We start from the raw sequence: 71274 nt of genomic DNA, 5'->3' as shown, positions 1-71274 counted from the left end.
ATTCCAAATCCTTTTATCTTCAGACAAGGAAGACAAACAAACTCCATCAATCAATGACAACAAAGATGTCAATTCAAGAGCTTTCCTATCACTTAAATTCCTAGGGAAATTGAGATTCCAAGAAATTGGTGCCACATTAGAACATGCTACCAATGCAATAGAAACATTCCAAGAACAAACCCATCTATAAAGAAGTGGAAAAGATCTTTTGAACAGGGACTTCCCCACACAAATATCCTCCCAAAACTGATCGTTTTCACCGTTACTGACTTTCAAAGGCAAGAATCTAGGAAATCTCCATTGACAAGAATCTACTGAGCACAACACAATCTCTACCATTGGAATGAACACAATACTTGCTTTTAATGATGGAATACCATAACGACTCAATTTCAATAGGAAATTTCCATAGCCACTTTCTCAAGAGAGTAATATCCCTTATAACAATATTTTCAATAGCAAGACCCCTTTTATTCCTTGTACATCAATCTCAGACAAACTCAGACGACTTCTGCGTTCATGAATAACTGAACCACTTTCCCCTAGACCTCCTAACAACAAATCTCTTCGCTTCTTTGGTAAACCGACAGACATAGTCCGTGTCAGAATCAGAATGGTCTTGGTTGGAGCACAGTGCCAAACATCAACATTATCATTAGTATATTTTTTAGATAACCCAACAATAGAGGGGGCCTTCATTTGCGAACCTTCTGGCATGTCACTCGTAGAATACTTCAAATACCCCTTCATTTTACAATACGTAATCCCCTTTTTAATATTCGAATTTTCAAGTCGATACTTCACCATTCATGGCAGCTGTTTGTCGTTAATTGAGGAATAACCATTCCCATAATAGACTAACTCGCATTGACAATCCACAGGGAAAATAAAATACGCTTGCAGACTGTCATTACCATCTAACCTTTGATCATAAACATTTACTCTGACTAACCCACTAGTATTAGGTGCGCAAAGGGAGAAATATTTTATCAACTTTAATACTCTTTTGTTTGTATCTCAACCTCAACTGAGAAAATAAATTAGGCAAAGCAAGTTTAATACAATTGAAATCACTTGTCGAAACACCTTCAACAACACCAGTTTTTATATCGTCCACCTCTATTCACCTGAACATTACAAATAAAAATACATAAGTTTATAACTCTAAACAGTTTAAGTATATTTGACCCCTTAACATAATTTTGCATTCTTCTCCACAAACAGTAGGAACCACTAAATATATGGCACCCTTCTGAATACTTCCAACATTTCCCAACAGCGTATCTTTGTAGTCTGTCCAAACATCAATTGGGAAAAACTGGTCCACAACTTCTATCCCGTGACAAACGTACTCTTTGTCCTTGCCACCAACGAGCTTGAATCTCATTTTCTTAGCATCCTAAACATGTCGGACTGGTCAGGATCAACAATCCAGGTCTCAGGATTAGTCTCGCCATCTCCAATAAATATCTTGTCAGGTGTGGGGACGAAATCTGATGGACTATTATCACTTATGACGAAAAACAATACATAGTGAACCACAGCTTTATCTTTAGCATCTTCTCCCAATTGAATATTCCCAATTAATTTTATATGCTTAACCACGATCTTATCTGATTGACGATTACATCTTTTATTACCCAACTCAATACCATTCAGCAATCTCGCCACACCTTTATTATCAAATTTAACGTCCTTTAATTATTCATTGTACAGTTATAACTTCCTTACTCCCTTCTTAGTGTTCTTAATATATCGGGGAATATTTTGTACATACTGTCTGTGTACATACTCTGTTGTAGACACCCCATTTTTGACTGACCTTAAAATTTAGACGTCATCGATTGAGCGCTCGGTGATAGTGCATGTTGTGCTTGTTTCGAGTTTCCAGAATTTTCGGCTGAGTGCCTTGCCTCCGGGCCTCTAAACTCATTGTGTTTTGGCTCGGTTTGTGCACCAAGCCTTGTTTTCCCTTCCCTGGAGGGAGGGAGAGGTTTTGTAGGCCACCTTTTTGTGGTCGTAGATCACTTTTCTCGTTTGGAGACTAGTTTCCGATTTTCAGAGCCTTCGGCCGCGCGTCTTGTCTCGAGACCGCTTAACGTTCTCCGTTTGGCTTGGTTTTCGAACCGTGCCTTGTTGCCTTGGCCTAGAGGGCCACTGTGGTCTGTGAGACCACTTTTGGTGCCCGTAGACTAGTTTTTGAGGCTCTCGGCTGCGCGCCTTGCCTCCCGGACTTTCGTCTTGCATCCCTTTTGGTTTGTTTTTGGTACAAACCTTGTTTTCTTTGTTTGGAAGGTGGTACAAGGGTGGGATACCAGTTCTTCCCCTTGGAGACCACTTTCCTTCCTGCCAGCCAGTTTTTTGGTCGGCCAACTGGTTTTCTTGGTCTTTGGACCACCTTTTCTGGTTGGCCACCACACCACTGCCTTGCTTTCATGCTGCAGACCATCTCCCACCATGGCCGACTAGTAAAAGTAGCTGGCCGACCACCGGCAACTTTCCAGCACCTTTTTGGAGATATTTTTTAGCTAGCTGTAACAGCTGGAAGGCACATAAGTGATCCTCTATACACGTGTATGGAGGGATGGCTTTAGGCCTAAGTTTGTCCAACAAGCTTAACCTTTGGTTCTCTATATAAGAGAATCTCCTCCCTCCTCCTCCAGGTTCAGATTTTGGTACTTGAGAGTTATACATACATCTTTGTATCTATCTTGCATATTCTCTTCATTTTTTGTTCAAAAGTGCATTCTCCTCATACTATTGCACACAAACACACACTCAAACACCATACTCTTGTTACTGAGGCTCTTTGAGGTTGGTTTTGGGGTCTTTGGACTGGTTTTGATCAAGGAAAGTTGTTGGAGTTGCAGCTTTAAAGGGGTTCTACAAGAGTGAGTTTCTACCCTCTTGAACCTTGCTTTTTGCTTAAGCTTTTAGCCCTATTTTCATGGTGTTTTAGGCTTAACTTCCTACTGCAAAAAGTTTTAATTTTTAGTCCTTAGCATGTTTGTTTAAGGTCTCTTTTGTGTTGGGGGTGGTTTACCCCCTTTTGTGCCTTGTTTGGCCTTATTTTGCGCTTTCCTTTTAAGCTATTGGGACCACCTTGTTTTGGCCTTCTCACCACTGAAACTCAGAGAAATTTCAGTGGTGGAAATGATGTTTTGAGGTCCCAAATAGGAGATGGTCATCCCCTCTCCTTGTATTTTGTATGCTTGCTTCATTTGCCTCATGTTTGAGCATGTTTGTTAAGCTTATGTTGGCTCCATCTTAGCATGTATTTGGGGTTATTTTGACATGGCATATCACTGTTTTGGTTTGGTTTTGTCACCTCATGCATGCTTAGTACACTTGTAGTGTAAATCTTGCAAACTAGTCTTGTATGCTTCATGAAGTAGCATGCCTTTCTAGTATGATTTGATTCTATTTCAGCATGTTCTTGGTGTTGTTTTACCATGATATACCTCTGTTAAGGTTTGGTTTGATGGCCCCATGCATGCTCCATGCACTTGTAGTGCAATCCCATTTATTAGCCTAATGTGCATCATACTTTAGACCATCATTCTAGCATGATTTTGGCTTAACTCTAACAAGCTTTTGTCCATGTTTTAACATGCTCTAGCTCTAATTTGTGTTGTTTTGGTCATGCATGCCATGCTTTGTATAGCTATAATGCATTCTAGCTTGTTAGCTTTGTGTATCAAGTCCACTAGCATGCTTTGCTTGGGCTATTTACATGATTTGGCATAATTTCATATGTGATTTCAGTGCATGTTTTATGTTCATGCATTCACATCTTTCACTCTTTCCATGCTTTGGAGAGGTTGTGCTTTATGCCCTTAACATGAGTCATTGTGTATGCCTTCATGCCTAAGCTTGCGAGCTATCATTTCAATGTGTTTTTGGGATTATTTTACCATGATATAACTCTGTTTTTTGTTGGCGAAGCCATCCCATGCTTGGTCTTGATAGGTGTAGTGTAACCCTCCCTTTTGGCTTTGCATATTCCATGCTTCATGCCCTTCATGCTAGCTTGTTTTGGCTTCCTTCCATACATGTTTTAGTATCATTTTGGCATGTTCTATGACTATTTTGGATTGCCTTGACCATATGCTTCATGTTTTGCATAGTTGTAGTACAAATGCCTATGCTAGCTTCAAGCTTTGGGTACCATAGCATGCTTCATTTGTATCATATGCATGATTTGACATCATTTAACATGACATTCAGAGCTTATAGCATTGCTATGTTCCCACTTCTTTCACTCTTTAAGTGCCTTTGAGTGTTATGCATTGTTGCCTTGTTTGTGGCCTAGCATGCATGACATCTTGCCTAGGTCCTTGAGCTCCCAACTTAGCATGTTTTGGTCCTTGTTTAGACCTATTTGAGCTCTGTCTATGATTGGTTCATGTATTTGTACCATGTATTGCATGTCTCTAGAGTAGTCTTCTTTGCTAGCTTTAATGCTTAAGGACCTTTGCATGCTATACTCGTGTTGATTGAATGATTTGGCATCATTTCATACCTTATTTCAGTGCGTATAGTGTTGTTACACTTTCATATTTATCACTCCTTGAGCACTCTTGAGGGTTGTGCTCTTAGGCCTAGTTGATAGGCCAATGCATGTGCATGCTTGTATATGCTTTTGTGCCTTAGTTTTATCATTATGGCCACTGATTTGAGCATGATTGAGGTCTGTCCATTTTCGGTTTAAGTGCATTTAGCATGTTTGTTTGCATGTTGTTTGCATGCTTATGTTACATTGCATTGAGTATGCCATGTTGTTCATTGTATTGTGTATGCTATGTTACATCGCATTGTGTATGCCATGTTCTTTGCATTGTGTATGCTTAAGTTACATTGCATTGTGTATGCCGTGTTGTTCATTGCATTGTGCATGCCACGTTGTCCTTTGTATTGTGTATGCCATGTTATTCTTTGCATTGTGTATGCCATGTTATATTGCATTGAATATGCCATGTTGTTGCATTGCATGTGTTTGGATTAGGTGTTAGTCCAAACATGAGAAACGAGGGACGTTTCATACTTGAAGTGATGAAACGTGCCTCAATTCTCGGTAGCCGACCCTCTTGATCATACATGATAGAGGTCAAGGCTTTATATGTTTATGTGTGCATTCACTTCATATTGAATTGTGCAATTTGGCTTCTCGGCCATCATGCATTGAAATGTGCGATTGGTGGCCCAAGGGTCGAGAACCGCACTCCCTTGAGCTTATGAAATGATAGGGAGGGTGGTTGTACACACATATCTTGCAAATACATTGCCATGTCCTTTCTTACTCTCTGTTGCAGCAAACTGGAGAAGTGTAGCAACAAGTGGTCGACGAACCAGAAAAACTAGCTGGCCGACCACTTTTTCTGGTCTGCAGCAATGGTAACTAGTCGGCCAATGGCTGGCAACACCCCTAGGTGGTTGGCCATGCTCCTACAGGTCCCCAAGGTGAGTTAGAAGCTTTCTGGAGCTTTGTGCAAGGTTCTGAGAACAGTTGCAAACAGAGGCAAATCGGGGCATCGCGGTGGATTTCCGAACGAGGCGACCGGGCATGCATGCACTCCTCTTCCCGAGGACCTCTTTTTACTGCTTTCCTTAGCTAGTTTATGCTTTGGTTCTGTACTTAAGTAGTTAATGCGTTTAGCTGCTTATTTGTGTTGTAATAACTAGTTAGTTAACTTGTTAGTTAATTAGCTTTGTTTTGTACTTAATTAGTTAGCTCGTCAATTAATTAATTCTATTTTGTAATAATTAGTTTAATTAGCTTAGATTAGCTAGTTAGTTTCTTATTCGGACCCTCCTGCGAGAGGGCACAACTGTTGTAATAAGCGTGCGTGTGTGATGCATGTCTTCCAATCCCCATTTCTTTCTCCTTTTTACTTAACCGCTTACGATGGTTAGTTTTAGGGCATATTTCGATTAGCATACCTTATACTTGCATGCGTGCATCCATTCATATGTTTTGCATGCACCGGGCTCAACGCATCATACTAACCACATTGTATTTCAATACATTTACTTGAATACGTGTTTAATAGCATGTTATCAAGTTGCATTCACATGACATCTTAGAATAACCGAGCTTATTTTAGTTGCATTTTTGCATATGTTGCATTAGCCATTTTAACATGAACTAGGATTATGTATGATTTCTAACTAGTTCTCTGTTTTGGCTTGGAGTATACTGTGAGTGTTTATGTTTTAGCATACTGCATGAGATGTGTAAGTGCTGCCATGTTAGCATGCTTACCATGAGGCTAACTGCTTATATGATATAACTGCATGAGTGCCTGTGGATGAAAGTTGGATTGCTTGAATTGGAACAATTCATCAAAATCCACGACTTAGCCTACTTGTGAGTAGCACCTCTAAAATGTTTTTCAAACAAACGAACATGGAATGTTTTGTTCAAACTTAGGTGATCTAGTCTATACTTGTATGCTGTGCGCATCACATAGTAATTCTAGGTTAATAATCGGAATAAGAACGCATGTGTTTTCAAAAATAAAATATCATGTTAGTAAAGGCCGATCTTTGATCGGGCGAGCGGGGGTGCTCATTGCATGACCTTCCCTTCTCGTACCCAAGTTCCCGAGCCGAGGCAACTTTGGTGATGACAGACACGTGGCCTTAGACACGAGTCAAGGTTTCCTAAATTTTCCCAAAATAAAACATTTAGGTGGCAACTCTGTATCTGGCAAAGCAGTCCATGTTTGGCATTTCTTTATTAAAATCAGTTTTCCAAAACGATTTGCCGGATTTGGACTCTTTGGTGATTTATCGGTCTCACATTGCACTTTGTGAGATTAAATTCAGAACCGTGACACGAGTCCGAACTTGTAGTAACTAATGAACAAGCGATTCGCGCCCTCGCGCGCGGAGCGGGAGTTCTCGAGCAGTCTACAGCTGCCTTAAAAGGTGCACGACCACGGTAACTATGCTTATATCCACTGGCCGCTGGTGTCCTTGACCTCCGTTACGCAAGGGGAGTCCGATATTGGCTTCTTACTACTCATTCCATTTTTGATAAAACACTCTAAATCTTTTATCTTACAAATTCTGCAGATTCTCTTATCTCTGCTAACCATTCTGTTTAGACACCTTAGCTTTGATATTTTTCCCTTTGCTCCTCGTACACTGGAACAAATCTCGTCGGAGTTGATTGTCGGCTCTCTTCCCAAAGTCCTATTTGCCACGTCAAAAAATGATCTACACACATTTGAATGAATTGCCTGTAATTCTTAGGATACTTTTCTAAGGAGTACAACATTGTATACCAATACAATCAACAAAAAAGAAAGATAGAGGGCTTGTTTGGTTTGTTTTTGGGAAAAATTCTCTACAAACAAATTTTCAAGAGTAATCAAACCAAACAAATTTTTCCAAAAAAAATCTCAAAATTTTGTTTGGTTTGCTTCAGTCCAAAATCACCCCCTCTCTCATACACATCAAATCAATCACTTTTTTTAAAACTCTCTCTCCAAAACAATTTTCCAAAATCATTTCTGAAAAAAGACAAACCAAACAAGTTTTCGTACTTTTTATCTCAAAAACTACTCTACAAATACAAACCAAACAAGCCCAGAAAATGATGGACGAAACAATATACCAGAAAACAACTTTGCCACAATAACTATTCCACTGCAAAAACATATTCCTCTTTGCCATCAAATATTTTTTGATACCAAATAAATAGCCAAAGTGGCCCGCGTATAAGGATGAAGATTCCCCATTCAAAACAATTCAAAAGCATGATCATTTTCCCGTCTTTGCTTTATGTCAATCATTTTGCAAGAATCTTTATTTTATAACCACACAAACCACCAGAAATGCGACACGTGTATCGCACTATTCGACAAAGGTATCAAAAGTATTCACACCACTCACACCTGGGCCCAGTGTGATTTCCTTTTAACCCCATCCAAATACGTGTTCACAAGTATAACAATGGACGACCTAGATCAGCGCGTGAGAGAGGGGGAAAGGGGGTGCTGATAATATTAATACAACGCCCCCCTAGTCACACTACTCACACCATTCACACCGGATTTTTTAACTAATAGGGAAGCCTTGTACGGCTAGTGTGAGTTCACTGTTTACCACTACAAAATGTCTCACCAAGTCTCTTTCCGTTTCTATGCTAAGAATATTTTCCTCACTTACCCACAATGCCCATGCCCAAAAGAATAACTCTTAGAACTCCTCCAATCTCTACTCCAATTAGCCTGTCAGCCATACTACATACTTGTTGCAATGGAGCTCCACGAAGATAGAAACCCTCATCTTCATGCCATGGCTCAATGCACAAAGAAGATCCAAACCACCAACCTGAGATTTTTCGATCTCAAAGGAACCAACGACAGAATCTATCATCCAAATATAGAAAAACTCCACTCTCCAACAGCAAGTCGACATTATATACAGAAAGGGAGTGACTTCATAGAATGGAGAGAATTTTCATCGAAGGGGAACAGTCCTTCGAAGAACAGAGATGAACTCTGGCGAGGAATACTTACAAAAACAGAAATGAAGGAACAATTTTTTGCACTCTGCAAAGAAAGATGTCTTACTGATTATGTCACAAAATACCCCCGATTAAAAACATTTTCGAGGGATCTTTACAAACAAGAGAGGCCCCATATACTGGCTCCTTTAATTCATTTCTTTTTTAAAATAAAGAAGTAAAAAAATGGGCAGAAAATAATATTTTGTTTGTAAATCAGAATTTTGTAAATACGAACTATGTCAAAATTGTTGTTTCTCTGTTTACAATGAAGACGACAATCTTAGATTAGGGATACACAAGAATAATATACATGATTTATATACTGACGAAGAACTCTCTTCTCCTCTGATAATAGGATCTGAAACAGCGGCTCATCTGTCCAATCTGCCTCTACCTTGAAGGACCCTCAAGAACAGGAAAAACTGCCTAAGCCAGAAGTCTCGGATGACATAATTACTTCTCTGACAGAATAAGCGTCAAGGACTACGATCAAGACATCGTCTACAACGTCATAGATGACATCAAATACTCGACAGTCCCTACTAAATTAATGAAGAATTTAGTAGGTTGTCAAAGAGACTTCCATGTGTTTGTTAAATTCCAACTAGATTTCACTATTAGAGGAGGAATTCCTTGTATTATATTAACTAATGGGGACAGTAGTTGGTTAGATGAAATGTCCCCAAAAATGAGAGAATGGTTTGATGTTAATGTAAACACTATCATGATTAATGAAAATTTTTATTAATTTTATTTATGAAACCACTAAAACTTTTATTTAACTACTCAAACTTTTATTTACTTACTACATTTTTCTTGTCATCAACTATTACATCTTGAGTCACATCACTATTTTTTACACTGATTCTTACATTTTGTAAAACATCAGAAAATTCTGCGGGGCCCATAACAACTGATCCTCTCCGATCAACTTTTTCTTTTCTAACACCCACCTCTGAAATCAACGAAACAGGTGTAACAACCCCTATCCGTAATTAGCCACTAATCCGTATTTAATGATATTAATGAAAGGATTAAAATAAATTATGTGTTTATTCTGCACTTTGTATGATTTTGGCTTTCTATCTGTTACTTATAGAAATATCTGTTTGGAATTCCACTTTAAATTGGTAAATTGAAAGCCTTATCGGCATCCGAAACCGAAATTGTCTACCTGATATGTTATTTGAAATTTTTAGAACTATATGGCAAATTTTATTAAAAATTGATTCAGTCTGATTAATTAAGTCATGTTTGGTTAACCTTATATTCTAATTAATGTATTTTAGCACCATAGCTATATATGTAACCCTTAAGCTCATTTTGACCTCAATTCTTTTGCCCCTTAGTGCTAAAATCTGAGAATTCATTTTAGAGAGAGAGAGAGTGCAATTCTAGAGAGAGATAAGAAGAGATTAAAGAGAAATTGAAGGCCATAGCTTGAATTGATCAAAGATTGTGCAAATACCTAACTAATTGAAGACTCTAGGTAAGGATTTAAGACTTAATTATGACTGTTAACCATCAAGTAGATCATTTCAAGAAGAATTTGTGATTATATACAAGAGTTGGACCAAAGATGATGAGTTTAGAGTTAATTCATACATGCATGCTTAGTTTAGTTTAATTTCATCATATTGAACATGATTCATATCATCCATATTTGAATTATCATGTTTTGAACCTTGAATTCATATTTTGAAAAGGGATTTCTTACATGCATGGAGCTTATGAGCTCAATTTACAAGTTTCATGAGTTTTGGAGCAAAGAGATTGAAAAGTTTTGCATGCATGTACATTTTCTTACAAATTGAGCATGATTTCCATGAACCCTTTCTTGCATGTTTGAAATTCATCTTCATTTGGGAAATCATCAAGTTTTATGTCTTTTTGTGGTGTTTAATCATGTTTTGGGAAGCTCAAGACCAAGAAAACCCATGCATGTTGTGTTCATGAACATTCATCATGTTTTAAGTTAAAATTGTGAGTTTTTAACAAACTCTTGGGCCATGATTTTATGAAATAATCCTTAATTCTTCATGTTTTACAAGTTTACTATGTTATCTCAAGTTTTGGGGCCCAAGAAATGTGTTTTGAAGGTTGGAATTCGATTTTTGAGCTTGAAGGTGCAATCTGAAAATTCCAGAATTTGCATTTACGCTCGAGCGTGGGAGTTCACGCTCGAGCGACCACTCTGAGTGCGTGCACTCCGCTCGAGCGACCAAAAGTCCGCTCGAGCTTGAATTGCAAGCTCTCAGAAGTTTCATGTCTTTTACAGATCGCTCAAGTGAAGGAATGTGCGCTTAAGCGACCATTCACATTTTGCATGTCCGCTCAAGCGAGGAAAGCTACGCTCGAGTGTGGACCTTATTTTCAGAATTTTTGCCTAAGTGTTCCAAGGCATGTTTTGGCATCCTCATTGCATCTTAGGCGTTCCTAAGCCTTAATTAAGCCATAGCAATGAGGTTATGGATTAGAAACACACTAAGAAAAGAATGTACTAAGTTCTGAGACTACAAGTGTGTGTGTGTTGGGCAATGTGATAAGAAAGAATAAGAACCAATGTAATGAAAGCTAAGCCTTAATGGCCACCTAAATGTGTAATGATAAGATATGTTTGTGTTATGTGCTTTTGTGTTTGTAGGTCAACGTCTGGAGATTGATTGATCATCCCACTGTGAGTAACGTTATTGTAAAGATACGTTCATATGAATTACATTCCAAATGAAATATGATACGTTCTGATTTCTGAAATGATATCTGTTTTCGTGAACGAATATTCCAAGTTTGAAATCTATTATGGTATCCATAGATAGTCCCAAGTCATGGGGGACGACATGAAAATGCTGGTCCATGATATACAAGTAATTACGAGATCTCGTTAGCCATTTCATTGTGGTGATATGTGTTTAATTGGTATCCGGAACCGATTACTTTAGTCGGAAGACGTTCTGTGATGTATTCTATGGGATGTACCATTATTATGTTCTGATATAAGAATGATTATGCTCTGGTCTGTTTTCTGCTTATGATATATTCGGATTTCGTTCACTAAACCCTTTACCTTAATGTTATTCATTGGACTTTAGCTCATTATGTGTATATATATGTATAGGTGAGCATTCTGGAGCCCGAGCCCGAAGGCTTTTTGTCTGGACCTGTGTTCTGTTGTCAGCCAACCATTGTGCCTCACGTGGAGGTTCCCAAAGTGTCCTGTGTTCAAGTTCTGTGGTTTCTGTTTATTTAAGACCTGATTTGATGTCGTTGGCTGTACCTAAAATACTGTAATGTATGTAGGTATAATGTATGGTTGACTACCGGTTATGTATATAAAGTTTTAAATATTCTGTTTCATATAAGTCAGCACAGCTCATTGGACAACTATATTTATGTATTTGATTCCGCTAGACCCTTAATCTTGTTAATCTGTTCAGAGGCCTTCGGTAATCCAAGGATTACTAGTCGGTTACAATGCTAAACCTATAGGGGCGGGTTTGGGTCGTGACACCAGGATTAACATCACTAGCACCATCACCACCTCTACGTACATCAATCTTAGACAAACTCAGACGACCTCTGCGTTCATGAATAACCGAACCACTTTCCCCAAAACCTCCTAACAACAAATCTCTTCGCTTCTCCGGTAAACCGATAAATACAGTCCGTGTCAGAATCGGAATGGCCTTGGTTGAAGCACAGTGCCAAACATCAACGTTATCATTAGTATATTTTTTAGATAACACAACAGTAGAGACGGCCCTCATTTGCGAATCTTCTGGCATGTCACTTGTAGAATACTTCAAATATCCCTTCATTTTACAATACGTAATCCCCTTTTTAATATTCGAATTTTCAAGGCTAGACATCACCATCCATGGCACCTGTTTGTCGTTAATTGAAGAATAACTATTCCCATAATAGACTAACTCGCATTGACAATCCACAAGGAAAATAAAATACGTCTGTAGACTGTCATTACCATCTAACCTCCGATCATACACATTTACTCTGACTAATCCACTGGCATTGGGTGCGCAACGGGGGGAATATTTTACTAATATTTTATCAACCTTAATACTCTTTTGTTTGTATCTCATCCTTGACTGAGAAAATAAATTAGGCAAAGCAAGTTTAATACAGCTGAAATCACTTGTTGAAACACCTTCAACAACACCAGTTTTTATATTGTCCACCTCCATTCACCTGAACACCTCCCACTTAACTAAGTGATCCTTTTTTTCCTCATCGTAACTCTTCCAAATAAAGTCCTCATTAACTTCTCAATCTTTTTTGCAATCCTAACCGAAATTTGAATAAGGATAAAAAAATATATAGGAATGCAACTCAACATGGACTGCACCAAAGTGTATCTCCTCCCTTTAGATAACAAGGCTCTCTTCCAACCACCCAATCTTAACAATAACAAGGTTCCAAAAAGCCTCTACCCTAGGATCTCCCCCCAACGTAAGCCCCAAATACATAAAAAGAAAGTTCTTAAAAGGACAACCTAACATGATTGCTATCCTTTGCACATAATTTTGCTCCAGATTAATACCTACAACACTACTCTTGGTAAGGTTAACTTTAATACTTGACACAATTTCAAAAATTCGCAAAAGTGCTAGCGTATTACCAACCTTGCTTTCTTTCTTTGATGAGAAAAAGATAGTGTCATCCACAAACTGTAAGTGACTAACACAAATCTTATCCCTCTCTACCACAAACCCCTCGACAACACCCTTTTCCTTCAAATAATCTCCCCAACACATCCACAACCAAAATAAAAAGAAAATGGGACAAAGGGTCAACCAACCTTAATCCCCTAGATGCCAAAAAAGACTTTCCTTCCTTATCATTCACTAAAAATGACATGCTGCATGACGACATACATCCTTAAACCCACTTCCTCCACTTACTATTGAAACCATTCCTTTGCATAACAAAATCTGGAAAACCTCAATCCACATGATCATAAGCTTTCTCAAAGTCCACTTTGAAAATAATACCCTCATTTGTGTAAATCCCTATATTCTTCAACCACCTCATTAGTTACTAAGATCGCATCCAAAATTTGTCGCCCGTTCACAAAGGCACCTTGTGAGGAAGAAATCATCTCTCCAAGAACAACCCTAAGCCTTTTCGAAAGCACCTTTTCCAATATTTTGTAAAGAGAAGTTGCCAAACTAATGGACCTAAAATCTCCTATGTTGACCGACTTGTCTTTTTTAAGAATGAGACAAATGAATGTTGCATTAGTACATAAATTAACCTCCCCATTTAAAAAAAAAATCACTACATACTCTCATTAAATTCCCTTTCACAATGTCTTAACAATCCTAAAAAACTGCCATTGAAAACCTATTGGGCTTGGAGCCTTATCTTTCACATTTGAACACAACCTACTGCATCTCATTTTCCTCAAAGGATCTCTCAAGCCATCTAGCCTTAGAAATATCCACCGGTTTCCATTCAATGCCTTCAATCCTTGGCCGATCTACCTCCTATGAGAGTATAGGTTCGAATAAAATTTGAAAATCTCATCAACAATTTAATCCTCTTTACTTATAATCAACCCTTGTCCGACTTCCAAACTCTTAATGAAATTCTTTTTCCTCTTTTCTGATGCGACTTTATGAAAAGATTAGAATTTACATCATATTCCTTTGCCCATTTTAGTTTTGCCTTTTGTCCCTAAAAAATCTACTTCCTAAAAATTATCTTTTTCAATTTCATTTTCCACATTGTCCTTCCATTCCGCAAATCCCTAGACAAACCTTCTCTAATCTCCATTGCATCAAATTCTTGTATACTCCTAACAATCTCCACTTTTGACTCAGGCCCGTTTAGCAAAATGGTTGGGACTAACTTAGGGCTGTTTTGGGAAGATAGTTAAAATTTTTTTTTTAACTTTTTTTGGTTTTTTTGTGTGAGAGAGAAGCGGGTTAAAAGTTGAAAAGTGACTTTTAACCCACTTTCCAAAACATCTCTTAGTCAACTAAAAGATAAAATTGACTAAAAAGTTAATAAGACAAAATATCATATCTAAATCTTAATCATTTTATTTTCTTTCCTCACAAAACTACAAAAAAGTGAAAAATTTATCCCAAACAGAATTTTTTTAGCCATGCTAAAATAACCAAAAAGTCAGACTAAAAAAATTCTTCCTAAACGAAGGCTCATTCAAATCACCAAAGACCCTCGCTTCCATACTTTCAAATTTTCCTTAATCCCTCTCAGCTTTCTCATAAACTCAAATTACTTGATACTTACAGATGAATTTTATTATTGTTTCGTTTGATTTTTAGATTTTTTTAATTTTTAAAAAAATCAAAAAAATTAATTTGGTGAAAAAAATTTAAAAATAAAAAAACATATCATTTTTATATAATTTTATCTTTTTTGGAGGGCAATAATAATTTTTAAAATTTTAAATATTTATTTGTATCAAAATAATTCCTATTTTGTGAACGGATTGTTTGGTTTGAGTTTTTTAAATTTAATTTTCAGAACATTAGAATTTTTTATTTTCCGTATCTTTTTGTTTTCACTAATTTTTTTAATATTTTAAGTAATTTTTTTTTTAATTTTTAGATATACCTAACATAAATAAATTTAAAAAGTATAATATTTGTAAAAAAATCTTAAAAAAATTTATTAAATACCAAAAATAAAAAAATATGAAAATTCAATACATTTTTGTATTCTTATGTATCTATTAATTTTTTAAAATATATTTTTTTACAAATTTTTATTTTTTAGATATTGGGTAAATTATACTGACCCCCTTGAGGTTTGGTCCAATTACATTTTACCCCTTAACGTTCCGAAAATTACGTTATCACCCTTGTGGTTAATAGTCTCATTTCACAAATAGGAATGGCAACGGGGCGGGGCGGGGCCGGGGATCACACTCCCCGTCCCCGATGGTAAAATTTTCCCTATCCCCGGCCCCGATCCCCGACGGGGACCTATCACTGCCCCCCGTCCCCGTCCCCCAACGGGGATCGGGTTTCCCCGGCCCCGATCCCCGACGGGGACCTATCACTGCCCCCCGTCCCCGTCCCCGTCCCCCAACGGGGATCGGGTTTCCCCGACCCCGAAATTCCCCGGACCCAAAAAAAAAAAAAAAAAAAAAACAGAGAGGGATAGATCTGATATACATCATAAACATCACAAACAAATCAAACAACATCATCAACATCAGGGCAGATCTGATGCTTTTTTTTTTTTTTTTTTGAGTCGATCTAATCTGAGAGAGAGAGAGAGAGGGAGTAGAGATCTGATCTAACTCTAAGTCGATCTGCTCGTCTGAATTCAAAGGGCAGATCTGAATCTGATCTGGCCTTGATTTGCTCGTCGCCGGTCGTCCTCCCATCTCTCTGCTGCTCGTCGTCGTCAGAGGTGGCGCTCCTCGTCGTCGTCCTAGTTGGAGGTGGCATCGTCGGAGATGGACTGTGTAGCGTCTCAGACGGAGAGGAAGAGAGAGAGAGAGAGGGAGTAGAGGGAAGAGAGAGAGAAGGCATTAATGAAATGAAACAAAAAAATAGAAATGAGAGAGGGTTAAAAGAGAGACGGAAACAAATAAAATAATAAAAAAATATATTATATATATATATAGATCAGTTCGGGGACATGAGGGGCCGGGCCGGGCCGGGGCCGGGGATTGGGCATTTATCACCGTCCCCGGCCCGAAATTAATCGGGGATTGGTTTTTGAATACCATCCCCGTCCCGTCGGGGTATTTTTCGGGGAAAACCCGCTCAAATCGGGGTCGGGGGATCGGGTCCCCGTCGGGCCGGTTTCAAATTGCCATCCCTATTCACAAACCCTCCTATTTATATAAAAGGTAACAACTCTTAGTAGAAAAATAGAAAAAATTACATTGAAAAAAAAAAATTAAAGCAAAGGAAAAGGAGCAAAAAAACAACGGAAGTAAAGTAAAGCATGAAAAGAGGAAGTGTATGAGTTCAACGTCTTCATGCCGTCTAAATAATTACAATAACATGGGGGTTAGTGTAATTTTTCAAACGTCAGGGAATGATATGTATTAAATCCAAACCTCAAGGGGTGTAAGTGTGATTTACCCTTAGATATATTTAGGAAACGTAATAAACAAAATACTTAAAATTTTAAAAATATTCATTAAAAATAAAAAATAAAAAACAAAAATATTTAATTTTTTGAACCCAAAAAATTAAAATTATTTTGGACAAATTACATATACCCTCTCGAGATTTAACAAAATTACAGATACTCCTGAAGTTTGAGAAATTACAGATAGCTCTGAAGGTTATATTTGCATAACAAATTAGGGGGCATTTTGTTATGAAAATATAAACCTCAGGGGTAATTTGTTATGAAAATATAAATCTCAAGAAATATCTGTAATTTTCAAAACTTTAAAAATATCTGTAATTTAACTAAATCTCGAGGAGGTGTATGTAATTTGCCCAATTATTTTTAAATCAAACCAAACCAGGCTAATTTGGAAATTCCTGAAACCCCACTTTGCGTCTCTGTGAAACAGTGAGAGGGAGAGAGAATTTGAGGTCTCTGTATGTGTATCAGTATGTAGGTTCAATTCAATTCAAACAGTATTCGAAGCAGAGAGAGAGAGAGAGAGAGATGAGCAGTACGCAGGTGGCGCACTCGCTGGCCTTCAGGGTAATGAGGCTATGCAGACCTTCATTCCACGTGGAAACACCTCTCCGTTTCGACCCCTGCGATCTGATCGGCGGCGAAGATCTCTTCGACGACCCCATGGCGGCGTCTCACTTCCCTGCGCTCCTCTCGAAGCACTCCCCCAAATTCAGCGACTCCGATCTCTCCTACCGCTCCCGATTCCTCCTCCACGACCCCTCCGACGCCCTCGGCCTCCCCGGCCTCCTCGTCCTCCCCCAAGCCTTCGGTGCCATATATCTGGGAGAGACGTTTTGTAGCTACATCAGCATCAACAACAGTTCCACTTTTGAAGCCAGGGAGGTCATAATTAAGGTCTCTGATCATTTTTTTTCTGACTTTATAATTAATTCAACTCAAATCATGTGATGATGCGTTTTGCAAATTGTACGATTTGCTCCATTTTTAGGAAAATTGAAATCTTTTACTATAAGATTGTGTTATAAATTTAAAATACTTGGACCTAAATGGAGAATAGGCTTTGACTACTAGAAAGTATACGAGTGCGTGCAACATGCAATGTACAATCAATTTAAACATTGTTAACCTATTCCGTTAGGCTATGTTTGGTTGTTTGGTCGAGGTATTTGGGGAGGGATTTGGAAAGGGAAAGGGAAAGGGAAAGGGAAAAGCGGTGTGAAACTAGTTAAAATATAGGAATGTTTTGTTCATATTTCACTTACCTTTTTCATTTTTCTTTCCAAATCTCTACTCAAATCCCCCAACCAAACACAACATTAGGGCACTCATTAACAAAACTCATTTAAAATACATGGACCGAAATGGAGAATAGGCATTGACTACTAGAAAAGTATAAAGGCTTATAATGTGTAAGGGAGGATCTTTTTAGATCACACTGCTTAGGCCCCAGATCAAATGTGCATTATGTGTTTCACTTCACACACATTCTATTCTACTAGTCTTCTATATCCATAAGAAAAGCTTCCAATAATCTATGTGTGCATAGATCAACACTTAAAAATCAAAAGAAAATGATGACTATACACTTGCTAGCTGAGGTTTACATGTTTTGAAGATATATACATAACTTCAATTGACTCGTCATCAATTCGTTACAGGCAGAAATTCAAACGGAAAGGCAGAGAATATTGCTTTTGGATACATCAAAATCACCTGTTGAATCAATACGTGCAGGAGGCCGTTATGATTTTATTGTGGAACATGATGTGAAAGAACTTGGTGCACACACGTAAGATATAATTACCAATAATGTCGAATATTTTCAATTTTGTTGGTTGTCCTTTGTGTTCTAATCTTTCTAATGCTGCTTCACCATCTTAAGGCTTGTCTGCACTGCATTGTACAATGATGGGGATGGTGAACGTAAATATCTTCCGCAATTCTTCAAGTTCATAGTTGCAAACCCACTTTCAGTTAGGACAAAGGTACCACCCTACGACCTAGGCATACGCCAAATTAATTTGTATGTTTACATGCATTCATTTTTGTGGAGATGGTTATGCTTAACTAATGCCAACAATTGCTGGCTGACTGGAATGTAGTTTTAACTTCTTTCATGCATGTCGTTATTGTTACATTTTGTTTCCTTCTCAAACATAATTTGTATTTATTTCTCTTGTGCAGGTCCGCGCTGTCAAGGTATGTTGAAATTTTTTGAGTGTTGATCATGCCTAGATATGCATATTCATGCAGTTGATTTGAATTTCTGAAATTAAACAGTTCAGGATTTGGTCACGTGTGTTGTCCCACCTGTCCTTTTTCTCATTTTCCTTGGGATTGGTGGGGATTTCCTGGAAAATGCGGTTCAATATGGAATGAACTTAAGAACCAGTATCATATATGTCATCATAAATCTGCTTTGCCGCTTGGTTTTCTATCATCTCTATCCGTCATTCTGTTTGCTCTTCAAACTTTCACCTTTGGTGAGATATGGCATTTGAGCTTATTTTAATCATTTTATGTTTCTAGTCCTTTTCTAGCTCTCTTACTACATTTTGGAAATCTATTTTTAACTTGTTTGTTTGTTTTTTTTTTCTTTCTTTCTTTCTTGGTTATATTTATTAAGAGTGTAATAAATATCTTTTTTATTTCACATTTGGTCAAATTCCTTCTTATAAGCAATCAAATCGATGTTAAGAAATTTTCTTTTTTTTAATCATTTTATGCTTCTGGTCCTTTTCTAGCTCTACATTTTGGAAATCTTTTTTTTTTTTTTTTTTTTTTTTTGGGGGGGGGGGGGGGTGTGTGTTTAAGTGTGTAAAGTAAACCTATATTATTTCATATTTGGTTAAATTCCTTCTGGTAAGCAATCAAATCTATGTTAAGAAATTTTCTTTGAAGACTCGTCGTTTCTATCATAGTTGCATCCCCTTCCATATCAGGAAACTACATTTTTGGAGGCTTGCATTGAAAATCATACAAAATCAAATCTTTATATGGACCAAGTTGACTTCGAACCAGCTCAGTATTGGAGTGCAACAATTCTTACAGCTGATGATCACCAATCAGAGAAAAGTGATTCAACAAGGTGGTGACTAATTTTTAGATGGATATACATACATATATATTATGGCCTTAGTTTTCATTGATTCCGAGGCTGATCTGTTCACTTTTCTTGTTTACTTTTCAATTTATACGAAATTGGTCTGGCAGAGAGATATTCAAGCCACCCGTTCTCATCAGATCTGGGGGAGGAATTCACAATTATCTTTTTCAGTTGAGATCATCCTCACAGTCTGCTCAAACAAAAGTTGAGGGAAGTAATATCCTTGGAAAACTTCAAATAACATGGCGTACAAATTTGGGTGAACCAGGGCGCCTGCAGACGCAGCAGATTCTTGGCAGTGTAAGCGAATATTCTTAAATGCCGATTTAATGCTTCATCTCCACCCAGTGTTGACTTAATTTACAATCGTGGTATTCCTTGCGTTGTGGATGTATTAGATTATAGGTTGTTATTACCTTATATGTTTTGTGTTGTATGGGTGTTTGTGTGTGCCCCCATAAGCTCATGGATAGACAAACCAAGGAGTTGACATACATTACACTTTCGAGAATTTGTAGCTGGCCATATATGGTTGAGTTGAACTCAATTTGGAGGATCTCTATAGGCGATCACTTATGTTTTATCTTTGAAGTCTAGGAGGTTCAATTGCAACTGTTGTTAAATGGCAGGAGTTGATGCACACAGATTTGCATGTGCATTAACAGGTGGCAAGCAATCTTCCCATCTTTCAATACACAAACAATTACACAGCCCTCACCAGTGTAGTTCATAAAATTGCAGAAACCTGTCTTGGCATTCTTCCTTTCTCTTATCAATTTGATTTTGGCAAATGGGCTTAACAAAGGAATCCTTGGGGGAGTGGGTGATAAGAGAAGATGTGTTGCATGATCATGTCATGAAGGAATAAAGTTTGTACAGAAATAAGATCTTCTTTCTTCAGTTTTAAGGAAATTAAGATAGCTGATTATTAATCCATGAGACTGAGACAGATATAATGCTAATCTATTTCTAATTTGAATTTATTTTGTTAAACAATTTGTATTGGACATGCATATGCATGTTCAGCATCTAAAAGTTTCTCTTCTGCAGCCCATCACACGCAAGGAAATTGAGTTACAGCCAGTGAAGGTACCTTCAGTTATCATCTTGGAAAAACCCTTTTTGGTAAGTTCTCACAAATCGCCTTATCTATGCATCTCGAATACTTAGCAAAATTCTGGGGCAGCTTATATGGAAAAATAATTTTGTGGATATTTGAACCTCTCCTTTTGTGGGTAGACAACAATGGTCCTCTTCATTGTTCATTGTGCAGATTCATACAGTCAATAAGCAATCTAAAAACCAATAGTTTTGTTAATATTTGGTTCCATTTTTAAGAATTATCCATTGTATGACATTAGCCACATTATGATATATTTTTTTTATAAAATTTACTCAGTTTTTCCAGATTTGTTTGTAAAAATTTTATTGCCATTCTTGCTTTCTAGATTTCTGGGCATGAGGGTCAGTATAGCTTGTTCTTATATGACAGGATGGTAGGCTTGAGTTTGATTTGGAAAAAGATTTCAAACAATAGTTAATCTGAACTGGTCAGTTGTCAAATACAAGTCACCAGCTTAGAACTGGCATGATATAGAATGACCTAGCAGGGTTGTGATATAACCCAGCATTTGGACTAATCAAGAAAACTTACCTGAAAACAGGGTGAAGACTTTAAGTTCATAACTCTAGAAGTGTTGAATACCCAATAAAACTGAACCTCAATTGAACTGGTCAGTTGTCAAATACAAGTCACCAGCTTAGAACTGGCACGATATAGAATGACCTAGCAGGTTTGTGATATAACCCAGCATTTTGGACTAATCAAGAAAACTTGCCTGAAAACAGGGTGAAGACTTTAAGTTCATAACGCAAAAAGTGTTGAATACCCATAAAACTGAACCTCAATTGAACTGGTCAGTTTTCAAATACAAGTCACCAGCTTAGAACTGGCTCGATATAGAATGACCTAGCAGGTTTGTGATATAACCCAGCATTTGGACTAATCAAGAAAACTTGCCTGAAAACAGGGTGAAGACTTTAAGTTCATAACTCAGAAAGTGTTGAATACCCAATAAAACTGAACCTCAATTGGTTACTGAAAGGCGTTTACCATCTTCAGTTCTCAATCTTGAATTTTGTCTGTCTCATCAACTGTCAAACCTTTGACTATAGAAGCCTTAGCTCTAAAGCTACTTTGTATTTGATTTGATTTTGTTTCAATTTCAGAGCTAATAATCAGCCGCAAATCCCTTGCTAGGCCAATTTGCTTTATTCTTTTTCTTTTCTTGAAATTAGCATTCATTTTTTCTTTTGAGTGCATGGTGATCAATTTAGCCATCCTGATCAGGGGTAGTTTTACTTAGAAGGTATCATAGACCATATGATACATCCAGAGATCCTTATCAGCAGCAGATCCTATAATGGAAGTACACACACTAATTAACCTGTTCTTCTAATCTACTTGCTTTCTTTGGTTTGGTGCAACCGGGGTTTGTGTTGGGTGTGTTACAAAGTTTTTTGGGGGGGGGGGGGGGGGGGGGGGGGGGGGGGGGAAGGGTGGGTAAGAGGCGTTGGAAGGCTTGGATACTTGCTTCCCACTGTTTGTTTTGGTTGAGCGAAATAGGAGTATATTTCAGGATGTGTCATTTAGTTCTTTGGTTAGAAGCAGGCTTCTCATGTGTTGCATAGTTGGGTTACGGATTCGGTTGATCTTGATGTTTTGGCTTTGTGGACTTTGGGGGATTTCATTAGTTAGTTTTGTTGAGGCTGGTGTGGGTTGCTATTTCTTTCTTGGGCAAATTACATATACACCCCTCGAGGTTTTGGTTAAATTACAGATACCCCTGAGGTTTCAGAATTACATCCCGCCCCCTGAAGTTTGTATTTTCATAACAATTTACCCCCTGAGGTTTATATTTCATAACAAAATTACCCCCTAATTTCTTATGCAAATATAGCATTCAGGGGGGAATTCGTAATTTCTCAAACCTCAGGGGGGTATTTGTATTTAGCCAAACCTCGAGGGGTGTATATGTAATTTGCCCCTTCTTTCTTTGTATTCCTTGCATCGTCTTGATGCTTTTCTAATAAAGTTTGGATTATTTATCAAAAATAAAAAATAAAATACTTTCAGTTTTGTTTAAGACTTTGGCTAAAAATGGTTGAAATTTCCAGGCTCACAAGTTGTGGTTTTAAAGGGCTATTAGCATGCACAATTTTTTTCCTAACCAAAGCATCATCTACTTATTTGGTTGTTTTAACCATGATTAAGATTTCAGCAGATGATCCATTTGGTTGCCCCCAAACCATGTTCATGTCATACTCTCAATTCTTTAATTTATTTGAAAATCACAAGCACTCAATGCTTGTTGTGTCTTTGTTCTCATAAAATACACATGCTTTAAAGTATGAGAGGAAAATTGCCTTGAACGCGTCCATCTTTGGTTCCAAAAAAGGCATATTTGCTTGCAGCCTGTCCCTTTATAGCATGACAATTTATTTTGACTATGTAATTAACTTAGATGACTTCATGCTTTTGTAGGTACACTTGACTCTCACAAATCAGACGGATAGGATACTGGGCCCTTTTGAGGTCTGGTTATCACAAAGTGATTTAGCCTGATGAGAAAGGTTGTTATGATCAATGGCCTTCAGACATTGGTAAGGCGTATAAGTAGTTTCAATAATCTTTTATTTTGTAATAGATTTTATTTCTGGTAAAGAAGCATTCTCTATCAAGGGTTTTACTTGGCACATACCCTTGGTATTTGCTAAATCTATCATTCACTAATTTAGGCATTTTCTTCAGTGATTACTCATCTTAGTAACTATGAATTACGATGATATAATTGCTTGTGCCTAAGCAAATAACTTGGCTTCTCATCTAAAACCAGAGTGCTACCCATGACTTAAGATGGTTGTGCAACACAAAAAGCACAGTTGATTCCATAGGGTTTATGTGATGAGACAAACATGATTACGGATGCATCTTTGGCTATCCTTCTTAGTGAGCTCATGAAGATGTTTCTCTGTTATACTGATGTATGAATTTGGCGTCCATGTACAGGCTTTACCACAGGTGGAAGCATTGAGCTCTACAAATTTCCAGCTGGTAAGAATAGTGTTTCTGAACTTCAACTTATGGGCAAGTAAAATTATAGTCGAATTGTATAAGAAAAAATATAAGGAAAAGGTTATGTGGAAACAATTTTTCACATATATCAAACTGCATTCTGGGTCTATCTATATTGCCTTGTGGTGGAAATTCTTTTAGAAAAAGTCGGGGAACACAAACTGATCACAGAACCGGACACAACCCTTGCATAATTTTTTGGTTCTATATAGGTAGAAGTAGGGCTGTTCACGGGTCGAGTCGAGTCGGTTTTACCACTGAACCGTCACTCGAACCGACCTCGTCGGTTTACAGAAGTGGTCATCCGATTTCGACCCAAATATTGCTCGAAACCGTACACATCGGGTGCTCCGTTTAGCGGGCTGTTTTCGGTCGGCTAATCTTCCATTCATTGCTTCAATTCCATGGCTTTCGTCCCTTCATTTCTCACACAAATCACAGAAACATACATATATGCAACATAACACAATCACAGTAGCATATTATACAGATCTCAGAGATAACAAACTCTCTCTCACACACACTAGAAAGAATGAAGTAAAATTTGAAAATAGAGAGAAGATACAAATCTTTCTGCCATGGCACAATGTCACCGTTATCTATACTATACATCACCGCCATGTACGATTCTTGATCTTCCGCCAAAAGGGTTTGGATTTCGGTAGATCAAAGACTCGAAGTTGATGATGGCTTTTGGGTTCGATTGGTGGATTAGAGAGAGAGGGAGATGAAACTGTAAGAGAGAGAAAGGGTTCAATGGCTTCTGGGTTTTGGGTGTGGTACATCTCAAACTTGAGAGAGAAGAAGAGGGTAGATGAGAGGGTGAGAGAGATAGAGACGGACATGATGGCTTAGATCAAAGACTCCACTATCTGCTGTGTAACCCACTGCACTTAGACATATAAGTAAATTGAAAGAGAAAAAGGGGGAGACCAGAGAGAGAGAGAGATGAAAGAAAGAGAAGTTGGGGTTGAAACTTGAAAGGGGGAGAGGGGGATATGAAAGGTTGAGTTGAGAGGGAGAGAAATGAAAGAGAGGGAAGACAAAAAGGTTAGAGAGTGGGTGGATAAAATAATGAAGTCTGAATATTCAGAATAAAATAATAAAAGGCTTGTCTTGGGAAAGTAGATGTTGGAACATAGTCAAACTTTGGAAACATAACTCACTATTTTAAATATAAAGTTTCAGGTGTAGTTTGTATAATAATAAGTCGGTCGGATCGGTTTAAATGATTTTTTATATGAGGAGCCCGATATCCGACCAAAATTTGAACAAATTTTCTAAATTTAAACCGCTGCTGACTGTGAGATTTTTTAAACTGCCCATACTTGGGTCGGGTCGGACGGTTTGGTTCGGATTTGTCAGGTGATTCGGATCCATGAACACCCCTAGGTAGAAGAACTGATTCTCTTAACGCTGTGTTTGGTTGGGGGATTTAGGAAGGGATTTGGAAAGGGAAATGGAAAAGGAAGGTGAAATGTGCATAAAATATACCTACATTTCACCTAGTTTCACACACCTTTTCTCTTTCATTTTCCAAATTCCTTTTCAAATCCCCCAACCAAGCACAGTGTAAAAGTGAACAAATTGGGTAAGCAGTGTGATCTCTTCGCCTCAAAACAATTTTCCCATGCTAGCTAGTCAGACCCCCATAGTGTGGTGGTAGACTGGTATCTTGTGCTGAAACAGCATAATATATAGTTATATGCTAATTTATTTTTGAACAAATGTTTGCTGCATCGTCTGTCATATTGTGCGAGTGATTCTCAATGGTGCCTTTTGTGCAGAACCTAATTGCTACAAAACTTGGGGTTCAGAAAGTCACTGGGATAACAGTGTTTGACACAAGAGAGAAGAGAACATATGACTCTTTGTCAGATTTGGAGGTTAGTCATTCATTGTGTCGTTGTAAGCCAGTGAGCAATTCAAATGTTTTATGTCAACATTTTGACACCTAGTTCCACCAAAGCTTGTTAGACCGGCTTGGTCCAAGGCTGGATCTCCCAGTGGGAATGTTTGAGCTTTTTGTCAATTCCCTCAATGCTTTGTTTGAAAAAAGAAAATTGCTAATTAGGTGTTATATGTTATGTTACTTAAATTTCATTGAAATGGTCGAAACTTTATCGTTTCCTAAGAGACAAAAACTATACTCGCATATATATTAGTATAGTAATACTATATAATTAAATACTATTGTTTTTATTATTATTATCCTAGTCAACCTTTTGATCTTATTTGTTGGAATCTCATGCACATATAGAATTGTTCACAATATTCAACAACTTTTGGTCCGTAGCAACATTTGTTTATTTTATATTTTTTTATCTTACGTTGTTCCTTTATCATTATGTGAATCAGTGAATGAATCTAGAAATCTAATTATGTTTAATTAATAAATTTTTAGGCTATTATTAATTTAGATAAGTTTTAGTTTGTATTTCTAAAATTTTCAGTTATTTTCATATTATTTTTCTCTTTTGAATTGTTTCCATTTCCATGCTAACCGAAACAACACACTGAAACGAAATTTTGATCATTGACAGTACTCTTGTTGGATGAGCAAAACTGAGTAAATAGGCTCATCCATTTCCATAGTTTATTGATCAATTTTTTTTGCATGCTGCAGATATTTGTTGATTCAGATTAATTCAAGTAGTCTGACTTGATACACTGCGGAGGCTGATTTATTTCCAATTTTTGATGAGGATTGATCCTTCCAATGAGCAACAGATGCCATATTGTTGCTTTTTCATTGAACTTTCAGTCAAACAAAGCAGTTTGGGACCAGATTCGCTTCAAATTGTCTCGTGTAATGTTGTTTTCATAGATTGGTGCTATTGTTAGATTTGCCACTATGCTTCTGAAGAACAGTCCCTGTGTCCCCATCAAGGCAAGCTCTTATGGAGTTCTTTTATTTTTTTTTGGTGTGTGTGTGTGTGTATGTGTTGAAATTATTCACTGTTCCATTAACTTATAGGATCAAATGTAGTTTGTACATTGAATGGGGATAAATGATATTGATTTTTCCGACTTCCTTCACAGTGCAAGGAAATCGATAACTTCCACACAGAAATTTTCATGTAGTTTTTTTAAATATTATTTATGCCAATTTTTGAGATTCCCTGTTGGAAGCTAGTTGTGATGCCTAAAAATGTGATTTCCTTGCCGTTGGTTCCATATCCACATTTTATAAAATTTGATCATTGGATTGCATTTGGTTACATTCCACCATGATGTTTGTTTACCAAATTGCAGGTCAGTCATTGATTGAGTGATGTCTCATTTAGATAGCCCTCCAAGTTAGACTCATATGAGTTTGAAATTTGTTAATCTTAACGAGTTTCAAAATGTGTTTAAGCTCAACTTGTTTACTTTTTGAGCTGATCTCAAACAAATTTCAATCGAGTTGATAACGACCCAAGCTTGAGTATAGCTTGGTTTTTTATAACGCATACAAGTTTATCAAGCTAAGTAGTAGGTTGTTCAAGTTTGACTTGATAATTTAATGAGCTTTAAATTGAGTTCAAATTTTGCTTGTTTACATAACGAACTGATTTTAAATAAGTCTTTAATGAGCGTAACATGAGAGTCAGGCTCGAGTAACTTGGCTCGTTTTACAGTCCTACTAAGGGGCATTGGAGGGTTATGTAACTCTGCCACTTATGATTTTGTGAGATGAATTTGATCTAGGAGAGTAGCCTACTTGAATCTGGATCAAACTAACGTATGTCACAAACTTTTGAAGGTTAGAATATGATTTGTGATGAGTTCCTGAAGCATTCTAATAATCATTTTGTTGATTTATTTGCAATTTCCCCCCCCCCCCCCCCCCCCCCCCCCCCTTCTCAAAACAACATTTGTGCCCATATTGCAATCGAGTTTGTTAAGCTGAATCAACCCAATCATTTGTCAATCTCTGGGATATGATCTCTCTCGTTCAACTGGATCTGTTTAGTACAACTTTCGTAAATTAAAAACTATAAAGCTATCAAATAATCAGTTATTTTTCAAGCTTGTTTAAATTTGTTTGTTTGTTTGTTTTTTTGGTTTTTTTTGATATTATTTAAGTTATTTCTGCTTAATAAGTTATAAACAGAAACTGTATCAAATAGTCTGACAAATACTTTTACAATAAATTAAGCTATAAACTCATATAAGCTAGCACCAAACAACCTCAATATGCTCTGTTTGGCATGGACAACTGCTATAGTTACACTTTGCACTACCTTGAGGTAAATACAATTAGTAGGGCTTCATTCTTGCTTGTGCCTATTAAATTTAATCGGTACTTGTAACTGATTGTAAATATTCAGAATTTACTTTGCATAGGTGAGTGCAAAGGGTACTTATCCATTCCTCATCATATATAAAAAGTAAAATAAAAAATAAAGAACTTACAAATTACAAGAAAAAAAAAAAAAAAAACTATTATTTATATGTCAAGAGGGCCAAAGTCAAATTTACACCAAGGGGAATGAATACAGGTAGTGAAACAAGACAAGAAAATTAAAGAAAACCAACAAAAGCAAAATGAGAAATTAAAGAAGAAAAATTGTTGAGTTTTTGGGTGGGAGAGTTCTGATTAGAGATCTCAGACTTGTGGGCCCCAAACAGCCCAATTGGCAGCACTGCCAACTCTGGGCATGCTGGTAACCCTAGAATAGACATCAACCTTGAAGTTGGAACCACACATGGCACCTTCACTGTCAACCCTAGGCATGGCCTTCATCTTGTGCATTGGGTGCTCATAGCTCATCAGTCCCCTCTCATTCTGGTACATACAGCCTACTTTCCAACAACAAAAATAAAATTAGGTTTACTTGTTTGTTCATGTTCATTCATAGAAAACAAAAACAAAAACAAAAACAAAAACAAAAAAGGATATTGGCTAGGGTTAGTTCCATTGATAAAAAATGCTATGGAACTATGGATTATATGTAATTACAGAGACTAATTCAGGCCTTGTGTATCTTGTTAGGAGGTCTCATGTTTGAATCTGTCTCCATCTCTAGACGTATCGAGAATATGTTGTAGTGTCATTTGGTATCACTTTAATTTTTCGTGTTTTCATAAACAACAATTAAAAGTAAGAAAATATTCGTCATTTTTATTTTTATGCAAAAAATTACATTTCAATAAACGATTTTAAAGTGTTTCCTCCATTAAGGGGTGTTTCCAGAAATTTTTTCTTGAAAACAATTTTAAGAAATAATTTGTCAAACAATTTTCTATTTTTGAGAACAGAAAATGAAAATAATACCTCACATCCATGTTCTAAGACACACTGCTTTGTTTGACTATCCTTTACCTAGCATATGCTAAAAAGGGTGAAACATCTATTTGGTTTCATTTTCATAACTTTTTAAAAAATATTAAGAACTAGTTTGGCGAAAATAGATATTACAAAGATATTTTTTTGAATTTTATTAAATTATTTTTGCAAAAAATAAAATAAAATGATGAATGCTTTGAATTTTTCATCAATTTTTCACTAAATTAACTGCTAATATTTATCAGAAAACAAATTTTCAAAACAAAACTAAATGAAAAGAATAGAAACACATTACCAGTTGGGAAAGGGGCAAATGATTTAGCACAGCTTGCTTTTATGACCTCCAAGTTGTCAGAAATTACCACAGAGCCATCAGCTCCTATACCCCAGAAGATCTTCACAGCTTCATCTGTACCCTGTTGTCAACCCAAATACACAAAATTATTTTCAAAAAAGAGTTTTAAGCAACTGAAAATGAAATGTCAAAAGCACCCTCCAAAACCACATCTTTAGATGTTCTTGTACATATTTAGAGTAAGACACATAAAACACATGAACGAATAAGATTTTATAAGATTTATTGGTGAAATCCGTTTCTCAAAAAATCTATCTATCCATATATTTTCTGTGTCTAATCCAATTCTGTATTTGATTTTTGTGTTCCTAAACTTATTGTATTTAGAGAGTGAAAGAGAGGACTTGCCACAGCAACAAAGATGGTTTCCGACTTAGTATCATAGACCACAAAACCAAAGCTACCATCCAGTTCCTTGAGGACCTGATGGGCCGGGTATGGGCCTCGGTCACGGAGGGTCCGGTAGGCCTCGATCACAAACATTGCCTCGTTGGCTCCCTTTGATAGGCCATACTGCTTGTTGAGATTGCATAGGTTGTGTAAGCTCCCCAAAAATATGCTATATATGCCATCCACACCACAAAACAGCCTAACAACGTATATCATATCAAATATTAGATGTGATCAAATATCCAAAGAACAAAACTTTAAGGAAAAAGAAAGAGATAAGCTTCAACATATGGGTTTTCTAAGGGTATTATAGTCAGAGAAATGTTTAATAAAGGTATTTTCTAACTATATTTAAGTGAATGCAAATTGTGGAATTAGTCAGAATAAGGTTATTTTTGTAATTTTCTTTTTTATTCTTGAAGGATTATTTAGAATTGTATAGATTTTTGATCTGGGTCAATTAGGGAAACTCATCCTGACAAATGTGGACTCGAGATCTTACATTTGTTGGGTTCTGAAGAAAACGGTTCTAACAAATGTGAGATCTTGGACCCACATTGGGCAACAAGCACCTTTGATTGGTTAAAAATTAAAGACAATTTGGCCTAATTTGAGAACATAGTTAAAAGTTAAATTTGAAAACATAGTTAAAAGTCAAATTTGATTTATTTTATCACATTTTTTCAAATATTTTTTATAAAAAATTAATTTTTAACAACTTCCAAGCCAGCCTTTATTTGGCTCTTACATTACCACCTTCCTAATGCTGTGTTTAGTTGAGGGATTTAAGAAGAGATTTGGAAAAAAAAATAAAAAAAATAGATAAAATGTGAAAAAAACATGCCTATATTTCACATAGTTTCACATACTTTTTTCTTTTCTCTTTCCAAATCCCTTCTCAAATTTCCCAACCAAACACAGTATAAAAATTTTTTTCAGTAAAAAATGAGGTTCATGTCCTTTTATCCCACGGGACAAGGGGTACCTGCTGAGCACAGCAGGGTGTGCTGTGCAAGCTAAACGGCATAACTTTGATGCTTTCGTTTTTGTTTTTCTATTTTTTGGAGTTGTTATAAAGTTTCTTTAACGGCCTAGTTCTGTGGTTTGAAACAAAACAAAGATAAAATCTTACAAATCTTCAAAGGAAAATATTTATTAATGTATTTTTATTTCATTTTAATTAGATTTAATGAGTATTTATTGACTAATATTTTTGGCATTTAAAAAAAAAAATCAGATGAGACTAGTTTTTTTTTTTTTGGTTGTCTCCAATTCAATCTTTGGATTTGATAGCACTGTTCAGGTCCGTGTATATCTAAACCGTTTATTTTATAATTTCCTATGTATAAATTATCCACCAAAAAATTTAAATTGATTGGATCTCTATAACTATATAATTTTATTATATCGGTCTCCAAAAAAAATGAACAATAGAAATGATTTGAAAATAAACCAAATCTTTTTTTCAAAGACAAATATAATAAAATTATATAACTATGCAAATCAAATTGGCTTAATTTTTGTGTGCGGATGATCTACCAAAGTGACCTAAAAAAGGAATGATTTTGATGATCAAAACGAAATGCATGATGGATCCTACGAGCCCTACCAATGCTGTCTAATCTAATATTTGGACTAAACACAATTCATTCTTTTTTATTTTTTTATTTTTTATTTTTTACATTGATATTTATGAGAGTATAACTAACTATATTTTATTTTTCACAAATAAAAACATAAAATTAACAAGTCATCTACAATATGTTAACAAAACGACGCCGTTTTGACAGTTTTGAACCATTTGAGTCACTGATTTTGTGACCATCTAGCGTTTTGTTTGGAAAATCAGTGACCCTCAAATATTTTCCTATTTTTAATTGTACTTTAGTCCGTGGAGAAAAAAATATACATAGTTATATTTTAATAAATATGAATGTAAAAAAATACAACTAGTAACATTTGATTTTTTAAAAATCAACCTAGTGCCAAAAAAAAAAAAAACCTAGTCTCATCTTCTTCTTTTTTTTTAAATGTCAAAAATATTAGTCAATAAATACTCATTAAATCTCATAAAAATGAAATAAAAATACATCAATAAATGTTTTCCTTTGAAGATTTGTAAGATTTTATCTTTGTTTTTGCTTCAAACCACAAAACTAGGCTGTTAAAGAAACTTTACAACAACTCAAATCCCTAATAATCTATCTTCATTCCCCTCTTCCTATTTGTACAAATAAAAAATAAAAAAATATAGGGAATGCAATTGAGCCAATCCCCATCAAAATTGCTTGGCTGATGAGAGAGAGAGAGAGAGAGAGAGAGAGTACCTCTGATGAACAGAGTGTTGGCGATCAGATGGGGCAAAAGCAAACAAGGCCTTGTTAGCAAAGCCAACAGAGAAAGCATTATTATTGGAATTGGAGTGAGAAGACAAGAAATCCTTCAATGTCTCTTCTGGAAGCTTCGGCTTCTTTGAAGAAGATTGCAATGAAGCTGGGCTGTTCAGCTCCTGTGGTGCATCTGCCAAACCTTTCTTGAATATTGCCAACATTTTCTCTCTCTTTTCCTTTTCTCCAAACAACAAACAAAATCTCAAAGATTAGATCTAAAATCAATATGTAGATAAATAGACACACCAAAACTATATATATGGATGGAGAAGAATGTGGCATGTATATTGGGTATTTATAGATAGATAACTTTAGAGAGAGAGAGAGAGAGAGAGAGAGAGAGAGAGAGAGGTGGAAGCCTTATCCAAAACTTGTGTGGATTAATGATGACACCTTTAAAGGAATTAAGTTATTTTTGGAAATATGTATTTATTAATTGCTTTATACACACAACAAGGTTTGACTAGTGTCATAAGTAATTAAGAAAGATTATCCAAATTCATACTTTATAGGAAAATTATCCATAAACATAAATTTTAGAATAAGCCTAAGAGTATGGATGAATATTACAGAATAGAAATTAAATATGTGAGATAGAATGGGTTAGTTTTGTGAGGTTCATCTATATTTTTAATACTATTAGATTTTTTTGTAAAATTTCATGCTAAAATAATACATTTTTAAAATATATATTATTTTGATGAGTTTTTATCTTTAAAATGATAAGATACAAAATTGCCACGTGCATGTTTTCTATGAGATACCTTTATTGGATGGCAGATTTTTTATTACTAAATTAATTCATCTAATATTATATTTTGAGATTTTCTTATCTTGAATATATTATGCGATAGAGAGTGTTTTGAGAATTGAAAAATCTAAGCATTGTTAAGTAACTTTGATATCATATGAATGTCTCCCTAGATCTCCTCTCTTTCAATTCCTTCTCAAATATTAGATCATCAATTCATAATAAGGTTTTATTTGAGAAGTTAGGATATAATTAAAAAGTTTAAAAATTATTATAAATTTTCAGGTCATCCTTTATTTTTTGCATGTATTTTCATAAAAAATAAATAAAATAACTAAAATAGTCAATTCCTAAATAAGATATTAATGTTAGAGATTCTTAAAATATTATTCATAATTTCTCACGTAAAAATGGTTGAAGGTTATGATTAATTAACTGATTTTAAATAAATCAATAATTGTCATTCAACATCTTACCTTATTAAGAATAAATTTAATAATGATCTTTTGATATGTAGAAAATGATATACAAGTCTGTTTTCTAGATCTATTTTTTAGACTCAATGATGTGTAAGTTACATAATTAATTGAAGATTAGAGAATATATGAAAGAGAGAGTGTTGTTTATAATATTCTAATTGATTATTACATTAATATGTTCATCGAGTCTAATTTTTTTTTATCTTGAATAACAATATTTATATATACATATATATAATTTTAATTAGGGAAATTCTACAGTGATTAATAAGATGATTTGCATGTGTATATATTATAATATATACTCTTTTAGGGGGTTAGGTGTATATATATATGTATTACAAAATATAGATATTTTATTTAAATTTTTTTTATCATATGTTTTTAGGTTAGTAAGTTAAATTATGATGAAAAGATTACAGTTGCTCTTATCAATTCAATCTTAAATTTCTGGCTTTCAATTTAAATTTTGGACTTCTCATTTTTTTACTCAAATTATGAACTAATAATTTTTTACTATCTCAAAAAATAACTAAATAAATCAATGGATGTTCTGTCTTATCGCAAAAAATGGATATTATATATATATATATATATATATATCTTGGGTAGTTTTGAGAGAGACGGAAACGAGTGGAATTTTTTTTTTCTGGGGAGGGGAGACCGTTTTTTTTTTTTTTTTTTTTTTTTTTTTTTTTTTTGAGGACCTCACAATTTTTATAGTCATTCATATTATTTATGATATAAATTATATATATATATATATATATGAATGAAGCTCACACATTATAAATAATATGGATCACTATAAAAATTGTGAAGATCTTTAATAAAAAAGGTCTTACTCATTTTTTCAGAAACAAGGGGCTTGTTTGGTTTGATTTTGGGAGATGAGTTTGGGAGATAAAAAGTACGAAAAGTTGTTTGGTTTGATTTTTTTGGAAAGATGTTTTGAAAAATTATTTTGAGAGAGAGTTTTGAAAAAAGTGATTGATTTGATGTGTATGAGAGAGAGATTTGTTTGGAAAACTTGTTTGGTTTACAAGTTTTGGAAAAAAAATTTGAAAAAATTTGTTTGGTTTGAGTTTTTCTGAAAACTCATTTGTAGAGAAATTTTCCCAAAAATTTTTGGGAAATTCAAACCAAACGAACCCCTAGTCGGAGGGGATAGACACTCCTTTTTGGAAGATCTCACAATTTTTATAGTGATTCACATTATTTATGATGTGAACCCCTTATATATATACATATGAGTAGAGCTCACACATTATAAATAATATAGACCACTATAAAAAGGGCAAATTACATATACACCCCTCCAGGTTTGACAAAATTACAGATACCCCCCTGAGGTTTGAGAAATTACGAATTCCCCCCTGAATGCTATATTTGCATAAGAAATTAGGGGGTAATTTGTTATGAAATATAAACCTCAGGGGGTAAATTGTTATGAAAATACAAACCTCAGGGGGCGGGATGTAATTTCCGAAACCTCAGGGGGGTATCTGTAATTTAACCAAACCTGGAGGAGTGTATATGTAATTTGCCCCTATAAAAATTGTGAGGATCTTAAAAAAAAAAAAAAAAAAAGGAAAAAAATGTCTCACTCATTTTTCCGGAGACAAGATAGTCGGTGGATGGTGATGGGGTACGAGAAATTAGTCATTTCAGGCTTATCCAAAACTTTATAAGAAGTCGTGACGGTGATACTGATCTGACTCAGCTTATCAATTCTTACCTGCAGATTTACGCCTCGTTTCGAATCAATCAAATTAAATACTCAATTTTTTAATTAAAAATATCAAAAGGTTAAAATATCATAAAATTTATTAAAAAAATTCTGAGTAACTAGTAAGATCAAAAGAAAATGACAAAATAATAAAAAAATTATAATTATAATTATTAAAATTGATAAATTTTATTATTAATTTGAAAATTATTTTGAAAATACTCACTGAATTGTAATTTTCTCAAATTTATTTGTCATAAGTTAAATGTTATATCAATTTTTAATTTTAAAAATATTATTGCAATTTTTCAAATATATTTAGTGTGCTTGGTTTGAGTTTTCTGGATTAAGTTTTTTGAAAACTGAGAGTATGTTTGGTTTGAGTTTGGGAGATGAGTTTTAGAGATAAAAAGTACAAAAATTTGTTTGGTTTGATTTTTTTCAAAAGATGTTTTGGAAAATTATTTTGAGAGAGAGTTTTGGAAAAAGTGATTGATTTGATGTGTATAAGAGGGAGATTTGTTTGGAAAACTTGTAAACTAAACAAGTTTTGGGAAATTTTTTTGGAGAAATTTGTTTGGTTTGATTACTTTTGAAAACTTATTTGTAGAGAATTTTTCCCAAAAATTTTTGGGAAACACAAACCAAACAAGGCCTGAGTTTTTTGATTTTCGTGTTCTTTTGTTTTTAGTGAACTTTTTAAAATTTTAAACATTTTTTTTTTACTTTTTTAGATGCACCTTACTTAGATGTATCTAAAAAGTAAAAAAATTGTGAAAAAATATTTTAAAAAATTAAGAAATACATAAAAATACAAAAAAATGTACTGAATTCTTTTATTTTTTTATTTTTGGTATTTAGTGAATTTTTAAAAGATTTTTTTTACAATTTTTTTACTTTTTAGGTATATTTATGTTAGGTGTGTCTAAAAAGTAAAAAATTTGTATAAAATATTAAAAAAATTTAGTAAAAACAAAAAAATACGGAAAATAAGAAAGTAGAATTTTTTGAAAATTGTTTTTAGAAAAATGAAACCAAGCAAGGTGATTAATTTCTTTAATATTTTAAAAGTTTTATAAAAAAATAATAATTATTTAAAAATTCAATCCCAAATTATACACGTCAAATTAATTACAAGAGCTAATCCTAACATGAATGTTTGGCACAAAATTTACCTTAAAATTAAGTATTTTGTATAAAATTAAAATTGGTGAAATATGAGTGACATTGAAAATGATTTCTTTCTTTTTTGATCAATAGAAATTTTCATTTGAGGTGAAAAAGTCAAACGACACTAACAAAAAAAAAAAATTCATTCCAACAACATAAAGCTTACAAATTACATCAAATAAAGTAAAAATTCTCAAAACAGAACTCAAGAGAAGCTATGAATGTATCAAGATGTAAAATTGCGAAACAAACGTCGATCATAAAAATTTTAACAATAAAATAAATCTGAAACAAATACATAGATTACATCCACAAAGAGAATAAATTACAACCAACCACTAATGGAAACCTCCAAAAGAACAAACAAAACCAAAAAAAGGAAGACAACCTTCATACCCCAGTGGCAAAAACTAGAAATTGGATTAGGTAGAGGTGGGGGCGTGGAGGTGTGGAGATGGTAGATCTAGTGAAGGTGGTGTAGAGGCTGGGAGATGACAGATCTGGTGAGGGACCGTGGAGGCAAAGAGATGGTAGATTTAGGCCAAGTTCGACATCACTTTAAAAAGATAAAAAATTAAAAAATTACTCAAAAAGTTAAAATGTTATTACTATTTATAAAAAAAAAATATTAAAAAATTAATTTTTCATAAATAAAGTACAACTCAGCTGTGTAGATTGTTCAGCGCTGTGCAGCGTTCTTTAAGAAAAATTGAACAGTTTCGGTGCAATTTTCACACACTACTATTCAGCCCGTGGGGACCCATCACGGGTCCTGTTTTGATAATCTGAACCGTTCAATGTGTAGAACTCGTCGAGTACTACATGGGTGAAAAAATCACGTTGATTGAATATCGATAACTACATGATCAAATCAGTTTTGTATAAAAAAATGGATAATGTTATAATTAACGATTGAAAAAAAATAAATCTGATCAGATAGTTATCGATATCCGATCAACGTGATTTTTTTAAAGGCATATAGTACTCGACAAGTTCTACACATTAAACGGTTCAGATTATCAAAATGGGACCCGTGATGGCCTCCACAGGCCAAACAAAACCGTTCAGTGCAATGTCAAAAGTAGCCAATAATTTATTACCATCAATTCAACTCCTTTGTACGGCTGCCAACACACATTTTTAATATTCTCTTACACACTTTTTTATACAATTTTTTAATGTACATTTTTTTTTTTATAAAAAGTCAAAAAATTAAGTTAAACATTTATATTTTTTTCTTCAATTTTTTAGTCTAAAAAAAAAAAAAGTGCACTCATTTGAGGCTTATCCAAAACTTTATAAGAAGTCGTGACGGTGATGCTGATCTGAGTCAGCTTATCAATTCTTACCTGCAGATTTACGCCTTGTTTCGAATCAATCAAATTAAAAACTCAATTTTTTAATTAAAAATATCAAAAGGTTAAAATATCATAAAATTTATTGAAAAAATTCTGAGTAACTAGTAAGATCAAAAGAAAATTACAAAATAGTAAAAAGATTATAATTTTAATTATTAAAGTTAATAAATTTTATTATTAATTTGAAAATTATTTTGAAAATACTCACTGGATTGTAATTTTCTCAAATTTATTTGTCATAAGTTAAATGTTATATCAATTTTTAATTTTAAAAATATTATTGCAATTTTTCAAATACATTAATTTTTTTAAATATTTTAAAAGTTTTATAAAAAAATAATAATTATTTAAAAATTCAATCCCAAATTATACACGTCAAATTAATTACACAAGCTAATGTTTGGCACAAAATTTACCTTAAAATTAAGTATTTTATATAAATTTAAAGTTGGTGAAATATATGTGACATTGAAAATGTTTTTTTTTTTTTTTTTTTTTGATCAATAGAAATTTTCATTTCAGGAGAAAGCCAAACGACACTAATGGTGTGTTTGGTTGAGGGATTTGGAGAGGGATTTGGAAAGGGAAAGGGAAAAGGTGTGTGAAACTATGTGAAATATAGGCATGATTTATTCACATTTCACCTACCTTTTCCATTTCCCTTTCCAAATCCCTCTCCAAATCCTCCAACCAAACACAGCATAAAGGAATCTATTCCAACAACACAAAACTTACAAGTCACATCAAACAAAGTAAATTTCTCAAAAAATACTAAGGAGAAACTATGAATGTATCAAGACGTAGAACTTATACTGCAAAGCAGACGATGATCATAAAAAATTTGACAATAAAACAAATCTAAGACAAATACATAAGCTACATCCACAGAGAGAATAATCTACAATCAACTACCGATGGAAACCTCTAATGTTGTGTTTGGTTGGGGGATTTGGAGAGGGATTTAGAAAGGGAAAGAGAAAAGGTGTGTGAAACTAGGTGAAATGTACGTATATTTTATTCACATTTCACTTAACTTTTTTCTTTCCCTTTCCAAATCCCTCCTCAAATCATCCAACCAAACACAGCGTAAAAGAACAAACAAAACCAAAAAAAAAAGGGACAACTTTCATACCCTGGTGGCGAAAAACAACAATTGGATTAATTAGAGGTGAGGGGGTGGATGCGGGGAGACGACAGATCTAGTGAGAATGGTGTAGAGGCTGGGAGATGACATTTCTGAGGAACCATTGAGGCAAGGAGATGGTAGATTTAATGGTGATGTAAATGATTGTAGCTTATAGATTTATTTTTTTGAATATATTGTTTTGTTAATAAGAGTATTTGTATATTGTTGATGTGTAGATATTATAATGAAAAATAATTTACAGACAAATCGTGTATATAAAAAAAACACACTTAAAATAGGAATATTTATACAAATCTTAATTTATGAACTTATATTCCATTAAGTCCTAATTAAGATTTTTTAGACCTTCAAGTCCCATTAAATTTTTAATAGTTAGAATTATCCTTCAAATAGTGATCGTTTATCATTTATGATTATTTATAAAGGAATATGATGATTTGACATTTATTTTTAAAACTTTAAAACATCAACTTTCAAATTGACAAAAAAATTTTTTTTAAAAATTATGTGCAAAAAAAAAAATTATTTATTTTTTTGTGTAAAACTGAAAATTTTGTCTATAAAGAAGTATGATGATGGAACATTGATGTACAAAATTGAAAAAAAAAACTTTAAAAATGAAAAAACTGATAATATTTTCAGTCTTAAAACTGAAAAAAATGTTACTGTCTCGATTTTGTTGGATAGTTGAATCAAACCAATAAGTAGAAGCGCAAAAACGTTTCATCTCATACTCTGTTTTTTTTTTCATCAGTTAGTGAAACAATTATTTGAAACATTACTATGCAAAATTGATAATATTTTTAATTTTAAAAATTGGAAAAAAACTGATGATATTCTCAGTTTTACTAAATACGACTTATTAGTTTAAAAAATCTTAAATAGAACTTGAGATACCATAACATTTATAAATATGATTTTTAGGTAATTAACTCTTTAAAATAATAGGATAAATTAAAAATATACTCTTTGAGATTTGTTTAAAATACAAATTGTTCTTTGTGATTTTGAAAATTACATATCATCTTGTGAAGTTTCAAATTTTATAACAAATGATAATTTTTATTAATAAATCATCAAGTCAATTAATAACATTTAATAATGTCATAAATATATTTTAATTAATAATTCAAGTAATTTTATTATTGTATAGGAGAAACATTAGAATTTTTTTTTTCCAATTAATTTTGTTAAATAAAAAATTATGACAAGAGTGTATTTGTAATTTTCAAACTATATAAAGCAATCTATATTTTAAATAAATTTAAAAAAAAATTATAATTTACTCAAAATAATATACCAATGATATTTTTCAAATTATAGGATATTGATGAATATTTTAGTTAAAATTAAAGGACTCATAAAAAGCCAGGGTTGGTTGTGGGTCACAAGGGCTGCCTAAGTCAATATTTTAAGATTTGAGATAAAAATTTAGTCAATAAGATTGGGCTGACTAAAATTTTAATTCCGTTTATTTTTTAATCAGGCTTGAGATAAGAAATTCTAGCCTAGCATGACCTGACTCGTCGTTTAAAAAATATTCTTAGGCTCCGTTTGGTACGGGTTTTTGTGGCTATTTTAGCCACAAAAGATAAAACAGGCTATTTTAGCTCTAACAAACAAAACATCACATCCAACCCATAATTATTACACTCTTCTCTCACAAAAAAAATCAAAAAAGTTAAAAAGCCAAAAAGTCCTTCCTAAACCAAGCTTTTTAGCCCAGGCTAAAATAGCCAAAAAAGTCAAAAATCTAAAAAGCCAACCCACTTCCCAAACAGAGGCTTATTAATTTTTATATTATTTAGTTATATATTTGCTTCTAAAAAAAACAACATACTTTAGTTACATGTTAATTCTTTTATTTAGTTAAATAATAAACTTAATAATTATTTGAATTTAGGTTATTTGCTTCTTCTTTTTTAAAAATGGCAAACATTTGTTGAGAAAAAACTAATTTATTTTACTATTAGATTTTGCTAATAACCTAAATTCAAATAATTATTAAAAGGTCCAATTCTTTTAATATCCCTTTAAGATTTTTTTTTTTCTTCAGATAAAAAAAGGGCTCCTGCATATATTAGGTTAAATGGGCATGCTTTGAATTTAGAAGTTCTTTAATAAAAAAAACTAATAGGCTTCTAATTATATGTTTTTTGACTATAATTGTTCAGCTTTATATAATTATTCTTATATTTGTAATTAATTTCACACAGATTGAATCTATATATTGTATATAGTTTTGTTTTTTGTTTTTTTCTTGGTATTAATTTCTATTTTATATACATACGTTTTATTGTTATTTTCAAAATTTTAGTTTAATAGTATTTTTATCTTAGAAATAAGAGAAAAAAGACAATGATGAATGGTTGAATTTGAATTCTTTATTTGAGCGAAAATAGTCTAATTTCAAACACTCCATCTAAATCATTAACAGAATAATGATAAAATACATATATAACTTTTAAAGTACAAGTTTTGTGTTACTTTATTCTTCAAAATTTTTAATTTTGTCACTTTGATTTAGCTTCCGTTTGGGAAGTGGGTTGGCTTTTTGACTTTTTAACTATTTTAACCTGGGCTAAAAAGTTTAGTTTGGGAAGGGCTTTTTGTCTTTTTGACTTTTTTGACTTTTTTTGTGAGAGAAGAATGTAATGATTATGAGTTGGATGTAATATTTTATTTTTTGTGACTAAAATAGCCTATTTTATCTTTCGTGACTAAAATAACTAAAAAAGTCCCGTTTAGCTCTTGCCAAACGGAGCCTTAGTGTGTGAACATTGATAAAGGCAAAAACATAATTTTAATAGTATTTGGAGGTGAAATTGACAAGTTAAAATTTTGGAAACCAAATAAATTTTAAGAATCATAAATAAATTTATAATTATCCTGTTTAGAATTTAGATGACTGCATGTATTTGAGCCAATTTGGGGACAAAATTGCCCCAGGACTTTTACAACTTTTTTGAATCAAGCAACATACTTATTTTACTCATTGAAATATTATTAAATAGTCTGAAAACATCATGTACATGTAATAATCCGACAAAAGAAACTCTGCAAAAAGAGATAAATATAATTAAGCTTGTCTCCACCATCCACCCAACTACACAAGGTCTCTTAATTATTCTTATTAATCCCTTAATATTTTAGACTTGTTGTGAAATATTTAGATAATCATCAAAAGAGTTGCAATTGAAATTATAATGAATTTTGAATCAAAATAAAAATATGAAAAAAGTTTTACCATGTGAGAAGTGTAGTGTGATATGCCATGTAATAAATAACATGGTGTGATAAATAATGGTGTATAGTAAAAATTTTATCACCTATAAATTTATTGGTGAGTTTGCATGATAATAAAAATATATATTACATATATGATCTTTTATTTTCTCTTCCATTATTATGATTCTTTATTCTTTATTTTCTTTAGTTTTATAATAAGACTACTGAATAATTACTCATTTATTATTCTTTTCAATTAAGCAGTTACATATTTTAAAAAAAAAGTTAAAACTCAATTCGTCTCCAATCCATTTCCACTTTCCATGCTGTGGGCTCACGCCGGACCAGCCTTGCTGCTTTGAATCATTCAACTTGTGATATTTATCGAGCAAATCATCTATGTAAAACATCAAATTGATTGAACATCATTAGACTCATGATCGGTCTATATTTGTATGAAAACAAAAGTCCATTTTTGAAACCATAATTGTTCATAATTTTTTAAAGAGTAATGTTATTCGATCTGATAACTATCAATATCCAATCAACTTAATTTTTTATAAGAATGGTTCGCTCGATAAACCTTACAAAGTTAGTACTACCAAGATGGCCTGGTCATAAAAACTGGACCCTCCAGTAAACCGGAGACAGCTGGATTATTTAAGAAAATTTATAGAAAAAAGCAGGAGAGGGCCACTTCGACAGGGTTTGTTGAGCTATTACTCCTCTTTCCTCCATATACAATCAATAACTATTTTCAACCCTCAAAATAGCAAGAATTGAAACATTTCATGTTGATTTGGAAAGGAGGACATGAACACCAGACTTCGATGGTAAAAACTTCATAGAGTACTTGCAGTGTTAGACTCTGTAATGCTGGTTCACATATTTCTTTTTTTGATCGGCAAAAAGGAGACTTTATTGATGAATTATATGAAAATTTACATCAATAAAGAGGAGCTTGAAGCTAAAACAAGCTCAACCTCCTAGTTGGTGAGAAACCAACGAGCAAAACAAACAGAGCAAAAACACCCGAAAAATAAGGCACTGAAACACCTAATACTAGAAACAGACAATACAACACTCCATTAGGCACTAATCAGAACAGGCAGATCAGATTTGTTTAAACCAACACAGCAGCAAAACAGATCAAAACAGATCAGAGATCAGAGCAGCCTTTCAAGCACCAAAACAGAACAGACAGATCAGATTTGCCTTGAGCTACATTACCCTGAATTACAACAGCCCAACAGTCATACCAAACACATTGCCTTGAACTACAGTAGCCCTGAAAGTTATTGCCATGATAAAGGTAAGGGCAGAGAGAACATTGACAACTACAGATACAAATGTTGCTGATGTGTTTTTCAACCCCAAGTAGTATAAGTTCTGATCAATTACTGGCAGTGACCATGGCTGTTTGATGCTGCCTTCCCACACAGACTTCAAACAAGGGACACTATGTACTCTCTACACCAGTAGGAGCAGAACCAGTGCCAAAATAGCCCCAAACTGATCTGAAATAGCAACATCACAGTAATACAGAGCAAACAGTTACTACCCCTACCTAAGCAGAGCAAACAGATCAGAACTAGATCAGAACCAGCTGCCCTGCTATCCAATGGATTCCAGAGCAAACAGTTCCCACCTCCTAGTAAACCTCCCAGCAGCAAGCCTCACACTGATCTCCCAACAGACCTCTCACCAAAGCAAACCATATTCCAAAGAAATCAAGGTCAAACTGATACAAACCACCCTCCACTCTCACAACAATGCAAACCACATTCCAGAGATTCAGACCACTCTCCAAGAAGCATGGAATTGGAACCAGTCCAGATCAGCAGACCTCACACCAATGCAAACCATTTTCCAATGCAAACCAGGCATGGCTTTCCAGAACCCCTAATGCCTCAGCCAACACCCCTAATGCAGAACCTTACCTGCTGCAGATTATTCACAATATCAGTTACTGAATAACCTGAGCAGAAAGAGCCAGCATCTTTGCTCCACATCGCAACTCGCACTTTAATGACCTCACACAACTCCTCAAAATTTGGATGAATGCCATTAAAGATACAATCATTTCTTAATTTCCAGATGGACCAAAGCACAGCCAGAGGCATGGCTTTCCAGAACACCCTCTCTTGTTTTTTCAGCCTTGTACCAGCCCACCAATCTAATAGACAGTTTACAGTATCAGGTTGAACCCACTGTAATTCCCACCATTTTAGTATATGTGACCAAACCTTCCAAACAAAAGGGCAAAGAAGAAGCACATGATTTACACTCTCCACTTCCTCATTGCAGAAAATGCAACTCACATTGGCCTCATCAGAGAGCACTCTAATTCGTTGCAAAAAGCTGGAAGTGTTTAGCCTTCCCTTCCATGCCAACCAACCAAAGAATTGAGCTCTAGGTGAAGAAACATTGTTCCATAACAGATCTGAAACCTTACATACTGTACCTAAGGAATTATCGCACCACTTATAAGCAGAGGACACAGTGAAGTATCCTGATGGGTCTGCTTTCTAATGCAAAGCATCAGCCATATTTTCCCTAAGGACTGGAGCATTACTCAGCAGCAGCTTCAACCTATTCAAATCCTCCACCTCCCATTGAAAAAGTGATCTTCTAAAATTGAGGTTCCACTCCACCTCACTATTTCTTCTGATATGCATCACATTCATAGAATCAAACTTTCCAAAGACAAGGAATAGAGCCTAGGGAAAACTTCCATCAAGCACACATTATTACACCATGTACCTCTCCAGAACAGAGTGTTTTTCCCATCCCCAATCACTGGAGCAGAGTTTTCTTTAAAGAATTCCACCAGATCAGGTCTGGTTCTAGCAACACCCAAAATGTTAGCCCATATACATGAGATCCTGGGGTTATCAATAGGTTCTGGACACCACCCTACACCCACCTGATTGTATTTGTTATCTATCACCTATTTCCACAGAGCATTAGGTTCAGCCCCAAACCTCCACCACCATTTTAATAAGAGGCAATCATTCATAAGTCTAATCCTTTTAACCCCTAGACCCCCTGTTGTTTGCTTTTAGAAATCTCCTTCCATTTGACCAAATGTATTTTCCTACTGAAGCCATCCCCACCCCATAGAAAATTGGATTGAATTGACATAAATTCCTTAGCAACCCCTGCTGGCATTTTGAACAAAGATAAATAATAAATAGATAAGCTAGACAACACAGATTTAATCAAAGTCACCCTACCCGCAAAAGAGATGAATCTTCTCTTCCAAGAGGCAAGTCTTAGTTTGCATTTGGCTAACACTGGCTGCCAAGTCCTCTTTCTCCTTCGGTTTGCACCTAGAGGGAGTCTTAAGTACTTTAGGGGCAAACTTTGATGAAGACAATTGAACTTATCAGCAAATTCCTTGGATGCTTCATCTGTTAACCCAACTCTACACACCACACTCTTGTGGTAGTTAATTTTTAGTCCTGACAACACTTCAAAACATCTCAATATCCTCTTTAAGTTATTAACCTACCCCCAATGAGCTTCACATAACAGAATTGTGTCATCTGCGAATTGCAGATGGGAGATCCTAAAAGCACTTGAACCAACTGTTGCCCCTTTGATCAACCCCAACTGTTTTGCTCTTTCCAGCAGGATATTCAGGCTCTCAGCCACAATGTTAAAAAGGAAGGGTTAGCAACATAATACTTTGCTCAAAGTGATGGAAAGTGTGCAATTAATTTAAGACTAGCTCGTTGATTAACACCACAAAAAATGCTATTCATACAATAACAAATACCGTTAAGAAGTGCTTCTCAAACTGTGCGGTGGGAAGAAAAACAGGATGAAATGAGTAGAGAGCACTTGCTGTGACTTAAGCGCTGTAGTCCCCATTGTAATATTTGTCTTCGGCATAATACACAGCAGTCACAACATTGCCCCCGAATTTCCGGCCACTAAGTGCATCCTTTGCATTGGCACAAGCAGCAGCATCAGAATACTCCAAGAACACCTGCAAATTGAAAACCATCATTAAGCGACTTCAAGCATGTTTAAATGCAGCTCTGACCTAGAAAGAGGAAATGAACACATATTACAAGCACAGAGTTGGATTGCTCAAAACATTATGCATGCTAAAAACTACGAATAAAATAAGTGAGGGAGGAGAAGGTGGACATGATGAATATTTTTCCACAAGAAAACGTCCAAAGAATGCACAGACGTACAATGATTGATTGCATGAAGTGCTTGTGAAAAAGTACTACATCAAACTGCCACCTTATTAAGTTACTACCCTTGATCAGGACATGCTTGATACAACAGAACTCTACATGATGTGAAACCACAACATGGCCACTGAACATATATACTGTCAGGTCTTATATTTTCCTCATCTTATTTGCAGTAATCAACATAGAGATAAAATCTTTACCCTTAAGGAAAAAGTGTGTGCGGGTTGAACTTGTTTGACCCTTGTACCAAGTATAGTTCCAATTTTGTTGAGGTCATCTTTATTTTTTCTTTATTTTTTTTTTTTTTGTGGTAAAAATCATTTCTATAAAAGCTCAGACTACGACCTAAAGGGGTACGGGGGGGCATACCCTTATAACACCAACAGTACACAATCATAAAAACACACTATACTTAAATGTAGAGGGATTTAACTTGAATTGCAACAAACTTCCAGCCTGATTTTGGTGGGTAATGTATAACTAGTGCAGTCCCTTGGGGCCTTATTAGAGCTCCACTTGAATTAGATTATGCCCATTTAGTTTTTATAAATTCATTAGGTTGAGTAGACTCATAAGTGTGACCACCTCAAAATATGTATTTAAATCTTGAGTTTTCACATCTCCTGTAAACCTAGAATGCATCGTAAGTTATGAATGGGGCTATTCAAGTGACATTAAAGAGAAAACCTTTTGCTTCTATGATTTCAAAAAACTAGAACCAATCAAACAACCAAGAAATGTAGAGTAGAAAAATGTCTTACCCTGAATTTTTTTTTTTTTGATAACTCAGGTATCCCCAATCCGCTGATTTTAAGGGAATTCATATCACTTTTTAAAGAAGATGATGTTTTAATATACGTACATAAAGAAAATAGGAGTTCAGGTTTCAATATGCTAAACAGAAATCTATTGTTTAGATTCAACAGAACAAAATCAGTATACCTTTCCAACACCTGGAACCTGCTCCCCATTAGGAGCTGGGCGGGGAATAATGACATCCGTCAAGACTCCTACAAGATCCAACCAAGTACAAGAAGATTAATTCAGCAGTATTAACATCTATGAATTCATGAAGAAACAATGGTATGTGCATGTTTCCATCCACATGATAATTTGAAGATCATGACAACACGGGCAATAGGAAATCAGCTGTAAATATGTCCTGTAGAAGTAAACATGATAATTCCTGTTATACCCATTGTACAGGGAACATATGCAATTTTGGAATAAAAATTTCCTAATACAATGGCCTCATCCACAAAAATATCATAACACAATGGCCACTTTCTTTTTTAGTATTATGTTGTAATAGTATATTAATAATTCAACAGTTGCTTAATCAGTTGTATTAATCCTTTAAAATGTCGCATACTGAAAATAGCATATTTGAAATAAAATTGAAGGTTTGTTTTCTGTTTTTAAAAACTTCTATCCTGCTATTTGGTGTCTATCCATTTCAAATATTAATAAAGGTTCAAGTTGCTCAAATTTATAACCACTGATAATGCTAATTTAAACTTTCTTTTCGTATTTGAACGAGCCATTCAAAATAGATGTCTTTTAATAAAGCATTAGTTTAGTAAACTACAAAGAACAAGAAACAAACAACTGATGATTACAGATTTTTCCTTTGGAAACAAAAACTCTAGCCATCTCTGTAGAAAGAACTAAAAGAAAGAGAATTCAAGACAACCATCTCTGAATTTTATTTAGAAATTAGAACCTTTAAGAAAAGATATGTTCTACAAGTTGAAATTCACACACAAACACATGCATGCATGCATTTGCACGTGCGTGCACAAACACACGCAGAGAGAATGAGACAAACTGAATAATAGTTTGAAACACAAAAACCAACTACTTTAGAGATGAAATATTTACCAAACTTCCCCCCTTCTTCCCTCATGTCTTCTACTATTTCCTCGTACTCGCCATCATCCATCAGTTCATCAAAATTAATTACCTTCATGGTACCCCAAATGAAACACCATTAGAAGGATCAGACTAAAGTTACTCACCGTAAGGGGGTGGGCTTGGAGCGGGGAAGTAGAAAAGTTTAACCTTCAGACGTCAAATTATACCTCAGTCAAGCATAGAACTTTGGTTGGAGTCTCTGTGGATGCTATGGGTCCTACACCTATTCCAGGAAGACTCACACCACCAGCTTGCAAGGCCATTTTCTACAAAATAAATCAGGAATGTAAATGAACAATGAAAAGGTAGAAAGGTAACCGGGGAGGGAAAATTACATCACTTACCTGAAAAGCTATATGTTGTTGTGCCTGAGCTAATATATTATCGTGTTCTGTGTTAACCAGCTCATTGCTGAAAAATACAATGATAAGATGTCAGCATTGTAAATGGAATATATCAAACAAGCTTGCTAAATTTTATCAAAGATGTTTCATACTTCATATGCTACAGCAACATATCAGTGTAAAATGCTACTACACCATTCAAATTTAAAGAGTATATACGCAATTGCCAGCCATAATGTATAGAAGCCAAAAGATTCCGACTAAACTGCTACATTTTGAGGCAAAAAAAGTCCTTGCCTCAGATTTGCTACAATAGTTTTGGCCAAAATAACTCTATGCTACAAGAATATACCTAGTAGATCTATAGGAAAATAATGAGAAACAACATGCAAATCTCATGCATTTTTATTTCAGAATAGTGGCATGGAATTATAAAACTGGGAACCTCTTGTTTCCAACACCAACTTGTTTCACAGAAGACACATTGCTACACTGCTTCAGCTTTCAGAATAGCAAAAAAAAGATCAAACTTTTAGATTTGTCATTTTTTCCCTCAAACTTGGATTGATTTTTTTTTTAAAAAAAAAAAGTAAACTAACATGATAAGCAATAACATAAGTCAAATGTCAGGCTATTAAAACTTGTTCCCATTCTGAAAACTCCGTCCTAAAAACCTCATAAGAGTTTCGAACCAGTAAAAAGAGATAGACCTCAACATATTATAACAAGTTTTCTTCCCCCTTCAAAACTAATATCTACTGGTCTTTAAATTTACATGTATATATTTCACAATTTTCATAGAATTTTGAACTAGACTTCCTGTGGTTTCCAACTGAAAGGCCAAATCAAAGCAATGCCGTGCACAAATCAAATGAACTTTCAGCAAAATTTGAAAAAGAGCAAATGCTAAAGAAAAATTATCCTTCCCATTAATACAGGTTCGTTTTATTGAAGAAGACCAACCTGGTGGAAGCACGCCGAACAGTTATGGTCTTATCCCCCATTTTCAAGCCATTAAGAGTAGCACAAGCAACGTCCGTTGCTGCTGGATCCTGAAGTGAATGTATGACAGACACAGCATTTTTAATGATGGAATGCCCCTCCAGCAATATATAGAAACTGGTTAAAATTTTAAAGACTAGAGAAGGAACAAAGAATTCATAAAGCCCATATCACAAGCAGAAAATGAAATGGCAAGTTTTCAATTTGTAAACATGTAGCTTTAGTTTGAGACTGTCAAACATGGCAGTATTTTAGAAGAAGAAGAAGAAGAAGAAGAAGAAGAAGAACAGAGGTTGAGAGCTTTGATAACTTCTCGGACAGCAGTGCAAGGAAAAATTTAGAGTCAGTAAACATCAGGTTCATTCACCTCATAGATGCAAAAACCATATCCTTTGGAGTTTCCCGTCTCTCTATCCTTAACGAGGTCAAACCCACGCAAAGGTCTGCAATACATCAAGAATTTATCAATAGGACTTGTAATTACCACAAGTAACAAGATAGAAATGATAGCGAAATGAATATTCTGATGCCTCAAAAAGTGTAGGTCAACCATCAGCCGCAAAGAGAAAACAAAATGACCAAGTACACTAAAGATTAAAAGCAGTAAAAGATGGAAAAATGGATAATTGAAGCCCATTAGACCATACCCAAAGGATTCAAGCAATTCCCGTATCTGTGATTCAGTAAAGTAGTATGGCAAGTCACCAACAAAGATACGATCAGGCCCCTCAACTCCACCAATCATACTACAAATCAAGAGAGAGTCAGCGTGCCAGTCTTACCAGAATTAAAATGAATAAACAATTAAATCAAACTGCAGAAATGCATCTAAAATGAGAGAAGTGATAATAACAACAAACGATGGTCCAATTAAAAAGAGAGAATAAAAATAATCACCATTCAAAAGGTAAGGTTCACTCCAACAGAATCTAGATTCATTTTGTACAGTGCACATGCAAAAAGAGGCAGGAAAGTGCAGGTTGATGGACATTAGAGGAAGCATTATCCAAGTTTCTAAAGGTTAGACTTGGAAATTTGGCACACGTTTTGTTTTTGGAAAGAATAAAAGACTGGATGTCCTGGTGAAGGTTCTTCGGTTTCGTGTATAATTAGGAGACCCCCTAGTGACATCCCTTTACGTAATTGCCTCCGAGATTCTACATTTTAAATGTCCACAGCAGGGTTCTCCTCTCCATGAACATACTCCAATCCTTTAGAAGTTGATAGCTCTTTTATAACAACTCAGTTGGTCCTTTACATGAATCCGTAGATTACCAAACGTGAATGAAACAACTGCTCTTGCTCTGCATGACTTTATTGCATTATTCAGGTCGTAGTTCTTCATTGCGCCACTCATCCGCACAGTATTATTCTCTCCATGTTAATATAAACTTTATGTTTCGTTAAGCAATAAATAAAAGAAAACAAACAAATTAAAAAATACGAAAAAGCATCACAGAGTATAGCTCCCATGTAGACCTTAATGAGTTGAAAAATAATTCATGTTCCCACACTTGATTCCATAAGTACTATTGCAATCATCTTGGTGAATCGAATCATATTGCAATAGTCAAGGAAAAATAGATAACTGTACCATCTTACCCTAGCAGATAAGTTCAGGTGAGGACTTGGTTGGCTAGGACCAAGTGCTGCAGCTAACGAAGGGTTGTAGTCTGTAGGCCTTCGAACCCTAACAGCGACACCCTATTAAGATTGAAGACAAAATATGTCAGCTGCGGAACCACTAGTACTTCACAAAGTTCAAGTCAATCACTGAGCAACCAATTTGCCCTTCATCAAGTTCGATGCTCAAAAAGACATTTAAGGTACTGCAAAACATGTGAACATTTTGATCATTCAGAGGCAGTGCTCGGTGAAAAGATCTACATACTAATGATGTATCCAGCAGGTAGGGGATCTAGTCCACCATTTCAACCCCACAAACTTTCAAATTTGAACCTAATGTCAAGTCAACAATGATTACCAACCTTCTATTTGAGTAGGCCAAAATTCAATTGAAATAATGAGGTTTTGTAATACTAGAAGCAAAAAAGATTTGTAACAATGACCGCGACACCTTTTTAGTTGGAAAAAATTAGGGATCACGAAAATTTTATCATAAAAATGATCATGAAAAATTTATGATCCTTCAATTATCTTGATTAGTGTGTGGTACTTTATTCTAAGTGTAATCCAAGGGTCACAAAGCTTTCATGATTATTTTCATGACAAAATTTTCATGATACCTAACATTGCTGTTTTTAGTTTTAAGGTTTTAACAATTATCCTTTTCACTATTTATAGAGTTTCACTACCTATCAACACAGAATAGTTGAAATAAAACACTATGGAAGTTATAGCATCAATATGTGTATTTCCTTTCTCTCCATTTTCATCATCACATTGACAAGCGATTGGAAGTTATACCATCAATACGTGTATTTCCTTTCTCTCCATTTTCATCATCACATTGACAAGCGATTGGTGTGTGTGTGTGTGTGTGTGTGTGAGTGTGTGAGTGAGAGAGAGAGAGAATTGGAATTTAGGCCTGGTTTGCAATACTCAAAAATTTAAAAAAGTTACGAAAAAAGGTGAAAAATTATCACTATTTACCACAAAAAAAATATAAAAAAATTATTTTTACTAGTGTCATAAGTAATTAAGAAAGATTATCCAAATTCATATTTTATAGGAAAATTATCCATAAACATAAATTTTAGAATAAGCCTAATAGTATAGATGAATATTACAGAATAGAATTTAAATATGTGAGATAGAGTGGGTTCATTTTGTGAGATTCATCTGTATTTTTAACACTACTATAAATTTTTGTAAAATTTTATGCTAAAATATTGTGATAATGATATTTTTAAAATATAAATTATTTTAATGAGTTTTTATCTTTAAAATGATAAGATCCAAAATTGTCATGTGGATAAAAAATTTATAGACTTGTTTTCTATGATATACCTTTATTGGATGGCACGGATTCTTTATTACTAAATTAATTTATGAGTAATGATTCATCCCCCCTTTTCCACCCACCCCCTTTGACCCCCTCTCTCTCTCATTGGTTACCTTTTCTTTTTCTTTTTCTTTTTTTTCCTGCTCCTCCAATCACCCCCTGCCACGTGGCAAAGGGGGGTGAGGGGGTGACCTCAAAAGGGGGTCCCAAGCATTATTCATAATTTATCTGGTATTATGTTTTGAAATTTTCATATCTTAAATATATTATGCCATAGAGAGTGTTTTGGGGATTGAAAAACCTAAAGCATTGTTAAGTAACTTTGATATGATATGAATGCCTCCCTAGATCTCCTCTCTTTCAATTCCCTCACAAATATTAGATTATCAATTTATAATTGCGAAGTTAGGATATAATTAAAAAGTTAAAAATTCATTATAAATTACAGACCATTCTTTATTTTTTGTATGTATTTTCATAGAAAATAACTAAAATAGTCAATTTCCAAATAAGACCTTAATAGTAGAGATTCTTAAATTATTATTCATAAATTTACTCACGTAAAAATGGTTGAAGGTTATGTTTAATTAATTGATTTTTAAATAAATGAATAATTGACATTCAACATCTTACCTTATTAAGAATAAATTTAATTATGATCTTTTGATTTAAAAAATAATATACAAGCCCGCTTTCTAGACCTATTTTTTAAACTCAATGATGTATAAGTTAAATAATTAGTTGATGATTAGAGAATAAATGAGAGAGAGTGTTACTTATAATATCCTAATTGATTGTCATATCAATATGTTTGAAAATTGAGCCTAATTTTTTTTTATCTTAAATAACAAAATATATATATATATATATATATATAAATTTAATTAGGAAAATTCTATGGTGATTAATAAGATGATTTGCATGTGTATATATTATAATGGGGTTGTTTTGGAAGTGGGTTTGGGTGGATTTGGGGCTAAAATAGTCATAAAAAATAAAATAGACTTTTTAATCTCAATAAGACAAAACATTACATCTAATCTATAATTATTACATTATTTCTCTCATAAAAAAAGTCAAAAAGGCTCTTTCCAAATCAGGCTTTTTTGCCTCATGCTAAAGTAGTCAAAAAAAAGTCAAAAAGTCAATCCACTTCCCAAACCAAGCCAATATACTCTTTTTTGGGGTTAGATATATATATATATATATATATATATATATATATCTGTTTAGCTACTTCTGTTTAGCTACTTCTGCTCAATCGTCTTTGTTGTTTGTTTAATTAATCCTGTTTTCAGTTCATCTTAATCACCCACAAGATCGGTCTGTTCTATCTACCTAGTTTAAGTCACCCACTTCTTCCCAGTCTTGTGTAAGTCCTTCAGTTTAGGCAGAGTTAGACTCTGGGGTTTAAAAGATAGGGTATGTATGTATACTAGGTATGTGATAAAATTGACAAGAATAGGGTATGTATTAAGATATCTGTAAAACTGGTTAATTAAAACAAAACAATGAATCGATTATTTAGAAGTAACTCATCAGTAAGTTCTAGGTCAACTACCTTGCCTTCCATACCTAATCCCGGCATCATAATTAATGAAGAAGATGTTGAAATACAAAATGATCAAATTAATTCTGGATGGAATATTCCCAAACTACCTATTAAAGAGATTTATAAAACTTCGTTTATACAGGATGTTTTTAAAGTTACTCTCCATGTTAAAACTATTGAACAAGTTTATGCTTTAGAAAAACCAAGAGAAACTTGTCAGTTATTTGATAAAAAATTAATCAAACGACATTTAGATCGTGGTTACAATTTTATGCATATTGGTTTAATTCAAATTGGTGTCAATCCATTAATTATGATAGGTCAAAATACTTCTGTTTTACTCTGTTTAAGAGATGCCCGTTTTCTTAATTATAATGCTAGTTTAATGGGAATGATGGAAACTGGTTTTAATAAAGGTCCCGTCCATTTTAACTGTTTTCCTGATTTTATATTAAGTTTACGAGATCCACATATCCTCAAGGCCTTAACATTAAATATTCAATTACATGGTGAATATACTGAAATGTTAGATTCTTCTCATAATATTGCTTTAATTTATCGTGTTCATTATAAATGTATGCAAACTAATTTAAATGTTCATGCTCTACATAAAAGTCCCAAAGATAAAACTTTACTAATCCAAAGCAGTAGTACTAATGAATCCAACATTAATATTCCTCACATGATTGAATGGAAAGATATTAATTTACCTGATCAATGGGTTACTGTCAATGAAAATTACAAACATAATCAACAACAATCTTCAATCCAAGACATTCAACATATCCAGCAAAACAATGATGGATCAGTTAACATTAAATTTAATCGAAGTCAATCTTCTCGACATAGTACATCTAGTGTCCCTTCAGAAATATCAACTGAAGATGAAATATTTAACACTCCTCTATTTCGGAAAAACAGTCAAATCCATCTTGGTCCAACTAATCCAACTTCAAAAAATAAATTAAAAGGAATTGATAATTCTACCACTTCCCAAATTAGTAAACCTGTTTACACTACTAATACACAGTTACCCGAAGAAGACATTGCTTCAAATAATTCCCCAACTCAAACTGATTTCGAAGAATTTATACAACCTGTGAATCCCCAGCTAATGACAATCAAAAAAGATTTTACTCCTGATTTAGATAAATTACTTATTGAATTCAGATCCAAAGAAAATAAAACTAAACGACATGCTTATAGTGCTAAATATAATTCTGTTCAACAATCCAGAATAACTAGAGAATGGTATAATTTTATGGTTCAATATGGTTTTGAATTATCTTTCTTTGATTATATGGATCAATATTACAAAAAGATTAATACAATCACAAAACATAAATGAAAAACCTCTCCAAATACTTCTGTCAGTTCTAATCATCTTCCATTAGAAAATATAATTATTGATCACCAAGGTTCTGAAGTTCCAGCCTCTCCTTTTAAATTACCTGGTAATGATGCTGAAATCAAGAAGGTTATTGAACAAAATAATTATACTAATAAATGTTTAAAAGCAATTGGTAAACAATTATATAAATTAGAAACTAATCTCGAAGAACAATCTACAAAACCTACTAAACCCTTAGACCCACCGTTACTTAATCTCCCTAGTCATCGTTCTAAACGAACTAGTTTAGTAACTAATGACCAATCTACTGTCAAAGCTATTGAACAATTATTCACTAAATTAACTCCTAATGATACTTCTACATCTAAAGATAAAGGTCTTACTGTTTTGAATCAACAACCCATTACTAATACCACTGTTTCTGATCAATCTGATAATGACACTACTGATAATGAAATAAATCAATTAGCTCAACAATTTCAATCTTCTCATCTAAATAAAATCCACTATCCCAAAGTTAATCCTCACAATACCAAAAACTGGTATTCTAAACCAACTCCTGTCGACCTCCAATTTGAAGAGACAAATATTAGTAATCAATTTTCTGTTTCTGCTAAAAGACTATACGAATGGAATATTGATGGTCTTAGCGAAGATCAAATCCTTCAAAAATTAAATCATTTATCTATGGTCGCAAATAGTTATCTTAGTAATTATCCCCAATATTCTCAACCTGAAATTGTTTCTTTACTCACCTCTGGTTTTACTGGTATGCTCAAATCTTGGTGGGAAAAATATCTCACTGAAACAGATCGTGACTCTGTTATTTATGCCAATCAAACTGATGAAAATGGTCTCCCTCTTTTTGATGAATCTCTAGGATGCTCTCACCCTGATGGGATTAATCAACTCATATATACAATAGTTCGCCATTTTATTGGTACCCCTACAAATATATATTCTCGCATACATGATCAACTTAGTAATCTTAACTGTCCAACCTTAAGTGATTTTAGATGGTATAAAGATGTTTTTACCTCTCGCGTCATGTTAAGAGAAGACTGTACTAAATCCTTTTGGAAAGAAAAATTTATTAATGGATTACCTAGCTTATTTGCCCATAAAATCAGAGATGTTCTTAGTCAACCCACTGGTGTTATTGAATATGATAACCTCACTTATGGTGATATAATTAGCACTATCCAAAAAGAAGGTTTAAAAATGTGTATTGACCTCAAACTTACTCAAAAAGCTAATAAAGATAAACATAAAGCTAAGTATGAATTAGGAAATTTCTGCGAACAATATGGTTTACCTCCTGTTGCACCCTCTCGTAGAAAATCATACAAACACTCCAAACATAAATCCTCATACAAACATTCCAATAAATATAAATATAAGAAGAATTATTCACCTTCCAAATCCAATGATAAATTTTATACCAAACCTAAAAAGAAATATTATAAATCTAAATCACATCCAAAATCTAACTCTACCAAAGATGTTACTTGTTATAACTGTGGTCAAAAAGGTCATTATTCTAATAAATGTAAAGAAAAATAAAAATTAAAAGATAGAGTCAATCAACTCCAAATTGATGATAACTCCAAAAATCAGCTATATGAAATTTTCCAATTAAATCACTTTGTTAATAGTTCTTCCTCTTCAGATCAACCTGACACTTCATCCGATTACCATTCACCTAGTAGTAATTCTGACAACAATATTAATCTAGGTTGTAATGATGTTTGTTGTAAACCAGTTAAACAAATTACTGTTCTTACCAAAACTACTCAAGAAGAATCCGCTCTAATCGATCTAATTAGTAAGTTAGATGATCCCAAGTTAAAACAAAAATATACAGATAAATTAAAATCCTTATTAATCCATTCAGATTCCAAACCTAAGTTTGATAAACCAATAATCAGTCTATCCAAAACTTTAGAAAGATTTAAAAATAAACAAAAAGAAGTTACCTTACAAGATTTACAGCAAGAGATCAATCAGATTAAACAAACCATCAAAGAATTACAACATAAAGATAAAACACTCGAAGATGAACTTATTACTCTCAAAATTGATAAAAGTTTAGATAATTTCCAAACTAATGAGCACGAATCCCCACATGAATCTGACCATGAATCTGATCCTACTAATCCTGATAATTTGATATTTGATAACCGATCACACCACTCTCAATCCCATAATCCTGAAGAAAAACGATTAAGTTTAATCAACAAACTTTACATTCAAAAGTGGTATTCTAAAATTAAAATAATTGTTAATAATTTTGAATTAGAATTAATTGCTTTAATTGATACTGGTGCTGATTTAAACTGTATTCAAGAAGGTCTACTTCCTACCACATATTATGAAAAATGTCAAGAGAAATTAACTTCTGCTAATGGTACTAGAATGCATATCAAATATAAATTACCAAAAGTACATGTTTGTCAAGATAATGTCTGTTTTAAAACCTCTTTTGTCTTAGTCAAAAACATGACTGATAAAATTATTTTAGGTTCCCCATTTATATATTTATTATATCCATTTACTACATCTAGTATAGGAATAACTGCACATGTTTTAGGACAACCCGTTACGTTCAAATTTTTATCTCCTCCTGAACTATTACACTTAAACCAATTAAAAGACTGTTCCATTTCTCACCAAATCAGTCGCCTGACTCGACATTTAAAATTTCTTAAAGAAGAAGTAAATCATAAGCGTATTGACCAACAATTGACTGATCCAATTCTTATTTCCCAAATCCATGATTTTCAATTAAAACTTGAATCAACTGTTTCTTCTACTTTACCTACTGCTTTCTGGCATAGGAAAAAACATGTTGTTACCCTACCATATATTAAGAATTTTAATGAATCACAAATTCCTACTAAATCTCGACCCATTCAAATGAACCAGGAATTACTTGAAATGTGTAAAAAAGAAATTAATGAATTATTAAGAAATCGCATAATTAGCCCAAGTAAATCACCTTGGTCCTGTCCTGCTTTCTATGTTAATAAAAATGCTGAATTAGAACGAGGTGTCCCTCGACTTGTTATTAATTACAAACCATTAAATTTTGTTTTAGAATGGATTCGATATCCTATTCCTAATAAAAAAGATTTAATTAAACGACTTAGTCAAGTCGTTATCTTTAGTAAATTCGATTTAAAAAGTGGTTTTTGGCAAATACAAATTCATCCTAAAGATAGATACAAGACTGCATTTAATACTCCCTTTGGTCAATATGAATGGAATGTCATGCCTTTCGGTTTAAAAAATGCTCCTAGTGAATTTCAACATATCATGAATGACATATTTAACCCATTTAGTCATTTTTCCATTGTTTACATTGATGACATCTTAATTTTTTCAAAATCAATTAGTGAACATTGGAAGCATTTAACTGCATTCTTTTACACAATTAAAAGTCATGGTCTTGTTATTTCTGCTCCTAAAATTAAATTATTTCAAACTAAAGTTCGCTTTTTAGGATATGATATTCATCGTAATACTATCCTACCCATTAGTCGATCCATTGAATTTACATCCAAATTTCCTGATGAAATTCTTGATAAAACTCAATTACAACGGTTCTTAGGTTCCCTCAATTACATTGTTGAATTTTATAAAGATCTTAGAAAAACTTATCAACCTCTATTTGATAGGTTAAAGGACAATCCTCCTCCTTGGTCTTCTGTTCATACTTCTATTGTCCAACAAGTCAAACAATATGTCAAGTCCCTTCCTTGTCTTGGTATTCCCACTGAAAATTCATTCAAAATTATTCAAACTGATGCCTCCGATATTGGTTATGGTGGCATTCTACTTCAGCAACTTACTCCTCAATCATCTGAACAAATTGTTCGCTATCATTCTGGTGTCTGGAATAAAGCACAATTCAATTATAGTACTATTAAAAAAGAAATTTTATCTACTGTTTTATGTATTCAAAAATTTCAAGATGATATTTTAAATCAAAAATTCTTACTTCGTGTTGATTGCAAATCTGCTAAATATGTTCTTGAAAAAGATGTTCAAAATCTTGCTAGTAAACAAATTTTTGCTCGTTGGCAAGGTATTTTAAGTATTTTTGATTTTGATATTACCTATATACCTGGTTGCCAAAATTTCCTCCCTGATTTTCTTACCCGGGAATTTTTACAGGGGGGTAAGGGATGACTACACCATTTACTGCTTACCATAAATCCCGGATCACCTATTTCAAAACCCTCATTAAACAACTTACTCATCGCATTCACCGCCTCAAATTAGCTCGACCCACTACCAAAAGAGCCCAATACATCAATTACCAACAAATTCAAGCTCGCCGCAATTTACTTGCTCACAACTACAATTGTTTACATCATCATCAAGATTATTTAGATCTTCTTTCTGGTTGCTAATCACTGTTTGTTATTACACAGATGTCTCGCCCAAAGCCTCCTTCCAAGGCTTTGGTCCCATCCTCCAGCAAACCAAATCAACTTATTGTCCCTCCTCCTTTGGAGTCAATCACCCCATCCTATTCACTTGATATGGCTAATCGTTACCAAGCTCTTGGTAACCTTTGTCGCCCTGATTACTCTACTGCATTGGTTTCTGATCCTTTTGCTCCTAGTCAATCAGTTTCAGTCACTCCATTCCCTGCTAACCCAGTCCGGTCATCCAAAACTGAATACACCAAATCACATATTACCAACTTATTCTATAAAGAACCCAGTCACCCAAAAAGCCAAATCCTTAATGACATTGCTAAATCCTATTTTGGTCCTGGATGCCATTTCACCCTTTCACATCCAGAGAAAACACTCTCCTATTACAAAGATATTTTGCTTCATCATCAATCAATCCTGATCAAACCAATCCAAGATCGCACTTATGCTTATAAGATTCTGTACCATTCCATTTACATTCACAACATTGTTTCCTTAGCTGAATGGGGTCCTCCATACCAGCTTCGTGATTTGCCTGGTCATTCTATTCAATATAATTACCATGATTACATTGAGGCCTGGTTCAAGATTTTCTTATACCAAAATGAAACTTTTACCCATTCTTGGTTCATTTCATTTGATCAAAAATTCAAGTCTGAATTACCTTCCTGGTTTCTGAGATGGTGGTCTCACTATGGGGCCATTTCAGATATCCTCCCTGATAATCTGCTTGAATTAATCAACTATTTTGCTGCTGTTTACCCATTTACCACCCATCAGAGATCATTCCCACTATTGTTAATTTTTATAGCCAAGTATAAAATCCCTTGGATATTCAAATGGCATTATGGGATTGATGGTAACATAATTATCCGACATCACTCAGTCAAATGGTGGGCTAAATTCAATTTGCCCCGTATATTTGAAATTGTTCATGAAGAATTTCCATCTAGTCAATATGCTCCAACTCCTGCAATGGTTAAAGCCCAGCAGATCCCAACTGCTGCAATCAGTCATGGAAGTCAGCCTAGCCTTCCTCTAATCAATCTTGGAAGCCCCTCATCTAGTGGTTCCAAGCCCAAATCCAAACCAGTTCAGTCAACACATTCAAAATCAACGGCTAAGACCAAAGCTTCTCCAGTTCCGGCCCAGCCCAAAGATCAGTTAAAATCCAAATCAAAGTCCAAAGCTACGGTTAAACCCATTTCACCTCCTGCTCAGCCCAAAGCTAAATCAAAGGTCAAGCCCAAGCTATCTAGAGATGAACTGCTCCAATTAGCAAGACAAATTACAGATCAAGCTGAAGCCCAATCTGCTTCCAGTTCAGACCAATCAGACCAATCAGAAGAAAGTTCAGTCAGTTTACATTCTTCTGAAGAATCAACTAATCAGTATTCAGGCCCAGAGTTTCAAGATGCTCAGGACCCATTTGCCTAATCAACATAGGATTCCCTATAAATACAAATTAGCTTCAATCAATACTCCTTGGAGAAAAGCTGCTAATTTATATTTATATTGATTCCTTTATTCACATGCTCCACCGAAAGTGATGAATAGTAAAAGTTACTGTTCACTCTTACTGTTCACTGTCACTATTCAACCAATCAACTTTTGCTAAAGGCTGATCATCTGTGCAATCACTCCACCGAAAGCACCCGACAGCATCTACTTTGTCCCATGCTCTGCCAGCTGCTGTCTTCAGTCACATGATCACTGTTTTACTTTTATTCCTTTATATTGTAATCAATTGTAAGCATTCAGGCATTCTTCAATTTTCTTCTCCATCTTTGTTGTAAGAAAACCAGAGTGTTTTGAGAGCCTTACAAGCTTCCCTGTTGTACCCAATTAAAGATCCTTACAGTTGCTACCACAATTGTAAGTTAATCACTGTTTTAATGTTGAATTTAAATGTTTGAATTTTAATTCAAATGTTTGAATTTTAATTTAAAAATTTAATTGTAAATGTTTTATTTTTAATTCAAATGTTTGAATTTTAATTTAAAAATTTAATTGTAAATGTTTTATTTTATGTAATGTGCAATCCAGTTATCTTCAGTTATCTGCTTTTGATTTCGTAATCCATCTTCCTTCATGTATATATATGCTGCTTCCGCCTATATATATATGTATGTATATATATTTTTAATTTTTTGTCATATATTAATATGTTAGTAAGTTAAATTATAGTAAAAAGACTACAGTTGTTCTATCAACTCAATCCTAAATCTTTGAATGTTGATTCAAATTTTAAATCTCTGATTTTTCTATTCAAATTATGAACCTCTAAACTTTAGTGTCTCAAAAAAAATAACTAAATAAATCAATGGATGAACTATCTTATCGCAAAATATGGATATTATATTTTAATATATATATATATATATTTATATATTGTTGTTGTTGTTATTTTTGAGAGGATTGTTGTAGTTGTTTTTGTTTTGTGTTTTTTGTTGTTTTTTTTGGATAGTTTAGAGAGAGAAGAAAGGGAGGCATTTGGTGGTGTGGGGAGACAGGATAGTCGGTGGATGGTGATCGGGTACGAGGAATTAGTCATTTGAGGCTTATCCAAAACTAAAGTAGTCGTGACGGTGACACTGATCTGAGTCACCGTATCAATTTACGTCTCGTTTCCAATCAATCAAATTAAAATGTCAATTTTTTTATTAAAAATATCAAAAGGGTAAAATATCAGAAAATTTATTAGGAAAATTCTGAGTAACTAAGTAAGATCAAAAGAAAATAATCCAACGGTGTTTGGTAACTTGGTAAAAGTTTTAGGGTTAAGACCTTAGGTTCCAAGTTCAAAATTTTTTGGGCCAATCTCCTGGGCGTAGGACAGTTCGTTAGGAGGTTAGTCTCAAGTTGTTGCTACTACAGCACTTGGTGTGGGCCTAATACTTCCCCGCTGCTCGAGTCTTGACTTAAGCAGAGCTTATCTTGGGAGGTCGGAGCAAGTTCTCAGGTTATAATCTCCTATCCCGGAACGGACAACAGGGCGCCTTGGTGATCTCTGCAAGGGGTGCTGTGCAAGGGGCGCTGCCCTGAATCTACGGGAGAGTGGGAGGATTTTCCAAAAAAAAAAAAATATATATATATATATATAATAGTAAAAAATTTATAATTCTAATTATTAAAGGTGATAAATTTTATTATTAATTTGAAGTTTATTTTGAAAATACTCACTAGATTGTAATTTTCTCAAATTTATTTGTCATAAGTTAAATGTTATATCAATTTTCAATTTTAAAAATATTATTGCAATTTTTCAAATACATTAATTTTTTTAATATTTTAAAAATTTTATAAAAAATTAAAAATATTTAAAAAGTCAATCCCAAATTATACACGGTAAATTAATTACACGAGCTAATTCTAGCATCAATGTTTGGCACAAAATTTACCTTCAAATTAAAGTATTTTATATAAATTTAAAGTTGGTGAAATATGGGTCACATTACAAATCAATTTTTTTTTTTTTTTTTTTTTTTTATCAATAGAAATTTTCATTTTAGGTGGGAAAGTGAAATGACACTTACAAAGAAATCCATTCCAATAACATAATGCTTACAAGTTACATCAAACAAAGTAAAAATCCTCAAAAATGCATTTAGGAGAAACTATGAATGTATCAAGATGCAAAATTTATACTACGAAGCAGACGTTGATCATAAGAAAATAGGCAAATTATATAAGTAGTCTCTATAGTTTGAGGCTTGTGTCATTTTGGTCTATGACTTTTCAATTGTGATATATTTGACCTTAAATTTTGAATCTTGTTCCAAATAAAGACAATTGAAGATACCATTGTTTAATTTTAAGGGCAAAAATCGTCAATTTAATAAAATATAAACTAATTTGATAAAAATAAATATCAAAAAAATATTTTTAATTTTTAAAAATTATTTTTATCCACCAATGATAAAATTATATAAAATTGATAAAAATTAATAAAAATTACATGATTAATTTTTTAAAATTAATTTTACATGATCATCATCCAAACACATAATAAAAATTAATTTAGTAAAAAAAATAAATAAATGTTTAAAAGATTTATCAATTTTACATAATTTTATTTTTAGTGGGTAGAAATAATTTTTAAAAATTCAAAAATATTTGTTTGACATTTATTTTTGTCAAATTAGTTTATATTTTATCAAATTGACAATTTTACCCTTGAAAAATCTAATGATATCTTTAATTGTCCTTATTTAGAATAAGATTCAAAATTTAAAATCAAATATGTCACAATTAAAAAGTCAAGACCAAAGTGACACAAGTCTCAAATTATAGGAACTATTAGTATAATTCACCCTAAAAAAATTAACAATAAAATAAATCTGAAATAAATACATAAGTTACATTGACAAAGAGAATAAGTTACAATCAACCACCGATGGAAACTTCCAAAAGAACAAACAAAACCAAAAAAGGAAGACAACCTTCACACCCCAGTGGTGAAAAATAGCAATCGGATTAGGTAGAGTTAAGGGCGTGGATGCAGGGAGATGGCAGATCTAGTGAGGGTGTTGTAGACGTTGGGAGATGGCAGATTTAGTGGCAATGTAAATGATTGTCGCGTATAGATTTATTTCAAACATCCCAAACCACCCTTAAATAATTACTCACTTACTACTCTTTTCAATTAAACAATTACATATTTAAAAAAAGAAGTTAAAACTCAATTCGCCTCCAGCCCATATCAACTTTCCACGTTGTGGGCTCACGCCGGGCCAGCCTTGCTGGTTTGAATCATTGAACTTATAATATTTCTCGAGCAAATCATCTATCTAAAACATCAAATTAATCGAACATCATTAGGCTCATGATTGGTCTATATTTTTATGAAAACAAAAACTCATTTTTGAAATTATAATTGTTCATATTTTTTTAAAGAGTAATGTGATTCGATCCGGCATCGATATCCAATCAACTTAATTTTTTATAAAAATGATTTGCTCAATACACCTTACAAAGTATTACTAAGATGACCCGGTCATAAAAACTGGACCCTCCAGTAAACTGGAGACAGCTGGATTCTTTAAGAAAATTTATAGAAAAAAGCAGGAGAGGGCCAGTTCGACAGGGTTTGTTGAGCTATTACTCCTCGTTCCTCCATATACAATCAAACTATTTTCAACCCTCAAAACAGCAAGAATTGAAACATTTCACGTTGATTTGGAACGGTGGACAATAACACAACTCAGGTGCTAAAAACTTCATAGAGTACTTGTAGTGTTAGACTCTGCGATGCTGGTTCACATATTTCTTGATGTTGTCTTAGCATCATAATACTTTGCTCAAAGTGATGGAAAGTGTGCAATTAATTTAAGACTAGCTCGTTGATTAACACCACAAAAAATGCTATTCATACAATAACAAATACAGTTAAGAAGTGCTTCTCAAACTGTGCGGTGGGAAGAAAAACAGGATGAAATGAGTAGAGCACTTGCTGTGACTTAAGCGCTGTAGTCCCTATTGTAATATTTGTCTTCGGCATAATACACAGCAGTCACAACATTGCCCCCGAATTTCCGGCCACTAAGTGCATCCTTTGCGTTGGCACAAGCAGCAGCATCAGAATACTCCAAGAACACCTGCAAATTGAAAACCATCATTAAGCGACTTCAAGCATGTTTAAATGCAGCTCTGACCTAAAAAGAGGAAAGGAACACATATTACAAGCAGAAAGTTGGATTGCTCAAAACATTATGTATGCTAAAAACAACGAATAAAATAAGCGAGGAAGGAGGTGGACATGATGAACATTTGTCCACAAGAAAACGTCCAAAGAATGCACAGATGTACAATGATTGATTGCATGAAGTGCTTGTGAAAAAGTACAACATCAAACTGCCACCTTATTACCCCTGATCAGGACATGCTCGATACAACAGAACCCTACATGATGTGAAACCACATGGCCACTGAACATATATACTGTCAGGTCTCATATTTTTCTCATCTTATTTGCAGTAATCAACATAGACATAAAATCTTGCCCTCAAGGAAAAAGTGTGTGCAGGTTGAACTTGTTTGACCCTTGTACCAAGTATAGTTCCCATTTTGTTGAGATCATCTTTATTTTTTATATTTTTTTTTTGGTGGTAAAAATCATTTCTATCAAAGCCCAGACTACGACCTAAAGGGGTAAGCGCAGCCGCCGGGGGGGGGGGGGGGGGGGGGGGGCGCGGCGTACGCTTATAACACCAACAGTACATGATCATAAAAACACACTATACTTAAATGTAGAGGGATTTAACTTGAATTGCAACTAACTTCCAGCCTGATTTTGGTGGGTAATGAATGTACAACTAGTGCAATCCCTTGGGGTCCTTTTATTAGAGCTCCACTTGAATTAGAAGTAGACTCATAAGTGTGACCACCTCAAAATATGTATTTAAATCTTGAATTTTCTCATCTCCTGTAAACCTAGAATGCATCGTAAGTTATGAATGGGGCTATTCAAGTGACATTCAAGAAAAACCCTTTCGCTTCTATGATTTCAAAAAACTAGAACCAATCAAACAACCAAGAAATGTAGAGTAGAAAAATGTCTTACCCTGAATTCATATCACCTTTTAGAGAAGATGATGTTTTAATATATGTACATAAAGAAAATAGTTCAGGATTCAATATGCTAAACGGAAATCTATTGTTTAGATTCAACAGAACAAAATCAGTATACCTTTCCAACACCTGGAACCTGCTCCCCATTAGGAGCTGGGCGGGGAATAATGACATCTGTCAAGACTCCTACAAGATCCAACCAAGTACAAGAAGATTAATTTAGCAGTATTAACATCCATGAATTCATGAAGAAACAATGGTATGTGCACGTTTCCATTCACATGATAATTTGAAGATCATGACAACACGGGCAATAGGAAATCAGCTGTAAATATGTCCTCAAGCAGTAAACATGATAATTTCTATTATAGCCATTGTACAGGGAACATGTGCAATTTTGGAATAAAAATTTCCTAATACAATGGCCTCATCCACAAAAATAGCATAACACAATGGCCACTTTCCTTTTAGTATTATGTTAAAATAGTATATTAATAATTCAACAGTCGCTTAATCAGTAGTATTAATCCTTTAAAATGTCGCATACTGAAAATAGAATATTTGAAATAAAATTGAAGGTTCATTTTCTGTTTTAAAAACTACTATCCTGCTATTTGGTGTCTATCCATTTCAAATATTAATAAAGGTTCAAGTTGCTCAAATTTATAACCACTGATAATGCTAATGTAAACTTTCTTTTCGTATTTGAACAAACCATTCAAAATAGATGTCTTTTAATAAAACATTAGTTTATTAAAATACAAACAACTGATGATTACAGATTTTTCCTTTGGAAACAAAAACTCTAGCCATCTCTGTAGAAAGAACTGAAAGAAAGAGAATTCAAGACAACCATCTCTGAATTTTATTTAGAAATGAGAACCTTCAAGAAAAGATATGTTCTACAAGTTGAAATTCACACACAAACACATGCATGCATTTGCGCGCGTGCTCGCACACACACACACACAGAGTGAGACAAACTGAATAATAGCTCAAAACACAAAAACCAACTACTTTAGAGATGAAACATTTACCAAACTTCCCCCCTTCTTCCCTCATATCTTCTACTATTTCCTCGTACTCGCCATCATCCATCAGTTCATCAACATTAATTACCTTCATGGTACCCAAAATGAAACACCATTAGCAGGATCAGACTAAAGTTACTCACTGTAAGGGGGTGGGCTTGGAGCGGGGAAGTAGAAATGTTTAACCTTCAGACGTCAACTATACCTCAGTCAAGCATAGAACTTTGGTTGGAGTCTCTGTGGATGCTATGGGTCCTACACCTATTCCAGGAAGACTCACACCACCAGCTTGCAAGGCCATTTTCTACAAAATAAGTCAGGAATGTAAATAAACAATGAAAAGGTAGAAAGCTAACCGGGGAGGGAAAATTACATCATCACTTACCTGAAAAGCTATGTGTTGTTGTGCCTGAGCTAATATACTATCGTGTTCTGTGTTAACCAGCTCATTGCTGAAAAATACAATGATAAGATGTCAGCATTGTAAATGGAATATATCAAACAAGCTTGCTAAATTTTATCAAAGATGTTTCATACTTCGTATGCTACAGCAACATATCAGAGTATAAAATGCCACTACGACTACACTATTCAAATTTAAAGAGTATATACGCAATTGCCAGCCATAATGTATAGAAGCCAAAAGATTCCTACTAAACTGCTACATTTTGAGGCAAAAAAAGCCCTTGCCTCAGATTTGCTACAATAGTTTTGGCCAAAATAACTCTATGCTACAAGAATATACCTAGTAGATCTATCAGAAAATAATAAGAAACAACATGCAAATCTCATGCATTTTAATTTCAGAATAAAAATGGCATGGCATTATAAAACTGGAAACCTCTTGTTTCCAACACCAACTTATTTCACAGAAGACACATTGCTACAATGCTTCAGCTTTCAGAATAACAAAATATGATCAAACTTTTAGATTTGGCATTTTTTCCCTCAAACTTGGATTAATTTTTTTTTAAAAAAAAAAGTAAACTAACATGATAAGCAATAACATAAGTCAAATGTTAAGACTATTAAAACTTGTTCCCATTCTGAAAACTCCATCCTAAAAACCTCATAAGAGTTTCGAACCACTAAAAAGAGATAGAGCTCAACATATCATAACAAGTTTTGCTTCCCCCTTCAAAACTAATATTGACTGGTCTTTAAATTTACATGTATATATTTCACAATTTAATTATTTTGAGAAACTGTTAAATGAGGAACATGGTAGTACGACAATAGGGGAAGAAATAATCAGTAATACGATAAACCAAGACTATAGGTTCTATCGCCGGATTAGAAACTTTGAAGTGGAGATTGCACTTAAGAAGATGAAATCAAATAAGGCTTCAGGACCTGATGATATCCCTATTGAAGCTTGGAAGTGTTTGGGTAAAAAGGGAGTTGCTTGACTAGGTTGTTTAGCAAAATTTTGTTGACTAAGAACATGCCAGATGAGTGGAGGAAGAGTATTTTAGTGCCAATCTATAAGAATAAAGGTGATGTCCAGAACTGTAATAATTATAGAGGAATAAAGCTAATGTGTCATATAATGAAAGTGTGGGAGAGGGTGATGGAACGCCGATTGCGAGACATAACAGAGGTGTCAGAGAATCAATTTGGATTTATGCCTGGTAGGTCAACAATGGAAGCGATCTATCTTTTGAGGAGAGTAATAGAAAAGTATAAAGAAAAGAAAAGAGACATTCATATGGTGTTTATCGACCTTGAGAAAGCATATGACAGAGTGCCCCGAGATATAATATGGTGGGCGTTAGAGAAGAAAGGGGTGACAAAAGGCTACATTGACGTGATTAGGGACATGTATGAAGGGATGGTGACCACTATTAGATCGCCAGCTGGAGAAACAAATGAATTTCCTTATCACTGTAGGGTTACCCCAAGGATCTACCTTAAGTCCTTATCTTTTTACTTTAGTTATGGACGAGTTGACGATAAATATTCAGGATGACGTGCCATGGTGTATGCTTTTTGCAGACGATATTGTGTTAGTGGATGAGACTAGAGAAGGAGTTAACACAAAGTTCGAGATTTGGAGAAAAGCTCTTGAATCTAAAGGATTTCGGACAAGCAGAACTAAGACAGAGTACATGGAATGTAAATTTAGTAACAGTAACAATGAAAGCAGAGGAGAAGTGAAGATTGAGAACCAAGAACTGCCTAAGAGTGAACATTTTCGTTATTTAGGGTCGATTATCACAACAGCGGGAGAGATTGATGCAAATGTGGCCCATAGGATTAAGACGGGATGGTGTAAGTGGAGAAGTGCGTCTGGGGTATTGTGCGATAAACGAATATCCACTAGACTAAAAAGTAAGTTTTATAGAACGGCTATTAGACCAGCTATGTTGTATGGGACGGAGTGTTGGACAACCAAGAAACAACATGTAGATAAGATGAGTGTGGCTGAGATGAGGATGTTAAGGTGGATGTGTGGTAAGACTAGACAGGACAGGATTAGGAAGGAGTGTATTCGGGAATGGGTAGGAGTAGCACCGAGAGAAGATAAGTTGAGAGAGAATCGTTTGAGATGGTTTGGTCATATTCAACGGAGACCAACAGAGGCAGTAGTGAAGAGATGCGATGCTGTAACAGTAGATGAAAGTGTTAGGGGACGGGGTAGGCCTAGATTAACGTTGACTAACGTTATAAATAGAGATATGAATCTACTTAATTTGACTAATGAAATGGCCTTTGATAGGGCCGCGTGGAGAAGAAGGATTCATGTAGCCGACCCCATTTGATGGGACTTAAGGCTTGGTTTGGTTTGGTTTGGTTTGGTTATATTTCACAATTTCATAAAATTTTGAACTAGACTTCCTGTGGTTTCCAACTGAAAGGCCAAATCAAAGCAATGAAGTGCACAAATCAAATGAACTTTCCTCAAAAATTTGACAAAGAGCAACTGCTAAAGAAAAATTATCTTTCCCATAAATACAAGTTCGTTTTATTGAAGAAGAAGACCAACCTGATGGAAGCACGCCGAACAGTTAGGGTCTTATCCCCCATTTTCAAGCCATTAAGAGCAGCACAAGCAACGTCCGTTGCTGCTGGATCCTGAAGTGAATGTATGACAGACACAGCATTTTTAATGACGGAATGCCCCTCCAGCAATATATAGAAACTGGTTAAAATTTTAAAGACTAGAGAAGGAACAAAGAATTCATAAAGCCCATATCACAAGCAGAAAATGAAAAGGCAAGTTTTCAATTTGTAAACATGTAGCTTTAGTTTGAGACTGTCAAACATAAGAAGAAGAAGAACAGAGGTTGAGAGCTTTGATAACTTCTTGGACAGCAGTGCAAGGAAAAATTTAGAGTCAGTAAACATCAGGTTCATTCACCTCGTAGATGCAAAAACCATATCCTTTGGAGTTTCCCGTCTCTCTATCCTTAACGAGGTCAAACCCACGCAAAGGTCTGCAATACATCAAGAATTTATCAATAGGACGTGTGATTACCACAAGTAACAAGATAGAAATGATAGCGAAATGAATATTCTGATGCCTCAAAAAGTGTAGGTCAACCATCAGCCGCGAAGAGAAAACAAAATGACCAAGTACACTAAAGATTAAAAGTAGTAAAAGATGGAAAAATGGCTAATTGAAGCCCATTAGACCATACCCAAAGGATTCAAGCAATTCCCGTATCTGTGATTCAGTAAAGTAGTATGGCAAACCACCAACAAAGATACGATCAGGCCCCTCAACTCCACCAATCATACTACAAATCAAGAGAGAG

General features: G+C 34.1%; 4 protein-coding genes across 9 annotated transcripts in view; 1 reads left to right on the top strand and 3 right to left on the bottom strand.

The window, feature by feature from the left end:
• The first annotated feature begins 16985 nt into the window (after nt 1–16985).
• On the top strand, nt 16986–26994 carry LOC114307481 (trafficking protein particle complex subunit-like protein). The gene is given in 12 exon segments (XM_028252883.2): nt 16986–17512; nt 18277–18407; nt 18501–18603; nt 18803–18817; nt 19561–19706; nt 19832–20024; nt 20775–20849; nt 23269–23340; nt 23343–23387; nt 23794–23838; nt 25647–25745; nt 26486–26994. Coding segments are annotated over 12 exon segments (1314 nt in total). The 5' UTR covers nt 16986–17143; the 3' UTR covers nt 26507–26994.
• Nucleotides 26995–28267: 1273 nt separating this feature from the next.
• LOC114307482 (stem-specific protein TSJT1) lies at nt 28268–32815 on the bottom strand. Its single transcript, XM_028252884.2, has 4 exons — nt 32204–32815; nt 29835–30075; nt 29427–29547; nt 28268–28644 (listed from the first exon to the last, which is right to left on the bottom strand). The coding sequence occupies exons 1-4, from the start codon at nt 32425–32427 to the stop codon at nt 28451–28453; spliced, it is 780 nt and encodes a 259-aa protein (XP_028108685.1). The 5' UTR covers nt 32428–32815; the 3' UTR covers nt 28268–28450.
• A 13027-nt stretch (nt 32816–45842) lies between these two features.
• On the bottom strand, nt 45843–50417 carry LOC114307459 (splicing factor U2af large subunit A-like). Its single transcript, XM_028252863.2, has 8 exons — nt 50250–50417; nt 49970–50045; nt 49564–49652; nt 48601–48667; nt 48424–48522; nt 48224–48305; nt 47285–47352; nt 45843–46122 (listed from the first exon to the last, which is right to left on the bottom strand). The coding sequence occupies exons 1-8, from the start codon at nt 50345–50347 to the stop codon at nt 45985–45987; spliced, it is 717 nt and encodes a 238-aa protein (XP_028108664.2). The 5' UTR covers nt 50348–50417; the 3' UTR covers nt 45843–45984.
• A 14804-nt stretch (nt 50418–65221) lies between these two features.
• LOC114307479 (splicing factor U2af large subunit A) overlaps nt 65222–71274 on the bottom strand; it is a 15716-nt gene continuing 9663 nt past the window's right edge. For all 6 annotated transcript variants that reach the window (XM_028252879.2, XM_082888572.1, XM_082888574.1 and 3 more), the window contains 8 exons: nt 71158–71256; nt 70878–70953; nt 70503–70591; nt 67902–67968; nt 67722–67820; nt 67523–67604; nt 66604–66671; nt 65222–65512 (listed from right to left, as the gene is read on the bottom strand). In XM_028252879.2, the coding sequence (XP_028108680.2) occupies nt 65375–65512; nt 66604–66671; nt 67523–67604; nt 67722–67820; nt 67902–67968; nt 70503–70591; nt 70878–70953; nt 71158–71256 (718 nt within the window). In that variant the 3' untranslated portion in view covers nt 65222–65374. The remainder of the gene's footprint in view (nt 65513–66603; nt 66672–67522; nt 67605–67721; nt 67821–67901; nt 67969–70502; nt 70592–70877; nt 70954–71157; nt 71257–71274) is intronic.

The sequence above is a fragment of the Camellia sinensis genome, chromosome 9 (assembly GCF_055761805.1).
Source record: "Camellia sinensis isolate YWXY chromosome 9, ASM5576180v1, whole genome shotgun sequence".
Classification (NCBI taxonomy): Eukaryota; Viridiplantae; Streptophyta; class Magnoliopsida; order Ericales; family Theaceae; genus Camellia; species Camellia sinensis.
The sequence above is the reverse complement of the archived record's forward strand: the minus strand, read 5'-3'. Positions and strand labels throughout refer to the sequence as shown.

Coding starts and splice junctions, on each gene's coding strand:
- LOC114307459 (XM_028252863.2), bottom strand. CDS start 50,347: ATGATTGGTGGAGTTGAGGGGCCTGATCGTATCTTTGTTGGTGACTTG. Junction 50,046..50,249: donor GAATTGCTTGAATCCTTTGG/GTATGGTCTAAT, acceptor GATGTATTGCAG/ACCTTTGCGTGGGTTTGACC. Junction 48,523..48,600: donor AACAACATATAGCTTTTCAG/GTAAGTGATGTA, acceptor TTTATTTTGTAG/AAAATGGCCTTGCAAGCTGG.
- LOC114307482 (XM_028252884.2), bottom strand. CDS start 32,427: ATGTTGGCAATATTCAAGAAAGGTTTGGCAGATGCACCACAGGAGCTG. Junction 30,076..32,203: donor CAACACTCTGTTCATCAGAG/GTACTCTCTCTC, acceptor ATACGTTGTTAG/GCTGTTTTGTGGTGTGGATG. Junction 29,548..29,834: donor AAACCATCTTTGTTGCTGTG/GCAAGTCCTCTC, acceptor GGTTGACAACAG/GGTACAGATGAAGCTGTGAA.